The sequence below is a fragment of the Fistularia commersonii genome, chromosome 32 (assembly GCF_037954325.1).
Source record: "Fistularia commersonii isolate RoL2024-O1a breed Wild chromosome 32, RoL_Fcom_v1.0, whole genome shotgun sequence".
Lineage (NCBI taxonomy): Eukaryota > Metazoa > Chordata > Actinopteri > Syngnathiformes > Fistulariidae > Fistularia > Fistularia commersonii.
Window position 1 is genome coordinate 10,362,501 of NC_141315.1, and position 62,922 is coordinate 10,425,422.

The 62,922-nt window shown below is 44.1% G+C and overlaps 4 protein-coding genes across 8 annotated transcripts in view; 2 read left to right on the top strand and 2 right to left on the bottom strand.

The window, feature by feature from the left end:
- Nucleotides 1-10,415, bottom strand: part of LOC147215467 (PH and SEC7 domain-containing protein 1-like) — a 64,622-nt gene extending 54,207 nt beyond the window's left edge. For all 3 annotated transcript variants that reach the window (XM_086140045.1, XM_086140047.1, XM_086140046.1), the window contains exons 1-5: nucleotides 10,328-10,415; nucleotides 5,038-6,814; nucleotides 4,808-4,925; nucleotides 4,158-4,734; nucleotides 1,852-2,331 (exon numbers count right to left, since the gene is read on the bottom strand). In XM_086140045.1, the coding sequence (XP_085996171.1) occupies nucleotides 1,852-2,331; nucleotides 4,158-4,734; nucleotides 4,808-4,925; nucleotides 5,038-6,666 (2,804 nt within the window). In that variant the 5' untranslated portion in view covers nucleotides 6,667-6,814; nucleotides 10,328-10,415. The remainder of the gene's footprint in view (nucleotides 1-1,851; nucleotides 2,332-4,157; nucleotides 4,735-4,807; nucleotides 4,926-5,037; nucleotides 6,815-10,327) is intronic.
- A 13,951-nt stretch (nucleotides 10,416-24,366) lies between these two features.
- LOC147215468 (very long chain fatty acid elongase 6-like) lies at nucleotides 24,367-35,739 on the top strand. Its single transcript, XM_086139848.1, has 4 exons — nucleotides 24,367-24,617; nucleotides 30,041-30,172; nucleotides 32,353-32,504; nucleotides 34,054-35,739. The coding sequence occupies exons 1-4, from the start codon at nucleotides 24,520-24,522 to the stop codon at nucleotides 34,488-34,490; spliced, it is 819 nt and encodes a 272-aa protein (XP_085995974.1). The 5' UTR covers nucleotides 24,367-24,519; the 3' UTR covers nucleotides 34,491-35,739.
- A 3,488-nt stretch (nucleotides 35,740-39,227) lies between these two features.
- On the top strand, nucleotides 39,228-50,892 carry LOC147215469 (transmembrane protein 150A-like). 3 transcript variants are annotated; one of them, XM_086139972.1, is made up of 8 exons: nucleotides 39,228-39,363; nucleotides 39,456-39,541; nucleotides 41,705-41,752; nucleotides 43,418-43,504; nucleotides 45,979-46,046; nucleotides 47,781-47,908; nucleotides 49,464-49,641; nucleotides 50,205-50,892. In XM_086139972.1, exons 2-8 carry the CDS (start codon nucleotides 39,474-39,476, stop codon nucleotides 50,444-50,446), a joined length of 819 nt encoding a protein of 272 aa, XP_085996098.1. In that variant the 5' UTR covers nucleotides 39,228-39,363; nucleotides 39,456-39,473; the 3' UTR covers nucleotides 50,447-50,892. The 3 variants fall into 3 exon arrangements, 2 of the variants coding, with proteins under 2 accessions (XP_085996098.1, XP_085996099.1); XR_015104218.1 differs by lacking the exon at nucleotides 45,979-46,046 and having other exon boundaries at nucleotides 49,464-50,075; nucleotides 50,162-50,338; XM_086139973.1 differs by lacking the exon at nucleotides 45,979-46,046 and having other exon boundaries at nucleotides 49,464-50,338.
- Nucleotides 50,893-52,025: 1,133 nt separating this feature from the next.
- On the bottom strand, nucleotides 52,026-60,261 carry LOC147215470 (S-adenosylmethionine synthase-like). The gene is made up of 9 exons (XM_086139646.1): nucleotides 59,695-60,261; nucleotides 58,214-58,291; nucleotides 57,469-57,591; nucleotides 57,279-57,391; nucleotides 56,799-56,942; nucleotides 55,283-55,501; nucleotides 55,024-55,206; nucleotides 53,887-54,020; nucleotides 52,026-53,816 (listed from the first exon to the last, which is right to left on the bottom strand). The coding sequence occupies exons 1-9, from the start codon at nucleotides 59,783-59,785 to the stop codon at nucleotides 53,714-53,716; spliced, it is 1,188 nt and encodes a 395-aa protein (XP_085995772.1). The 5' UTR covers nucleotides 59,786-60,261; the 3' UTR covers nucleotides 52,026-53,713.
- Nucleotides 60,262-62,922: the final 2,661 nt, after the last annotated feature.

Consider the following 62,922-nt stretch of genomic DNA (forward strand, 5'->3'; position numbering starts at 1 on the left):
AAGGAACAGTTGAATACATAGGAATATTTGTATCATTGACGTGTTCCCCTTTACACTAAAACAAAGGAAAAAATTGGACTCAGTGTTCCTTTGAGGTAAGTACGCTATGATTTTACTGCTCCGGCCCCCTTGACATCAAATTAACCGCCAAAAATGAGTTGCTTTAACCCTCTTTTAGACCTCGTCGGCCTGGATCTTGCAGACGGTTGCTGCTCAGAGCACTAGAGGGCGCCATCGCCATCCAGTCCGATGGAAGGGGAGCCTCCTCAGGTGGAGAACTGTTACTGTATTTCATTTATTTGAGTTGTTATGCTCCTCTTTGGTCAAACAAATTTATTTCTTGGCACATCCCTGTGTTATCGCAGGTGTTGTTTCACATCTTGGCCAGTTGATTTATGTTTCTACACGATCTCCTTATTAAATTTGATTTAAACCGAAGCCCGGCGGCGTTTCTTTTTGTGTTTTAATCATTTAAATACCGCCGGATTTCACGTTCCTGCTGCCTTTTCCAGATTTACGGCGCTTTCAGCTCCGCGCTTTGACTTTTTAAACGGAACCCGCTTTTCGGCCGCCAGGCAGCTGTTCTAAGAGAAGAAACCCTCTTTGTCCGGGTCGGAGCGACCCCCCTCCACACACACACACACACACACACACACACACACACACACACACACACACACACACACTGACCCACGCGGTGACCCCGTCAGAGAATTTATTCCCAAACAACATCAGTAGCGGCAGCTCGTACAACACAACGTCTGTTCCTGCCTTCGCTCGCTTTCCTTGTTCGCTTAACATTTACTGCAAGTCTGGGGGACAAACTTACAAACATGTTTGTAATTTTAATTATCTATAATTGAGGATTAACGCTCTGGAGCTCTGCCTTTCTCCCATTATTCATTATTATATATATTTTTAAAAATGTTTGCAAATTTTCACATTCGTTGTAATATATTATAATATTTTTTTAAATTATTTGATAAAGTAAAAACGACAAATAATCTTATTTTCATATTTTCACTTGTGGTTTATATGCAGTTATTTTGGTTTGAAGCAACAGCTCAAACTGGTGAATTTGTCCTGCGCTTTGCTGCCACCTAGTGGCCAAAAAGCAAACATACTCAGTGCAGCACTTGTTCCTCTGCAGTGTCATAATTGCTGGGGTGACATTGACACACACACACACACACACACACACACACACACACTGATACCTTAAAACATGTCAGCTACCGTGGTGTTTCAGAAACCAGGACACACAAAAGTTTTGAATTTAAGAGGAAAATTAGCTGGGCTGCAGGTGGGACTCAAGGTGAGTCCAACTGCTGCAGCAGGTTCACACACACACACACACACACACACACACACACACACACACACACACACACACACACACTTCACCTACACACAAACTTTAAAACACCCTGGGATAAAAATGCATATCAGCCAGATATGGAAATGTGCACAGATGGACACACACATACACACACACACACACACACCGCCAGGTGACCTTCACTCCAGAGCACAGCAGCACCGCAGCGCGACACACACTCACACACACCGCCTCCCAGACGGTCTGACTGATGAATGTAGGACCAGATGCTTTCGCCGACGATCTTTTATTCTGTTTGTTTTTTTTTCGTTGTTGTTAAGGGGGGGGGGGGGGGGGGTGTGACAGATGCGTCGTCACGGCGACGGCCCATCAAACACACATCTTGTGAACTTTTCCCCCCTGCGGTGAGATTTGCTGTGATTTTCCGATACGACACCGACGTCGTCGTCGTCAAATAACGTGAATTCGTTTTCTATTCGTCATTGAAACGACCCCATGAAGTTTCAGCCCACCTGGGTAAGGAGATGGAAAGGTTGCTGTACCAGCTGCTGCCCAGCTGGAGGAGCTCCACGCCGCCGCCTCCTCGCCGCGGCGGCGTGTCGTCCGAGCCGCTGCTCAGCCTCTCGCTGGACGGCGCCCGGGTGGCGTCCGAATCCCCGGTGACCGTCAGGGCGGAGTCGGACAGGCCGGGCCTCTCGTGGTGAGCCAACGGGGCGAAGCTGAGCTGGACGATCTGCCTGGCGGTCTGACAGGCCGGGGCGTGGATGGCCGGGGTGAAGGTGGGGAGGTCAAAGGTCAGGACGGTTTGGGTGTTGGACGTCAGGAGCTCCTCGCTGTCCAAGCTGTTGTAGGACGTCCCTTTGGCCCGGTGGGACTCCATGATGCTTTCAAAATGGCGGCTGAAGGTGTCCTCGGCCGCACAGCGGGGACCCGACACCAGCAGGGGAGACTTGAGGGCCGGGTGGTGGTTGTCGAAGAAGGTCTCCATTGGCCTGGACAGAAGCAGGGCTGGCCGTCAGGAGGTCGGGTCGCACCTTCTCTGCTTTCAGCTTATTTTATCCTCTCTTGTCTTAAACCAACGTCTCAGCTCTTCAAGTACTTCCTGTGGTTTCAACTCAATTCCCGAGTCTTCAACCAAACTATGCTCTGTGCAACTCCTTATCTGCCTCGTTGCGTCGCAAACTAAGGGTCTGTTTGGGATCCCAACATGACCCCTTACGTTGCATCTTATCTTGTAATATATTAAAGAAAAGTATGGTATTGGTGCTGTATGTTGTGGTATAGTATGACACGGTACAGTGAGGTATGGTATGGTAGGGGACAGTACGGTATGCTCTTGTACGGTGCAGTATGGTATAGTATGGCACAGTATGGTGTAGTACAATATGGCACGGCATTGTATGGTACAGTGCAGTACAGTGTGGTACAGTATGGTTTAGAGCAGTCCAGTAAGGTTTAGTATAGTAGAGTGTAGTACAGGATGGCACAGTACAGTATGATATGGTACCGTACAGTATGGTGTGGGACGCTATGGTACAGTGTGGTATGGTTTTGTAAGGTACATTATGGTATGATGGAGTATACCATGGTACAATACAGTATGGTATAGTATGGTACAGTACAGTATCGTATGGTGTTCTACTTTAAAGTATCGCAGGGTAGAGTATGGCATGGTACGCTACAGTTTTGTGTGGTATGTGACAGTATGGTAGGGTACAGTGTGGTATGCTCTGTTACAGTTCAGTATGGTATGGTACAGTATGTTATAGTATAGTACAGTATCACAGGGTAGAGTATGGTATGGTACGCCACAGTGTGGTGTGGTAGGGTACACTATGGTATGCTATTGTACAGGGGAGTATGGTATAGTATGGGTACAGTGCAGTATGGTGTGGTGCAGAAATGTGGTGCAGAAGTGTGGTACAGTAGTTTAGTGCCGCATGGTAAGGTTCAGTAAGGTGTAGCACAGTAGGGTGTAGTATATTATGGAACAGTACACTATGATGTAGTACTGTAGAGTATGGTACAGTATGGTATGGTGGTATGCTATGGTATAGTATAGCACAGTAAAGTACGGTATGGTGGTATTTTATGGTGTAGAATGGTACAGTACGGTATGGTGGTATGCTATGGTATAGTATGGTACAGTACGGTATGGTGGTATGCTATGGTATAGTATGGTACAGTACGGTATGGTGGTATGCTATGGTATAGTATGGTACGGTATGGTATGGTACGGTATAGTATGGTACAGTGGAGTATGATGTGGTGCAGAAGTGTGGCACAGTATGGCTTAGTGCAGTATGGTAAGGTTTAGTAAGGTGTAGTGTAGTAGGGTTTAGTATATTATGGAACAGTACACTATGATATAGTACTGTAGAGTATGGTACAGTATGGTATGGTGGTATGTTATGGTGTAGTATGGTACAGTATGGTATGATGGTATGTTATGGTGTAATATGGTACAGTACAGTATGGTATGGGGGTATGCTATGGTATAGTATGGTACAGTACAGTATGCTGCAGTATGGTATGGTGGTATGTTATGGTATAGTATGGTACAGTATGGTATGGTTGTATGCTATGGTATAGTATGATACAGAACAGTGCGTTATGGTGGTATGGTATGGTATAGTATAGTACAGTACGGTATGGTGCAGTATGGTATGGTGGTATGTTATGGTATAGTATAGCACAGTAAAGTACGGTATGGTGGTATTTTATGGTGTAGAATGGTACAGTATGGTATGGTGGTATGCTATGGTGTAGTATGGTACAGAACAGTATGGTGCAGTATGGTGTGTTTTCATTCTCCCACCTCTTCAGCAGGTGTCCAAACACCTCGGGCTCCTCCTGCGCTGCAAACTGCTGCTTCCTGGTGTCCCCTTGCATCCTCACACTGGCCCAGCTCACCATCTCCTCCTCTTCCTCCAAATCATCGTCGTCGTCTTCGTCCTCGTCCTCGTCCTCCTCACCTCTCCCCCTTCGCCTGTCCACTTCCTCCTCCTCCCCCTCCGTCCTCCCGTAGCCTGGCCCCCCGAGTGGACTACTTCCGGTCCCAGAGTTCCCCTGGACGCTGCGGTTGCTCCCGAACGCAGAGTCGTCGTCGTCCTGCTCGGCCAGCAGCACCTCGTCGATGTCGGTTTCCCGGTAGCAGCGCAGCGGCACGGCGTCCAGATCCGTCTCCGAATACTTGAGAGTGCGGCCGATGATGCCCGTCCTGGGCGACGTCCCGGCGGCGGCGGCGGCGGCGGCGGGTGACGGCGTCACCAGCTCCACCTCCACGTGCTGAACCTCGTGGTTAGCGGAGGGCAGGGGCAGCGAGGACGGAGGAGTCGGGGTGGGGGACTCGCTGGAGTTGCCGCTGGGGGGCGCCGTGGAGGCTTCCAGGGAATCTAATCAAAAATATCATCTAAATATCAAAAATATCATCGAGCGAATCGTTCAAAACGGACAAAAAAAACTCACTCCTTTCCCCGGTGGTGGCGCCCTCCCCGGCAGGGGTCCCGAACAGGAACTCCCACTTGGCGCGAGCAATGCGCTGACAGTGGAGAGACGGGACCGGGGCAGCACAGCCGCTGTCCGTCTGCAAGACACAGCAGGAGAAGGACCAATCAAATGTTTGGTTCAGAAGTCCTCAAGTTTTTCGTCTGGAGGTTCGAAGAGGAGCGGTGTCAAGCGACAGGTCCGGGCGGCACCTGTATCCCTGAGGTCGCCGCTCCGGTTTCGTTGCTCTGGCGACTGGACTGACTGGACTCCGGCGACACGCAGTCCCGCTCGCCCAGGCTGCCCGTCACGCCGCTGGAGCTGCGAGACGACGCCCCTCCCTGGACGCCGTCCGGCGGCGGAGGATCCCCCGCCCCTGGGTGCCGCTCCGCCCCCTGACCCCGCCCTTCCTCGTCACAACCCTCGTCTTCATCGGCGGAGTCCAGAACCACAGGTCCAAGCAGCAGGATCTCCCTCCTTCGCTGTTCGGCTCGTTTCTGTTGCGCGTCCGGGCTGAGAGCTGCGCGGCGGTTCGGCGGAGCACCGGCGCAGGACCCGAGGGCGAGGCTCCGCCCGGACGTTCGATCCGCCGTCGCCTCCTCCGCCCTCTGGCTGGGGAAGTGCCTCCGAGCGAGTTCCGCGCAGTCCGACTCAGGCGACCAGGCGTACTGCGGTGGCTGGCGGCGGTGAAGCGTCGGGGTGTGCGGCGCCCGGAGCTCCGCCTGTAGCACCCTGGGGTCCCTGACGGGGGAGCTCAGCTCGCCGGGAGGGGGAGCGGGGCGTTGGAGGCGCGACAGAAGGGCCGGGGAGCCCTGGAAGCTCTGCTGATGGGACGCCGGACGGGTTTCACGCTGGTGAGAATCTGTGCTGTCGGCTGCCGGTGTGTTCAACGGTATGTTCATCTTGATGTTGAACTGTTGTGCGTTCTCGCCGGGGGAGCCGGGCGGCGAGGACATCTTGGCGTCGGTGAAAACGGAGGAGGCTTTAACCGCCTCCTCCGCCAGCCGACGGGCCACCCGGGGGCTCCGGGCCGGCGAGGAGGGCCGACTGTCGCTGAGCTGGTTCAGGCCCTCGGTGAGGCGATTGCTGAGATGGAGGGCCGAAGCTCCGGCGGCGCCGCCGTCCCTGAAGTTGGGCCCAGAATGTGCGGATAGCTGGTCGGACGCGGGGCTCCGGGGCAGCGAGGACGGACCAGTCCTCTGCCGCTGCACCGGCGACCCGGCCCAGGACTGACATCGAAGGTTCCGGCCGCAACGCCACGACGAGGCGCTCTCCAGGGCGTGGGCCAGTTTGATCCGCAGCAGAGGAGAACCGAACTCCTCCACCGCCCGCCGGGTAGCCGCCCGCCCGATGGGGTCCAGAAGCGGCTGGCGAGGCCCGAGGGAGGGGGTCTGCTGGTGGTTCCCCGGAGAACCCGGGGCGGGATATGTATGCTTGGGGCTGGAGGCGCAAGAAGAGGCGGGGCTACCGAACCAAACCGGGTCACTGAATCTCTTGCGGGCGTGCGAGGGGTCGCGGCCGTCCAGCGTCTTCACGTTGGACTTCTCGATGTAGCTGAACGTCACCACCGATCTCCTTCCGTCGCCGCCCTCCTCCAGGAACCTCCTGCATCCCGTCGAGGAGGAGCACGAGGCGGATCCGCCGGGTGGCGACGAGCGCGCCGGGGAGCTCCAGCGCCGGGAGTCGCCGCTCTGCTGGACCTCCGGGACCTGACCCGCCAGCTGAGACAGGATCTCCTTAGGGTTCTCCCGCACCGAGATCCCCTCCTGGTTCCCTCCGCTCTGATCCGGGGCGGATCGCACCTCCACGTAAAGATGGAGGACTTTCCCAGCCTGGGCCATGACCTGTTCCGGGTAGCGAGGAGACGGGGAAGGTGGGAAGTCCTGGTTTACTTCCTGGATGTGCTTGGTTCTGATGGCGAGCGGAGACGCCGAGCCGGAGGAGCCACGTGCCCGCCGGACGCCGCCAACTCCCCCTGACTAGTCATACCTGCCAACGACAGAAAGGGGGCGCTGTCACAGAAGCTATCCTTAAAAACCCTTTACACTCTTAAAAACATTTTCAAATCATTGTTTTTCATTATCATTACTGTTTCGGATCAATAATCACACGGCTATTAGAAAAAAAAAAAAAAAAAAAAAAAAAACTAATTGTAAAAACTAACTGCGGCGATTAATCGCAACGATTAATTTCTTAATCGTGGGGATTAATTTCTTAATAGCAATGATTAATTTCTTAATAGCAAAGATTAATTTCTTAATAGCAAAGATTAATTTCTTAATAGCAAAGATTAATTTCTTGATCGCAATATTAATTTCTCCTTGTTCACAGGATTAATTATTCTACATTCCCGAACAGGAGCGATTCGCCCCCTGCAGTGAGCAGTTGCCCCCACTAGGGGGCGGTGAAGTCCTGTAAACTAACAATAATTAAAAAAATGACTCGATTGCGATAACAACAATGTTAGTTATCATAAAATAAAAACAAAAAAACAAATTAATCATCATAAATAATTATTCTTAAAAAAATTAAATAAGGCTACCATATTTTGTGGACCATACATAGCATGTAAAGCTAAACAAAACAGTTCAGTCCAACTTTATTCATCTCGCTTTGGAAACTTCACCTTCTTGCTTCCTCCACTTCCAGACCGTTGATGGTTTATGGTTGCCGGTGATAGCGGAAACCTGACAACTAGTTATCTAATGTTGCAACCCAGATTAAACCAAGATTGGAGGTCAGTAGGCGCAACGAGAATTCATACGTAAGACGCCGGATTTTAAGGCGCAGGGGTGATTTTTGATAAAATTCAAAGATTTTAAGTGTAACCTCCTGCTTCAGATTGATATTCTATAATTCTATATGAGTTAGCATTTACCTGACTGTTCCCTTCTTTACATTTATTGTTATTGTTTAAGTTTTCGCTTGTCTATTTTCACCCTTTTAGTGGATCATCTAAGTGTCTCTCTATTTATATTTATATTCATATTTATCGATACTATAACTGTTACGCTGCTGTGACAAAGGAATGTCCCTTCTGGGGATCAATAGTTTATTTTATCTTATTTAATTATGTTTAACCTCTCATTTCCTCCTTCTCATCCAAGCTGATACCAAAGTCAGTCAGTTTACAGCTGCAGTAAGACAATATTCAGCAAATCGGTATCTATTGATCCTTGTGGATGGATCAATAGAAAGCTCGATGGATACAGAAGAAATATCCTGCAAATCAGCAAGAAAAAAAATATCTGTGAAAGGCCATAACAGAAAATAAAATTAATATAAAGACTGACGACTATTGATGATAGATTGACGATTCACATTCAAATTTGTGTTTTTTGTAAGGAAATTTCTCTGCAAATGGTTTGAAATTTCTTCTTTTTTTGTCGATTTCTCCCCAAATTTTAATTTTTCAAAATCAATTTTCAATAAATTTCTGGATTTGTCTCCAAAGCAAAGTCACCAATGCACTTTCTCACGGTTTCATTGACTTACCAAAAAAAAAAAAGAAAAAAAAAAAAAGTGATGTTGCCATGCCAACACCAAATATCGATGAGTCATGGGACGCGGAGTCGGCACGTTTACCGGTCAAATCACACAGGTAATTAAACCCGGCAACTAATATTAGTTCCCTGGAAACGGTGGAGGCTCATTGGCCGTGTGTGTGTGTGTGTGTTGGGTGTTAGCGAGGGGGTTCATGCTAATATTAGCTCCTGGCTTCGTGTTGCTGGCAGCTGTGGATGCCTGGCAGGTTGTGCTGCGAGCAGAAGGGGGGGGAGGTCCAATCTCGGTGTAAAATGACCTTCCCGTCATCCTGCCCGCCCGATCGATCGGATTGATTGATCTCCCTGCACGGAATGTGAGGTTACATCCCGTTTACGGCCTGACAGCAAATTCCCGTGTTGAGCGTCACGCCCGGCTGAAATAGCTACCCTGGGAGAAATTAAATTTAAAATAAATAAGACTTCAAATCCTCCCGAGCTCCTTGTCTGAAGGTTCATCAGAGGTGAAAAGGAGATCTTCCATCGGCGGGCACAACTCCTGCATCCAAATTACCGATTCAACGCCAACGAAACCAAGCTAACTGTGGATCTGGTGGCTTGTAGCATGGTAACAAGGTGGTAAAAGCTAATGCTAATGCTTTTTTGGCCTCAATTTCTTGGATATAAAGAACTGCACTTCTTCCTGCTCAAGGAAAAGGAGCAGAAAAGTCTCCGAAAAGTCACATCAACCAGCTAACAGCTAATTCATAAACCAGCTAGTAGAACGTTTGTTAACTTTCCAGGTATTTCTGTGGGCTCATTTCAGTCATGAGGTGATCTTATTTAACATTAGGTTGCTCGATTTTTATTGGATAAGACAGCTAACCGTGGGATACACAACAGTAGCATTAGGGATACTAGCTAGTTGTATTTTCCATGATATCATGTTAGCCGTCGCAACCTAAAAGAAACAGCACATGAATCATATTTTGCTATTCACGCTTACACGAACGGCAGCACAGTGGACCAGGACATGTATGCTCGTATGCACAACCTACTAGGAGATCAGCTGCTTCTCTTCATGAACCAATAAGCCCAAGGAACGGAACAACATGCTCAATCAACCAATAGCACGCCAGGTACGGATCTACTCAGCCAATGATATTGCATATTAGATTTGGCGTGGGAACAATGCAAGGAGCTTAGCAAAGGAGATCTTGTATTTTATTTATTTTATAAAATGAATTTTAGTTTAATTTTACTATATTTTTTTACTTTTATTTCTCGTCTTTGGTTAGACTATAAGTTAAACTTTATTGAGCCCCATAGGGGAAATTCTTTTGTCACAGCAATGTTACACTTTTAAGTCTCAATAAATATGCATATAGATATTAATAGACGGCAATTAGAAAAAGCAAGAGACACCCACAAATAAAGAGACGGCAGAGAGAACGACAACAAGGATAAGAATGGACAGAATGAAAAAAAGACAGTAAGAGTGAAAATAGACAAAAATAAATTACAATATAGTTACAGCAGGACAATAGCATAGACAAGAAGAAAGTAAATAAACAAAAATAGGCAGGATGCGAGTGGAACAATAAATCCCGAGAACCAAATTACAAACAAAACTCTGTGAAGTAACCAGGGCGTGAAAGCCAAAACGTCAAATAGCGATTGTCCACTAATAATAATTTTGGTCGCAATCAAAATAAACCTGAGCAGGAAATCACCCGGGTAAATATAATATGTGTTTCTGGCGCCCCCTAGAGGCCAAGACAGGTAGTGCGCCTTCACCGTGCAGCTCGGCTTCAGATTAGAAATAGATTTATTCCCCCGGTGGGTCGTAAACGTGCAATAACATGCCCACGTAGCGACAGCACCAAAAAATATTAGCATTTCAACCAAGCTCTCACACACACACACACACACACACACACACACACACACACACACATCTGGATGGATCGGCCATCAGAGCCTCCAGAAACCCTGGATCTCCTCCTCGTGTCTCACTCACCTCCTCCTCCTCCCTCCATCCTCTCACACTTCCCACCTCGCCTTTCCTTCCCGCTCATCTCCCAGCCTTCTCCTCCTCGCCGCCAGCCTCTCACGCGGCCAATTAGCTCGCAGGCGGTGGAGACAAGCCCCGCCCCCTCCCCCCCCCCTTTCTCTGCATGCTGAGTCAGTGTGGAGCGCCGATGGGAGGCGCCGCTGGTTTTAAAGGTGCAGGTGGAGACCATTTCAAAATGAAAACGTGTGGATGCGAGCAAACGTACGGGCGGGTTAGCGGGATGGCGGCGATGTGCTAAGCCCCGCCCCCAAATTTAATCGATCACGTGATAAAAGCGTGTCAAAACGAACTCCGTTAGCATTTAGTGCCACGGAATTGGGAGTCACGCAACAGCAGAGCCCAGTGTTCGCCTGCTTAACTGATTACACCAATAATACTGCGATTATTTGTGCGCTGGTGTGTGTGTGTTTGTGTGTGTGTGTGTGTGTGTGTTCACAGTCAAAGTAAAAATCGACCTCAGACGCAAAACTGTCTGCAGGCAAACCAGGTTAGCGTCAGCCGGGGTTGAAAGGTTAAACACACGACATAAGCGGACTCACATGTTCGGTTTCACGCACACACACACACACACACACACACACACACACACACACGTTGATGATGATTCTGGAAAAAAAACAATTTCCAAGAAAAACAACTGAAAACAACAAGGAGCCCACAAGTTACATCGGCTCACATGTTCTTCTGTGTCAAAACACAAACACACACTGATCTATTTTAGGCACATCATGCACACACACACACACACACACACACACACACACAGGAACACACACTTTTCCACCGTGAACAATTCCCACGAGATTCTCAATTATTTATTTGCTGCAAACATTCAAACGCTGTTTCCTCCTGGATAGACTAACCTTAGTCGGTGCTGATGCTAAAGGCTATGCTAAATGCTAGCTCGCCGATTAGCTTCCGACTTCCGAGCGGGGAGTCACGATGCCGCGTGTTTTCTGCGTTTCTTACTCACAAAATAAAAGCATCCATCCGCCGCATCCCGAAGTTCACGCTTCTCCTTTCACCTTCCCGTCTTTCCTCCAGACGGACGGATTCGGGACGTTTGCTTTGAGTAGAAAATGCTGCTGATGTTTGTTTGTTTGTTTGTTTTGGACGCTGATGTTTTGCAGATGACGCCGTGGTCTGCGTTGGAGGAACAAATCCTGGAAAAGGATGGAGGTTAGCTGCAGCGAGGAGTTAAAGTATGGAGGGTCAACGGTCCATTGAGACTGTGGAGAAGAGGAACAAGAAGGTTGGAGAAAAGAGTATCGCCCTTCTCCGAGGTGGAGAAGATGGAGGTGAGAACTTCCATGTGGACACTGAGGAAAAGACAGGAGGCAGGGATGAAGATGTGGAGGTTCCTCTTTGGGAGGGAGAGGAGGTTTCCATAGAGGTTTCCATCAGAGGTGTCCTGCAGATGAAGTCACACTGAGATGGTTTGGACAGAGGACAGGAAGTTAGCAAGTGGGGGAGAGGATGGTTAGATGGAGGCAGATGATTGGCCATGGGTGAGATGGAAAAGTTTGGTTTCTAACCACTTCTAAAAAGAAATAAATAAAGTCTAAAAAGGCCCCAAATATTGATGTTACTCCAAAAAAATAAACCGGTTCATCAGAGGTGAAAAGAAGGAGGTCTTCCATCGGCAGGGACGACTCCTGCGTCCACTGCCGTCCCGCTAGCAGCAGCAAAAAACAAAACAAAAACATGAATTGTTGATTCAATGCCAACAAAACCAAGCTAACTGTGGATCTGATGGCTTGTAGCATGGTAACAAGGTGGTCAGAGCTAATGCTAATGCTTCTTTGAGCTCAGTTGTCTTGGATATAAAGAATTGCACATTGTCTCCGAAAAGTTACAGCAACCAGCTAACGGCTAATTCATAAACAAGCGAGTAGAACGTCTGTTTACTTTCCAGGTATTTCTGTGGCTCATTTCAATCTGGAAGCGATCTTATTTAACATTAGCTCGCTCAGTTTTTATTGGATAAGACAGCTAACCATGGGATACACAAGAGTAGCATTAAGATTGATGCTAGCTAATTGTATTTTCCATAATATCACGTTTGCCGTCGCAGCTAAAAAGCTAGGCCACATGAATCGTAGCATTAGCTACACAAGCTTGATAACAGTAGCTGTTTAATTCAATGCGCAACGTTAGCTGCTACAGTTAAGATTTTGGTTAGCTATGATAGCCGGCCAAAATCACAAAGCAAAGCTAAGCGCTAACCCCAGAGCTATAAACAGTCAAGTCACTCAAGAACTTGTGAATGAAGCAGTGAAGTTCTCCAAATACTCAAGATGGACCTGCTAGCGGACAAAGGTGGCAAAGTCCGTAAAGTCCCCCCCGTCCACACCGCCGCTCTATTTCTGACAAACTCGGTTAAGGACAATCGAGTTAACGTATTAAGGCTGTATTCCTGCGGGAGGCGTCCCGACACGCCGGGTCCGGAGGCGGATCTGGGGTTTGGAGGCCGTCCTCCGCTTCATTCTCGCCAACTTTAACATCCATTCAGGAAATAAATCCCAAACGGAACAAAAAAACGGCGGCGCTAATCGCCATGGAGATGATACGCGACACCCGTCACGTGACAGATTTGCGCCAGTTGCCATGGTAACAAGCCGTACGTAGAAAACAGAAGAAAAGCCTGTTGGACGGACTCCCGACTCTTCTGCGCATCGACACTAGACGCAGCATCGACGTCTCCATCACACACACACACACACACACACACACACTGCTGGGTTCACCGGGAGGGCAGCTCCCAGCGCCGATGGCGTACGGCGGACGTAAAAAGTAACAAACCCACAAGGAGGAAGAAATATAAAAGGAATTTTTCGGGGGGCCATTCGGGTGTCGTTGTCATGGAAACGGGATGACCGAACACCCAAAGACGCTTTGTGGACACGCACAAAAAAAAGAAAAAAATTATATATATTTGTATCAGAGCTCTGAAAACGACAGGGGTGAACTGTAAATATTATTATCTTTAACCCAATTAAAGACCCCACCAAGATGGCCGACTCGACAGGACATCCAACATACAGGACACACAGGAATTAAATAAAGCTGATTAAAACAAAAATGTAGAACTATTACTATTAATATGATGGAAGGAAACCTGCAAAGAAGAAAAAACGGGGTCAGAAATGAACCGAACCCCAGCAGGAGTTCGAGGACAGTCATGAAACGCTGCCATCTTTATTTTGGGAAACTTTTGGGCAAAGCGGCTTCACTTTGACGTCAAAAGCCCTGCAGGCGCTTCGCATTCGCTCTAAGAGGAGGCAACGGACCTGGCCTTCGTCAGAGCGGCGGGACCAGCACTTCCTGTCTGTCAAACACACACACACACACACACACACACACGCGCTGGCAAAACTCCCAACACACTAAAATTACCCCGAATTCTCGGTCAGATCTTTCAAATAGAAGCCGGCGGTGTTTTTTTTTCCAGGTCGTTTGTACAAAATGTGACTCGCTGGATGTTTGTTTACCCTCCGAGGCCCGGACACACTCCTCTCTTCTCCTCTATTCCTCCATCCTTTCCTTTTTTTCTTCTGCCTTTTCCTCATTTCCAGACCTTTTCTAATTTCATTTGCGAAATATTCTTTCACACCACTTGCAGTTCTTCTTATTTTTCTTCAATTGAGTTCTTGAAATTCTCTCAATTTCAGATAATTGTCAAATTTGAAGAAATTTCTGTTTGTTTGTTTTTTTCTTTGAGCGAAATAATACACTTTCAAAGAAAACGCAGAGAAGGAAGTGCGTCCATGAGTGTGTGTGTGTGTGTGTGTGTGTGTGTGTGTGTGTGTGTGTGTGTGCGACGTGGGAAGGAGGTGAAGCAGGAGCTCCTCACCAACACAGTTTCTCTGCACAAGAATAGAAGACGGAGGTTTCCAGAGAGAACTAGCGGCAGCTTGGCGTGCATGTGCATGTGTGTGTGTGTGTGTATAGCATGCACGTCTTGCTTTGCACAACACAAGCCTCCATTGTCTCACCGGGGAGTCAATATAATTCACATGAAAGGCCCCAAAACTAGCGGTGGGGGCTAATTGTGGACTCCAAGCTGTTGCAGGCAGAAACACACACACACCCACACACACACACACACACACACACACACACACTTGGTCACTCTGTCTAAATATCAAACATTTGGATCCGTTGTGATTGGACGGTTGCCTCGGTGTGTGTAACTTCCTGTCCTAGCTTTGTTGTTGTTGTCGTTATTGTTGTTGTTGTTATTGTGGCGGCCATGTTTTTTCCCTTCACCCTCTTCCAGGACTTTGAGATCAGCTAAGTCAGGTTTTGTTGGTGTGAGCCAGGGAGGAAGTGTGCAGGAGATGATCCTAAAACATCTCCCCGATGACTCAACGGGAGTTTCCCTGAAAGGGTGCGAAAAAGAGGTCGGGTCGAAAATATATTTATATTTTGCTGGCGTGCAAGCTAACACAAAGCTAGCGGCGCTAATGATCAGACATGGCTTTGCGTTCACTGGACGACGAGCGGGAAGCCGCTCGGGTGAACGGGAGAGAATTCAGCCCGGAAATCTTTTTTATTTTGAAAGGGCAAATTGATGGCGGGGAGGATCTCCGCTTCCTGCCGTCATTTGTGTCCCTGCTCCATTTCCAGCCCTCCGGGCGCAAAAGGTGAGGAGAAGAGTCGTCTTCTTCTCCCATCATCCCCTCAGCAGAAGGCTGGAGGGGGGGAGGGGAAGCAGGAAGGGGGGTGTTACTGCCAAAACTGCAGCAGATGAAGACAAGAACTCTCCTGGCTGCCCTTGACGCCTGATGATTCTGGATGTCGGGAGGGGAGGGGCTTCCCCTGCAATGTAATCCAGCGGCGGCGGCGGCTCAGATTAGCACCCGGCTAAATTTAATCCCGCTGCGTATTTAGCACGTACGGGGTAAACGGACACGAGTGCCGCAGAGGAGCTCGGTCACCCGCCGCTGAAGATCACCCCTCCTTAATTACGCCTCTGTAGCGACCCCGCTTACCGGTCGAAAAGATGGTAAAGATGCGAACTCAGAGGTGTCAAACATATGGGTCCGATTCAGCCTGCGGATTAAATCTCCAATTTGAAAAACTACATAAAAATCATGAACTGCTTTTTTAAAATTAAAAAAAAAAATCCTATATTGTCTGCTAGGGCTGCACTGTTTTAGTCAGTGTTAGCAACATCAGCAGATGCTAGCAATGCGGCTTCCGTAAATAGCATTTTTACTTCTTGTTCGAAATGACAGAAAGAAAGAAAGAAAATGCATGGAAACCTGAGAAGACAGAAGGGAAGCATAGTGTTGGTGAAATTTCACTTTTCTTCATGACTCTCAGGTTGTTTGTCATGTTTTTTTAAAGAAAGAGTTGATTACAAATGAAGATTTTTACGCTATGCTATGATTTAGCATCGCTTCTCAGTTCCGCTATGATTTTACTGGTCCAACCCCCTTTGACATGAAATTAGGTCCTAAAATCAGTTTGACACCTGCGCTAACTGATTAGCCACAATTTTGCTGGTGCAAGCATTCGCAGAACGAGGCTAATGCTAGAAGCTGGTGCTAGCACGGAGCGGGGGGGGGGTCATATTCAGTATTGGGGTCATTTGTGCGGTATCTGGGGGGGACATGTTAACGGATATCGCTAAGAATTAGCAAAAAGCTATTAGCAGCTAGGCCCGACATGCTAACCTTCACAGTAGAGGGATGCCCGCTAGCCATAGCGTCAGATCCAAAGCCGGATTTGATTCATTGATAACCCCGAATTGAACCCCAGGTTGGATGAGGGAGGATTTGCGCAACATCGCCCCCTGCTGGCCAGGAGGCCACTCTCCATAATAGCTGATATGTTGATTCTCAGAAAATTCACAAACGTGACGTGAAATTACCGGCATGAGGGATTATTTTTTTGTAGTTTTTAGCAGAAACGCTGTGACCGACGGTTTATTTGTCATCTTAAATGAAATAAAGTGAATGTAAAAAAAATAATAATAATAATTATTGCTGGGATGAGGAAGTGGGATGACTTCCGGCGTTCACGTGAGCCCTGGCACGCGCCCCTCCGCATTCACCTGAGTGTCTTTCAGCTCAGGTGCACGCGCTCATCTGCACGCGCCTCACGTCTGCGCTCCTCACTCAACTTTTTTTTTTTTTTTTTGTATTTTTTTTTTTCCCGCCGCTGGCTAAACTTATCCCCACTCGTCCGGATGACCTTTTTTTTTTAAAAAAAAAATTAAATTGATTCTATTTTTTTTTTAAATTCCCTTCCCTTTCTTCCGGTACCACGAGCTGCTGCGGATCCGTTTACCGCGCGTGGTGAACCGAGCCGCATCGCGTGCCCAGGTCATTCACACACACACACACACACACACACACACACACACGGACGCACACGAACGCGTGCACGACACACCGACACGGTAACTCACCCGGGAGTCCCGGTCGCTCCGCCGTCCGGTAACCGGATGCGGGATGCCGCGGCGCCGCGGCGGCTGCTGCAGGAAAGCACGCCGATCGAGCCACTGCGGTGCGCGTCCACCCGCCTCCGCCTCTACTTGCGATGTGTGCGTGCACGTGTGACGTCAGACGTGTGTGCGTGTGTGTGTGTGTGTGGAAGAAGACGTGGAAAAAGGACGACAGGTATCTGTCATCTCCCCATTTAAGGAATTATTGAGGTTATGCTTTAATATTGATAATAATATAAGATAATATTTGTGCATTTTGTGAAGAAAACATAGGAACTACAGATTATATATTTTTCTCATGTGAAAAAGTGCAGGGCTTTTGGGCTAAAACTCAAAAATGGGTTAAAAAGACAACCAGCTTCCTTCTTAAGAGATGATATAAACATTTTGTTTACTTTTAAGCAACAAAAGAGATGAACTATGTGTCCATGATATTTTAGGTTTGGCCTAAAGTTCTTCATTCACAAAAACAGAATGCAAAAATGTTCCCCTAATTTTACGTTCTTTATAAACGATTTTGAATTATATTTAAAAAAAATCCTTCAAACTTATGGAAAAATCCAAAATGTCCGAGATTCCTTGTAAACCACCGAGTTAAATACACATTATATTCCCCTTGCGATCTATTTATTTATCTATTTATTTATTAATTTATTTATTTTAATTTTACTTTATTTTATTTTATTTTATTTTATTTTATTTTATTTTATTTATTTATTTATTTATTTATTCGTTTATTTATTTATTTGCTTATTTATTTATTCATTTATTTATTGTCTTTTATTTTATTTTTCTTCTGGCATTAAACATTTCTCACAAACCTTTAATACTGTTAACCCGCACAGTGAAGTGATTACATACAGAACGAATGTCCTTTGCTTCCTCATCTCCGGTTGATTCATTGACATTCAATTCTACCTTGCCATGTTTATTTGCACTTATGGGTGTCTGTTTATATTAGTTATGTTCAATAAAAAAAATAAAAAGTAGAAAAAAGGACGACAGGTTGTGTTTCATACCACGCATGCGCACCAAGGGTTTCATCCAAAGCAAACTTTTTATTTTTGGATTTTTTTACTATTACTATTATTGCGGTTTTTTATTCCCTCACACACACACACTCTGGCCGGGATGGGTGAAAATAGGAATCCGTTGTTAATTTTAATCAAATCTGAGAAAAACCTCTACTTTCATTCATTCATTCATTCATTCCTTAGAGGGTTTTCCTCGGAGTTCATCTTGGTGAGGTCTTGCAGGGTTCTTGGAGATCCTCCACACATGCAGGACGTCCTGAACCGTCCAGAATGTCTAAATGAGAGATAACATAAGATAAACTTTATTGATCCCCAAAGGGGAAATTCCTTTGTCACCGTTGCGTAACAGTTATAATGTCAAAAATAAATAGGAATAGAAAAATAAATAGTGAGTCAGTTAGAAGATAGCAAGACATCTGCAACATCTCTGGTTTCACCCATCGAAGACGGTCCAGGTTCGGACCTTTCTTCTGGAAGTCCACCACCACCTCCTTGGTCTTGGAGATGTTGAGTAGGAGGTGGTTCCCGTCGCTCCGCTCCACAAAACTCGCCATCAGACCTCCGCGCTCCTCGTCGTCGTCGATGTATCCGCCACGGAAGAGTCCTCGGAATTTTACCGAAGATCGGAGATGCTCCAGTATGAAGGTGAACGTTCTCGTCTCCGTACGTCACACCGTGATTGGTCGCCCTCCGATGATCTCGCTGAGTCTTTGCTGCCATCTAGTGGTTGGAGGCGGCGCTGCAGAGCAGCAGAAGGCCTTTCGGTATCATCTCCTCCTCCTCCGGTGACCTTCTTCACCCCTGCTCCTCCTCCTCCTCCTCCTCCAGAGTCCATCTGAAGAGCTTCTTCTGCTGGTCTTCTCTCCTCCGTCCTGCCAGGTTCGGCCACCAGGGGGCGCCGTAACAACTTCCCTGCTCACACCCATTCAGCGCGAAGAAAACGTCGGTTAAAATGTCAAAATTGCGCTTCCTGTCGGGGAAACAGATGCGTTTGAAATTATTTTATCTGGGATAAAATCTACCGTCATGTATTTATTCAATAACAACCATTAATTGATACACTATGATGGTGTATTTCTCACTTTTGTATTTATTGCAGGCGCACTATCATTCAGAATGATGTCCCTGGTAGCATTGAAAGAGTAATATTCTATTAAAAAATAAAAAAATAAAAAAATTTAAATGACAGTTTTGTATTTCACCCTCGTTTCTCGGCAAATGGGCATTTCTTTGTAAGCTGCGATTTAATGCGTTTTGACAGCGGCAGGCTAACGGTTTGCTAAGCTAATGAGCACAAAGAGGGCAAAGGAAAAAAAAACAATTTTTATCTTAAAAAAAGTAGTTGATTTCTATGTATTTTTTCATATTGTGGATTTATTTCACGGGCCGGATTGGATCCACTGGCGGTCTAGTTCCGGCCAGATGTATGACACCTCTTGGGGTCAGCGGTCTAGAGCGTAGGAGAGTCTGGAAAAGAGGTGAAGAAACAAGTTCAGGCAGGTTGGAATGGATGGAGAAAAGTGTCAGGGATACAAAGAGATAGAAGAACATCATCCAGAATGAAAGGAAAGGTGTACAAGACAGTGGTGAGACCAGCGATGATGTTTGGACTAGAAACTGTTCCAATGACCAAAAGACAGCAGGCAGAACTAGAGGTCGCAGAGATGAAGATGTTGAGGTTCCCTTTGGGAGTGACCAGGATGGAGAGGATCAGGAATGAGTCTATTAGAGGAACAGCACATGTTAGATGTTTTGGAGAGAAGGTCAGAGAAGCCAGACTGAGATGGTTGAGTCATGTACAGAGAAGGGATAGAGAATATATTGGTAGACGGATGCTGGAATTGGAGGTCTAGAGTAGCGGTCGGGATCCTATGGCTCGCGAGCCATACATGGCTCTTCCAGTGACGGCGCATGGCTTTCAGAGAGCCAACTAGTTTTATCCGTGTCAACACTCATAACAGAAAATATGGCGAAAAGAAAAAAAAGACGATGATCACCATGCACTCCGGGCTGCATGGACAGGGAAATTTGGATTTGGATCCGCCCTGTGGCTTTTATGGCTCTCCCAGTCAAAAAGGAGGAAGACCAAAGAGAAGATTTATGGACATAGTGAGAGAGGATATGAAGGTAGTTGGTGTGAGAGAGGAGGATCCAGACACTATGGTTAGATGGAGAAGGTGGAGACCCCTGAGGGGAAAAGCCCAAGGGAAAAGAAGAATTTGTCACAGGGGTGCAGGACATGTATGCCTTAGACAAAGTGATGACTGAGATTTTTTGAACATGAACACTCCTCTGTTCATGTCCAAACCAAGGTGAAGATCTGGGTAGAAGGTCGCTGAAGGTGGAGCTGCCAGGCAGGAGGTCTAGAGGAGGACCAAAGAGAAGATATGTGGACGTCATGAGAGAGGATATGAAGGTAGTTGGTGTGAGAGACTATGGTTACATTCGCTGTGGAGACCCCTGAAGGGAAAAGCCCAAAGAAGAAGAAAAAGAAGAAGAAGTACAAAAAGCAATTTCATATTTCACCAAAAGTAGACTTGTCACAAGGGTCAAAGGGCATTGCGCGATCCTTTCCAGCCCATTTCCAAATCACCGCCTGTAACCAAAAAAAAAAAAAAAGGGAAAGTTGACAGCGAGGGCCGCGGCGGGAGACCAGGATACGAGTTGCAGTATCACGCTACAAACCCCGCTTCGAAAAGCCGTGCACTGCAAAACTTGCTCACTGTCGCCATCAATCCTGAAAAGAAAATAAACCAGAACAATTTGTTTAATTCATTTGGTTAAACTGCACAAAAAGCACAATGTAACTCCCACTGTGCTGCGGAGTTTATGTTGCAGATCGATTTGTTATTTTTTTTATTATTTATCGATTTTATTTACTTTTATTTTTCAGTATCAAATGATTCAGTCGCTCTAAAAAAACGTTGAAACTTTAAAGAAGGAATTCATTTTTTTCATATTTCAAGCAAATTGATGCCCTTTACATTTTTTCTGTTTCAAAAACAATGATAATAAAGCTATTTTTTTTTCTTTTCTTTAACAGCAATAAGGATACAACGTTTTGCAGACGTTGAACCATTTTATAGACAAATGTTTTTCTTCTTCCTACGGGGGCGTGACGGGAAAATAACATTTTCAAATATTATTATTTTGCAAATAATATTTGCAAAACGGCACCGGCCCGTGATGCAACTCGGCCGTAACACGTGGCGGTGAACATCAGACCTGACCTGCCAGAGAAACATGAAGACACCTTCCTGTGTGAAGATAAGGAGGCTTTACTGTCCCATAGGAGAGTCAGAGCTGCAGCAACAACTGATAGCAGCTTATCTGACGCCTTTAACTTTCTCCAGAAAGGATCGCTTTAAACCTATATCTGATTTACATGACAAAAAATACACGTATTATGTTGAAAAAAAAAAAATGTTTGCATTGAAAACTTATTCTGAGCTGCAATGTTGTTGTGGTTGTTGTGATGGAAGTTGTCGTAAACTTTTATTGTGATATAATTGTATGTATTTTATTGTTTTATTATGTGGTCCATTTTAAATGAGTTAATTTGGCTTGAACGTCGCCGCGGTTACCAGTTTCTGACGGTTTGTGAATAATGTTTACACAGAATTCACAGTGATAGGATATATATTGACAGGTGTGTGTGTGTGTGTGTGTGTGTGTGTGATGCCAGAGTCCAGTTTTATTTTCCACAAAAGTCCAAAATCCAACATTTGAAACACTGGGGCAAAGGGTTTTCTTATTATCTCACCATGAACGCATGAGGTGTGACGACGTTGCCACTCATGAATATCACATCTGTAAACGTCTGAAAAATAAAGTGACGATTAAATGACGACGGAGAAAAATGTGAGGAAAAATTTAATACAACATTATATTTATGGCGTTCATAATAAAGGAATTGACTGGATAACATTAGATATCAACAGAGTGTTTCATCTAACCGATTCGCATGATAATATATTTATAAATACTATATATACATCATATATTATTATACATATATTGTTTTGATACAATTTTATTTGGTCATTTTGCCTCAAATACTTAAAATAAAATGTATCAACTGCGACAATGACCTCAACAAGCCAACGCCAGGCCACGCCCACCTGCTAAGCCCCGCCCATTTGGTTAAGCCCCTCCCACCTGCCATGCCCCGCCCCTCTGCGTCGCTGCCCGCCGGGAGGAGCAGGTGCAGCGGCGAGAGGAAAACCGGAAACGCAATCGTGTGGCCTTCAAAATAAAAGCTCCTATTTAATAAAATCAAACACTAACTCTTTTGTTGTTGCATTTATTTGTGAATAAAATGCAACAATTTGCTGATTAATTTAAACACTTTATAGTTTTCACTTGTTACTTAAGACACTTCATAGTTTATTTGTACTACTTATTTTCCCCTCTTTTTTATTGTTTACACAATTTTATACTATTATTTATTATTGTTATATTTTTCTTGTGACTCTGGCAAAACAATTTCCTTCGGGATGAATAAAGAGTTCCTATTCTTATTCTTATTCTTATTCTTATTCTTATTCTTATTCTTATTCTTATTCTTATTCTTATTCTTATTCTTATTCTTAATGGTGGAATATAAATGTTTCTTTACATGTCTTGCATGTGCATGTAAATTCACAAGTGAATTTTTGAGATAATGATGGGACTTCTTAGATTTAAAAAGTGATTCGTAAACTGTAAAATTCAATCATGTAAATGTCAAAATGCTTCCTCTTCTTCTTCTCCTTTGGGTTTTCCCCTTCATGGGTCACCACAGCGAATCAACTTTCTCCATCTAACCCTATTCTCTGGATCCTCCTCTCTCACACCAACTACCTTCATATCCTCTCTCACTACGTCCATCAATCTTCTCTTTGGTCTTCCTCCTCTGTCCATGACCCAACCATCTCAGTCTGGCTTCTCTGATCTTCTCTTCAAAACATCTAACATGTGCCATTCCTATGAAAGACTCCTGATTTTCTCCATCCTGGTTACTCCCAAAGAGAACCTTAGCATCTCTCTAGATTTTCCTCTACCTGTTTTCTGCTCTCACTGCAGATCACAATGTCATTTGCAAACATCATGGTCCATGGGGATTCCTGTCTCACCTCATCTGTCAGCCTATCCATCACCATAGCGAACAAGAAGGGGCTCAGAGCTGATCCCTGATGGAGTCCCACCTCCACCTTGAACTTCTCGGTTACCCCTACAGCACACCGTACCAGTGTCTCACAGCGAGCATACATGTCCTGCACCAGTCTAACATACTTCTCTGCCACTCCAGACTTCCTCACACAATACCAGAGCTCCTCTCTTGGCACCCCGTCATATGCCTTTTCTAGGTCTACAAAAACACAAACCAGCTCCCCCTGGCCTTCTCTGTACTTTTCTATTAGCATTCTCAACGCAAATACTGCATCTGAAGTACTCTTTCTAGGCATGAAGCCATACTGCTGTTCACAAATGCTGACTTCTGCTCTCAGTCTAGTTTCCACTACTCTTTCCCATAACTTCATTGTATGGCTCATCAACTTTATCCCTCTGTAGTTGCCACAATTCTGCACATCCCCTTTATTCTTAAAAATAGGCACCATCACATTTTGTCTCCATTCTTCCGGCATCTTCTCACTCTCTAAGATCCTGTTGAATAATCTAGTCAGAAAATCTACCGCTGCCTCTCCTAGACACTTCCACACCTCCACAGGTATATCATCAGGACCAACTGCTTTTCCACTCTTCATCCTCTTCAATGCCTTCCTTACTTCACTTTTACTAATTTGTGCTACTTTGTGGTCTACAATAGTCCCCTCTTCTACCCTTGCCTCTCTTTCATTTTCCACATTCATCAGCTCTCCAAAGTACTCTTTCCATCTTCCCATCACTCTTCTAGCATCTGTCAATACATTTCCCTCTCTGTCCTTATCACCCGGACCTGTTGTACATCCTTTCCATCTTTCTCTCTCTGTTTCGCCAACCTGTATAGATCATTATCACCCTCCTTACTGTCCTACCGAGCATACAAGTCACTGTACCCCCTTTGTTTTGCCTTTGCTTCCTCTATCTTTACCTTACGTTGTATCTCCCTGTAAACCTGTCTGTTCTCTTCCGTCCTCTCAATATCCCACTTCTTCTTTGCTAACCGCTTTCTCTGTTTAAACTCCTGCACTTCCTCATTCCAACATGTAAATGTTAAATTACAATAACGATTAAAACACCACACAGGTACAGCCAACGCACTTCAATCGCTAAACTGTGGCTTTTGAGAATACAATTAAAGTCTGAGCTCTCGATTTTATCATGCCGTTTGTAAAATTAGTTTGCAAACGTTCAAACGTTGACGCAAACGTTCACACCTCCTCCGCGAACTCCTGCGTCATCCCTTTTATTGTGAAGGTCTCAACCGGAAGTCACGTAGTGACAAACGCTAGCTTTACAACGCTCGCCTCCCGCGGTTGATAACCGTATCCGGCACCGCATCCCAGACTCACACCGGAGAAAGTGGGGCGCCGTCACTTCCACCGCAGCAAGGCGGGCCGACCCTCCGACCCTCCATCCCTCCATCCCTCCACCCCTCCATCCATCTATCCATCCCTCCCTTTTACCTTCTCGGACCCTCCGCCCGCCGGAGGAGACGCAGGTCGAAGATGATGAACGGCAGCGAGCAGTGGTCGTCGCTGTCCGAGTACGACTTCGAGCGGCGTTTCGACGAGAGACGCGCCCTGGAATGGATGCAGGAACACTGGTGAGTCCACATTATTAATCTAAATTATAAAAACAAAAACGAAACGAACAGGGAATAAGGTTTTTTAAACGAGCGCCGCGGCTCTACCGGTTGCAGCTCCTCTTCCGGTGTCCGGCGGGCGAAGACGGGTGTGCTGTGGGGGAATCATCTTGCCGCACTTTGACTCTTTGTTTTTTCTTCCTTAATCCAATGTTTTAATGGAAGGAAACCCAGGGGGGGATTTTAAACACACACACACACACACACACACACACACACACACACACACACACACACACACACACACGCACACACACGCACACACACGCACACACACGCACACACGCTTCATGGAAAGAGCCAGAAGATCCAACTGATACATGCTTAGTTAATGCTAATCACTGAATAATACTAGTAACAATAACATGAAATAAGCTCAGATAATAATAAGAAGAAGAATATAATAATGATAATAATGATGTGTGTGTCTGCTTGTTTTAGCAGCTAATATAGAAAATACATTGATAACAAACACATGTGTGTGCTTGTGTGTGTGTTTGTGTGTGTTAACCCAGCAAAGCAGGGGAAAACATTTGAATGTCTTAAAAATCTGCACCAGCAAGTACACACACACACACACACACACACACACACACACACACACACACACTTGCACACTAACGCACTCTAGCACAAACAAACACGCTTCATGGAAAGAGCTAGAAGATCCAACTGATACGTGCTTAGATAATGCTAATCACAGAATAATAATAGTTATAAAGTAATGAAATAAGCTCAGATAATAATAATAAGAAGAATATAATTATGATATCGTAATAACCGAGGTCAGAATGAAAAGCGTGTGTGTGTCTGCGTGTTTCAGCCACTAATATGGATATATTTGTCAATCTTCTTCATATTGAATTATAGAAGATATATTAATAACTAACATGTGTGTGTGCGTGTGTGTGTGTGCGTGTGTGTGTGTGTGTGTTAACCCAGTAAAGCAGGGGAAAACATTTGAAGGTCTTAAAAATCTGCACCAGCAAGTACACACACACACACACACACACACACACACTGGGTTGCTGCAGGAGGTTCCACATAAAATTCCAAATAAACCATGTGGAAAAAGTATGAAAATAAATGTTTCAAACATGAGATTTGCTGATTTTTTTGCAAGTCATTTATTTTTAACTAGATTTAAAATGATAATAACATCCAGCATAGCCGCCCAAACCCCTGCCATCCGGCTCGTTCCTGCACGTCGGTGGATACGAACGACACCAGTGTGTCTCGTCTTGGCTCAGTGGCGCCCCCTGCTGGTCGCAGCGTTCCCCCCCCCGGCAGGCCGACCCTGCCTGTCCACAGGAAGATTTATCTCCCTGCCATCCTGCCAGATAAAGCTCTGCACGTGCAGCACAAATGTCACCTGCACACATAGGCGTGTGTGTGTGTGTGTGTGTGTGTGTGTGTGTACCGTTGGCCAGGTGACCGACAAAGCGAGCAGGGCTGCATTTTTCAGCACTCGCCTTCGATTGTGGTGACGCAAAACTCCCCGAGGGCGACAGGAGGAGGCGAGGAGTCAAACAATGTGAGAAAAACACCTTGGCAATGTGAAGACAACGCCATGCAACGGTAAAAACACGGACGGGCAGCGCCGAAAGATGACGCAATTCCAAGACAACAATGTTACAACCCCTTGGCAGCGTGAAAATGATGCAATCCAACGCTAAGACGACGTTTAAACAACGCAAGACAGTTTTTGGACGATGTTGCACAACGCTAAGATGACGCAAGGCAACACTGGGACGACAATGTTGGAGCAAGACAGTCAGAGAACGCCATGACAACGTGGAAACAATGACATGCAACGCTTGGACAACCTTAAAACAACCCCAGAAAATAGTAAGAGACACTGGGACAATGTTTAAAAAAGGCGATACGACGTTAAAACAACACTGAGACAACAACGTTACGGCGCCGTGACAACGTTTTAACAATGCGACACCAACACAATGGAAGGTGACGCAAAGACAACATTAAAAGAACGCAAGAGAACATTCAGAACATTCAATACAATAACGCTAAGACAACGTGTAAACAATGCAAGTCAATAAAAATAATATTGTTCAAAGAATACAACAATGGGGTAAGCTAACGCTACGACAATGCTAAAGCAAGGTACAAAGGTAGGCAGCGCTCAGACAACACAAGAGCACATTGAGACGTCAACGTTAAGACAAGACAGAGCAACAGTAGGACAACGTAGTAACGCAAGACAGCAGACGACACCTTGGCAACGAGGGAAAAAAGGTAAACAATGTTAAAAACAACACAAGTAATCAAAAAAAACAACACTAAGACAAAGCTGGAAAAGGCAATGGAACCTTAAAACAACACAAGACAGTACCTGGAAAGATTTTGGACAATGCTAAGACAATGCTAAGACAACGCTAAAACAAGGCAGGGCAACACTGAGACAACAATGTGAAGACAACAGTCAGAAAACACCTTGACAACGAGGAAACGATGTCATGACGCTCGCACAACCTTAAAACAACGCTAGAAAACAGTACAAGAACACTAGGACAACGTTTAAAACAGGCAATACAATGTTAAAACAACACAAGGTAACACTGAGACATCGTCGTTATGGCAACGGGACAACGTTAAAGCATTGCGACACCAAAACAAGACGACGAAAAGACAACAAGACAGTCAGATAACAACGACACCATGTTGGAGCAACACGACACAACGATAACAACACAACGCTAAAACAATAGACAACGCAAATACACTGTTTAAGCGACGCAAGCTAACAGTAACACACCCGAAATAATCTGTGCTTTTATTTTGAAAGGACGCAGCAGGAAGTGTGATTCTGCCGCTGGATTTTCACAATAAATTCAATTAAAGTTACTTTAAAAAAATAAGAAAGTACCCATAATTTTGATTTTTTTTTTTTTTTTTTTTTAAATTGATGGTGAATTTAATCTGAGATTATTTGATTTTATTTGTCACACACACTTTCTTGAGGCAGGATATTAGCAAGAAAGAAAGAAAAAATAAACAAAATCCAACACAAAGGAAGGAAACGAGTTTTTTGATTGACGTTCTTCATTCCTCTGTGTCACACACACACACACACACACACACACACACACACACACACACACACACACACAGATACACAGGTTGTAAAAATATGTGTGGTTTACGTTGGCAGGCGTCCATGTTGGATCAGCTGCAGCCCTTATTCTGCAATCACACACACACACACACACACACACACACACACACTAACACACACACGCACACATTTATACTTTGCTTATTTAATTTATGTCTCTTTAAATGTCTATTTCCTGCAGTTTATCATCACCTTAATTTCTCACATATTAACATAATCTCTCTCAGATTATTAGAAGCCATAATCTGGATTATTTATGCGGTGCTGCTCTGACACACACACGCACCCACGAACACACACACACACACACACCATTTAATCCTAATTTGTCGCATTCACGTTAAAATGAGCAGGTCGCCTCAATCTGAGCGTCCAGACGTAATCTGTGCTAATCTGGCGGTAATCTGGCTTCCCTTTCCACGCTGGCGGACGCTGACCGGGAAAATCCCCCCTCTCACCTGTGTGTCTTCTTAATCCCTAATCCTAATCCCGGATGCGGGCGGAAGGTGGCGAAGAGAACCTGCTGCTGAACTGCTGTCATTCATAATTCTCCCAGCTGTGAAAGTGAAAGGTGAACATGACGGCGACGCTAATCTGAGATTAGGAGGGAGAAGGGGGAACGTGTCCTCCCGTGGATGGAGGAGATGGAGATGTTCTGGTGGTCTGTGACGTAATTTGGGGAAATTGTTGTTATTTTTAGGGAATTTGCTGCTGATTTTAAAGGAATTTGTTACAAATTTTTCAGGGACTATTTTGCTGATTTTAAGGGCATTTTTGACCAATTTAATGGAATTCATAAAAAATTTGATGGGAATATGTTGTCAATTTTGGGGGAAATGTGTTGCTGACTAGAAAGGAATTTCTCACTGATATTTTGGGGACTTTTTGCTGATTTTAAGGGAGTTTTTTTAACCGATTTGAAGTCAATTTGTCAAAAATTTGAAGTGAATTTGTTGTCATTTTGGGAAATTATTGTTATTTGTAAGGAATTTGCTGCTGATTTTCTCGGGGGGGGGGGATTCGTTAGTGATTTTAAAGGATATTGTCGCTGATATTTTAGGACCTTTTTGCTGATTGTAATGGCATTTTTTTGACCAGTTCCAAGGGAATTTATAAAAAATTTGAAGGGAATGAGTTGCCAATTCTTTAGGGAAATTTGTCGCTGATTTTAAAGGAATTTGACGCTAATATTTTGGAGAGTTTTTACTGATTTTTTCGATTGATTTCAAAAATGTTTATCAACATTTTTCAAGGGATTCGTGGCAGATTTTTGGTAGGAAATTTGTTGCTGATTTTGTTGCTGAAGGGAATTTATAAAAAAAAATTTGAAGGTAATTTTTTGCAATGTAGGGCGATTATTGTTTCTTCGGGAAATTTGCTTCTGATTTTGAGTGTATTAGTTGCTAGTTTTTTCAGGGTATTTGTTGCAGATTTTTCGGCGGTTATTTGTGATTTTAAAGAAATTTGTCTCTAATTTTAGGAGGACTTTTTGCTGATTTTTCAGGGAATTTTTTGACAAATTTCAAGGGACTTTATCAACATTTTCAAAGGTATTCGTTGCTGATATTTTGAGAATTTGCTGCTGATATTTCAGGGAATTCGTTGCAGATTTTTTGGGGAACTTTTTGCTGATCTTAAGGGTAAAATTTTGACAGATTCCAAGGGGATTTGGGGAAATTAATTGTTTTTTTTAAGTGAATTTCTTTCTGGTGAAATTTGTGGCTGATTTTAATGGAATTTAGACATTTTTGCTGATTTTAAGATCATTTTTTGACCATTTTCATTGGACTGTATCAAAACTTTTAGCGAATTTGTCGCAGATTTGAAGGGAATTAGTTTTCTGTTGATCTCCAAAGCTGGTCAGGGGTGCTCATTCATTTTAGCCGCTACCTCTGCAGAACCCCTGATCTTCTTCTTCTTCTTCTTCTTCTTCTTCTTCTTCTTCTTCTTCTTCTTCTTCTTCTTCATCTTCTTGCTGGATGAAGATCATTCGGTGCAAACGAGCCTCAGAGAAATGCAGGTTTTCTGGTTTGCTGCACCAAACCGTGGCAGATCTTCACGGCAGATCCTCCACTCTTCTTCTTCTTCCTCTTCCTCCTGCAGATCAGTATCGATCGGTTTCCGATAACCGGTCGATCGGCACGTCCCGCTCACTTCGGGGTCCTCGCGTTCCTCGTCGTGGGTCTTTTTTCCTTCTTCTTCTGGGTTCTTCTCACGTTCTCGTCCCTCCGACGTGGTTCTTCTGCAGGAGCAAGGCCTTCATGTTCTGCGCCGTCTACGCCGCCCTGGTGTTCGGAGGGCAGCACTTCATGCGCGAGCGTCGGCGGCTGGACCTGCGGCGCCCGCTGGTGCTCTGGTCCCTCAGCCTGGCCGTCTTCAGGTGAGCTTCGCCGCCCGACATCCACTGTTTCCGTCGAAATCGGGTGAATAAATCTCCTGATCCGCTCGATTAAACCGGTGATCCGACTAGTCGGAACGCTTGAGGTGATAACTTGAAAATTTAATCCGACCGATCGGACGCTTCATCGGATTAATTTAATTCAAAATGTAATTGATGAAACTCTTAATCTTATCAATTAAACTGGTGATCTGACTAATCAAACAGTTAATCTGACCAAAAAGACACTTCTTTTGACTAATCAGATGGTCAATCTGGCCAATTTCATTCTTAATCTGATCAATTAAACTGGTGATCTGACTAATCAAACAGTTAATCCGACCAAAAAGACGCTTCATTTGACTAATCAGACAGTTAATCTGGCCAATTTAATTCTTAATCTGATCAATTAGATTGGATGATCTGACTAATCAGACAGTTAATCTCACTAATCAGACACTTAATCTCATTAATCTAATTCTAAATTGCATAGATCCGGATAGATAATCTGATCAATTAAATTGAATGATATGACTAATCAGACAGTTAATCTGACCAAAAAGACGCTTCATTTGACTAATCAAAAAGTTAATCTGGCCAATTTAATTCTTAATCTGCTCAATTAAATTGGATGATCTGACTAATCAAACAGTTAATCCGACCAATAAAACGCTTAATTTGACGAATCAGAAGGTTATTCTGGCCAATTTAATTCTTAATCTGATCAATTAAACTGCTGATCTGACTAATCAAACACTTAATCTCACTAATCAGACACTTAATCTTACTAATTTAATTCTAAATCCGGATAGATCCGGATAGATCCGGATAGATAATCTGCTCAATTTAATTGGATGATCTGACTAATCAGACGGTTAATCTGGCCAATTTAATTCTTAATCTGATCACTTAAACTGGTGATCTGACTAATCAATAATCAAACACTTAATCTCACTAATCAGACACTTAATCTTACTAATTTAATTCTAAATCTGGATAGATCCGGTTAGATAATCTGCTCAATTAAATTGGATGATCTGACTAATCAGACGGTTAATCTGACCAATAAGACGCTTCATTTGACTAATCAGACGGTTAATCTGGCCAATTTAATTCTTAATGTGCTCAATCAAATTGGATGATCTGACTAATTAGACAGTTAATTTGATTAATCAGACACTTAACAGTAATCCGATCCATCACAATCATAATTTGACTCATTTCAGTTTGAATCTGATTAATGAAACTTTTAAGATCTTAAAATCTTAAACATTAAAAAAAAATAATAATAATCTCACCCGCTTACTGTAAATTGTAATAATATATTTGTATATATATTCATAACTGTGCAATATTTCATAACAGCTACATGTACAATATTCATTCTCCCCCTTTTTTTAAAATGTTTTTTTAATGTTTATACAATTTTCTACTATTATTTATTATTGTTATATTTTTCTTGTAACTCTGGCACAACAATTTCCCTTCGGGATAAATAAAGTTGTTCTTATTCTTATCCTTGTTCTTAATCAGACTATTTTAATCTGAATAATCAGGCACTTAATCTGACTAATTTCATTTTTCCAATCTAATTGATCAAACTGAATCTGACATGAAACTTCTTATCGGATTCATCGGACCGATTAATAATACGTTCCGTTTTTAATCTAATTGACTTCATTTTTAATCTCATTAATTAAACTTTTAATCAGATTAATCAGGCTCTCAATCTTGCTACTTAAATCTTAAATTAATATAATAGTAGTAACTCGATATTAACAATAGGCGTACGGAAAATAGTAGCAATAACACGCTAATAACAAAAAGAGAAGTTAAATATAGTTTGAAAATGTGTGTGTCGGTTGTTAGCGGATTAATCGGGATTATTTATACGATTAACAGTTAAATCGACTCACCGAGATCCCGGATCTCTTCGGGATGTCAAGGATGGACGACCTCGTTTCGTATTTTTTTGGCAAAAAAAAAAACCAAAAACATATAAACTGGATTTCCTTTTGGTCCCGGCGGATCAGGTGGAAGCTCCGCCCCCTTCCTGCTAAAAGCCTGGCGGCCTGGTGCTGAAATTAAAGGCATATCATCGATAAAACAACATGGATTAAGGCAGGAATAAAGCGGAAATTTCTTTTTATTCACGCGTTTATGCGTTGTTCCCGCTTCCGCAGCATCATCGGCGCCTTCCGGACGGGACTCTACATGTTCCACGTTCTCGCCACCAGCGGCTTCAGGCAGTCCGTCTGTGACTCCAGCTTCTACAGCGCCCCCGTCACCAAGTTCTGGGCTTACGCCTTCGTCCTCAGCAAGGCCCCCGAGCTGGGTAAGACCTGCTGCTCGTGAGAAAAAACAAAGAAATTGGTTTAGAAATGTAAAATAATCACACCCTGAATGGGGTCACAGTGGCGCCTCGCTGCCTAGCGGTTGGGCTTTTGCGCCCTCGCTACTTTGCAGTTTTTTTTTGTGATTCGGTTCTCGCGATTTAGCGTTCCTTTATTTTTTTTTCGTGATGAAATAGCCATATTGTAGCCTAAGAAGAGAAAAACTATAAAAAAATATAGTGAAATCAAACTAAAATTCAAAACAAAGATACCAAACAAAGATACCCGGCATCGCAAACTCTGGCTCCTAGCATTGTACCCACTCCACATCTCATACAGAATATCATTGGCTGAGTAGATCCGTTCTTGGCATGCTAACGGCTGATTAAGCATGTTGTTCCGTTCCTAATGTTGATTGGTTCATAGAGAGAAGCAGCTGATCTCCTTGTAGATTGTGCATATGAGCATACATGTCCTGGTCCACTGTGCTGCCATTTGCGTAAGCGTGAATAGCGAAAAATAGCGAAAAAGTGAGGGTCCACTGTATATTGTTATCATTAATTCATGATTTCTGTTTAACCTCTTGGTTGGTTGTTCTTCCCAGGTTGGAGATCAATGCCTATCAATATTGATATTGATTTCCTTGATATTGGGTCCGTTCCTGCTATTTTTAGCATATTTGTAAGACTAGCTAGTGTGGTGTTGAAGCTCCATCTATCAATCCGGAGTTTATAAACCTGCGTGACCTGATTCCTTCTGTGGATTTGTTGACCGTTTACAGCTCTTGGGTTAGTGCTTAGCTTCGCCTTGTGATTTTGGCTGGCTATCGTAGCTAGCAAAATCTTAACTGTAGCAGCTAACTTTGCGCATTGCATGAAACAGCTATAGTTATCAAGTTTGTGTAGCTGATCCACTGCGCTGCTGTTCGCGTAAGCGTGAATAGCGAAATATGAATCATGAGCCGTTGCTTTTAAGTTGCGACGGCTAACATTATATCATGGGAAATACAATTAGCTAGTAACTATCTTAATGCTACTGTTGTGTATCCCACGGTTAGCTGTCTTATCTGATAAAAATCATGCAAGCTAATGTCAAATAAGATCGCTTCCAGATGGAAATGAGCCCACAGAAATGCATGGAAAGTAAACAAACGTTCTACTAGCTGGTTTATGAATTAGCCGTTAGCTGGTTTCTGTAACTTTTCTGAGACTTTTCTGCTCCTTCCCCTGAGCAGGGAGAAGTGCAAGAAAATTGAGCTCAAAGAAGCATTAGCATTAGCTCATACCATGTTACCATGCTGCAAGCCATCAGATCCACAGTTAGCTTGGTTTCGTTGGCGTTGAATCTGCAATTCATGTTTTTCGTTTGCCTACTTGGAACGTAACTCCCGTGAAAAGTGAGGGTCCACTGTACCTGGAAGGGGCGGAGCTTATTGATTTTGAGCTTTGCTTTTGCACGAGGAATCTCACGCCCCCATTGGACGCCGGAAGAACTAGGTCCAGGTTAAACCCCGCCCCTCGCCACAGCCTAACGTGGACTTCCCGTCCGCAGGCGACACGCTCTTCATCATCCTGCGGAAGCAGCGGCTCATCTTCCTCCACTGGTACCACCACATCACTGTCCTGCTGTACTCCTGGTACTCCTACAAGGACCAGGTGGCGGGCGGCGGCTGGTTCATGACCATGAACTACGTGGTGCACTCGCTCATGTACACCTACTACGCCGCCAGGGCGGCGGGGCTACGGGTGCCGCGGGCCTGCGCCATGGTGATCACCGCTACCCAGATCGCGCAGATGGCCATGGGGCTAGCGGTGCTGGGGTTGGTGTACCGCTGGCTGCACCAGGTCCGCTGCCCCTCCCACGTGGACAACATCGCATGGGGGTCGCTGATGTACCTCAGCTACCTGATCCTCTTCGCCGTCTTCTTCTACAACTCCTACCTCCGAGGCTCGCCCTCGCCCGCGCACAAGGCCTCCAAGGCCGAGTAGCGACGCTGGCGCGTTTCCGCTTAGCGTTAGCAAAGCGAGCGCGTCTTGCTCGCCTCCACGTCAACAAGTGCGTCACCACCATGGGGGCGGCCATGGAATTGACTCTCCGCTAATGTTTTGGGTAGCCATGGCAACAGCCAAAAAAAAAAAAAAAAACATAGGTAAAAAGGGAGGGGGTTGGATTATAAACCAAGGGGAGCATTCAATATTGCTGTTTTTTTTTTAATCTTATTTCTCTTGCGAAGTTTATCGCTCACCGTTGCAGGCTGAGGTTTGTGAAAATTGAAAAAAAAGAAAAGTCCAGAAATTATTTAAAATAAAGAAAAAAAAAAACGAACCCTTTAAAATAAAACACCCGTCCCCTCTGAGCCGGGACCAGAGCCAGAACCGTCCAATCAGCCTCCGTTATGTTTCCCATAATCTCGGGCCTCTTCCGCACACACACACACACACACACACACACACACACACACACACTCAAAAGTGACTTATTTTGCCCCTAAGTGCAGTTTTAAAAAAAAAAAAATTGTAAAACATATATTAATTTTTGATTAATCCCCAGCTTTGTAAATCAACTGACAGTAAGGTTTGCAGAATTTTATTTTCCTTTAATTTTTTTTAGGAAGTGCCTGAACTTTATTACCTTACACTCTACGTCACTCTTTCAAAATAAGTGCCCTATAATTTATTCACCATCGAGTTTGTAGTTTATCGATCCACTTTGGTCTTAAAAACACATAAACATGTAAATAAATAACTGCGATTTCATTTTACTCGGAATTCAATTTGAATAGTGCTATTCTGTGATTTGGCGCCACCTAGTGGCCGATCAGCATACTTGTCCGCTCAGTTTCGGAACAAAAACAGGAAGTTGTTCACAAATTAATATAGTTGCTTTACAAAGTAAAACAGCGGCGAGGTCCCTGACGGCCCGGAGACAGGAAACCGAAATATATTTTTGGTGACAAATCCTCAAATGTATGTTTTTATAAAACGCCTAAAAATCCACGTTTAAACGCCGAACTTCCCGTTCGTCCGATCACCCCGGTTGCCGAAACTTTGTTTGTGAAGTCCGGTTTGTGCTTTTATCGTCTTAAAAATAGCCTCCTCACCCCCCCGCCTCGCTTTCCTTCGCCAAACGCCGCCCTGGCCTCGCGTCTCTGCCGTTTTTTTTTCACGTCGCCATGGAAACTCGACCAAGGGCTGCCTCGCGGAACGACCTGACAATAAAACCTCTGGTTTGAAAAGACCCCTGTTTGAGTGTTTGTTTGTTTGAGCCTGAATTTTTTTCTTTTTTTTTTTTTTAATTTGACTGAATTTCAGGAGAGTCTTCTTTTTTTTTTTTTCCAGATTATTGTGGTTATTATGGGCTGTCTTCATTTCACATTGGACTCACTTTTATTCCATTTGCAAGCAAATACCCCTTTAAAAAATTGATACACAAGGATGGGAGTTGTGCAACATCCAGCTGTGTGTGTGTGTGTGTGTGTGTGTGTGTGTTGAGGACAAGGGTCTGGGGAAGATGACCAGTGCGATGGATGAAAGCATTTCAGCTCTCCTGTGGTGTAAAATGTGCAGCGAGACGAGGAGAAGGAGGAGGACGGAGTGAAGATCCGTGACCTATGGACTACGGTCCTGCAGCTGTGTGTGTGTGTGTGAGTGTTCATGTGTGTGTGTGTGTGTGCTTTATTTAAGGCAGGGGTGTCAAACTCATTCTGGTACTAATTTGATGCCAAATTACCTAGAAGTAGTCCAGATTTTCCCTTTGTTTTCGTGTAAAAAACAGGTACCATTCCTCTAAAACAGTGATTCTTAACCAAAGGGCCCAAACTCGGGCCCCGAGCGCCACCTAGTGGGCCGCAAAAAAAAATCAGTTTTGTCCGTGTGGGCCGCGAGGCTGCGGGACGCAATAACAACTCCCGACTAGTAGTGGCGCTAACGCATCAGTCAGTTGTTACTTTAACCAGCTCCATAAATAAGGAGAAGACACTCAGCTAGCTGTAAACAAACAAGATGGAGAAATATTTAAAATGAAAAAATGAAGACGACCCCCCGCCGAAAGGTAAATTTTTGCGCGAGTACAATCCCGACTTCATTAAGTACGGCTTCGTAAACGGAGGTAGCGCCCAGTGTGTGGAGTGTGTGTTAACGCTGTCTGACGAAGCACTTGAGCCGTCAAAACCACAGCGGCGCCTGGAGACCGAGCATCCGACGCTCGTGGGAAAGCCGGTGGAATTTTTCAAGAGAAAAGAAGACGGGCTGCAGATGCACAAAAGATGGATCGTGTCACTGACTGGCAACTTTAAAAGTGCACTGAAAGCTAGCTAGCTCGTAGCCAGACGTGTGGCACAAAGTAAGAAACCATTTTATTTAATTTTGTTTGACAAGGTTTTTGCTTGGTAAACTGTAAGCGGATTCGGTTTATTGCACTGAATTGAATACAAATCAAACCAAGAGTGAGATAATTATAAACCTATACAGTGTATATATATATTAGATAATACATATTAAATAATATATAATATAATTAATAATATATATTAAAATTATATTTAATGGGCCCTGGGCCACTCTGTACCGAAAAAAATGGGCCTCAGGGTCAGAAGGTTAAGAACCCCTGATCTAAAAGATACATGAAAACAGCCTTGGATTCATCTAGATTGGTTGATTTCACCAACATCGTCTTCTCCTCTTGGAAAACCCTCCACTCCACGGTCACTTTTTTCTCTTTTTTTACCCATATCTTGCCGATGAGTGTCGTGTCAGACAGAAAAGAAGGTACTTTTTTTACTTAAATAAAAAATTGTTCATGATTTTTATGTATTTTTTCCAAGTGTACCTCCTGGGCGGTCCATTATCGGCCCGCGGGCCGTACGTTTAACACCCCGGATTTAAAAAGTTTGCATAGAAAGTCTTAGATCTCCTTTTGAGGTTTATTTGGAGTCTTTTGAAATGTCCTTTTAGGAGATGCTTCCATTCCTACGTTGAGGGTAAATTCTAAACATCTACATTATATCTATCATTTTTCCTGTGAAATTGACGGGCAGGTTGGGGAAGGTGGTGTTTGGTGCCCCCCTGTGGTGGCGGGGCGTAACTGACCCTCAGGGTTGAAGCAGCAGATGAACATCTGGGAGGGCGGGTGGAAGTTTTGCAACTCTAACACACACACACACACACACACACACACACACACACACTCCATTGGAAACAGCTGTGTTTCCAGTGGAGTGGATCCGTCCTGATCCCTCCTCTTTGCATGACTCAACCATCTCAGTCTCCGAAACATCTACCATGAGCCGTCCCTCTGATGGACTCGTTCCTGATCCTCTCGTCACTCCCAAAGTGGAAACTCCACATGTTCGTGTCTGCGACCTCCAGATCTGCTTCCTGTCTTCTCCTCAGTGCCACTGTTTCCAAACCATACAACATCACTGGTGTCACCACTGTCTTCTCCACCTTGCCTTTCCTTCTGGCTGATGTTCTTCTATCTCTTCGTACCCCTGACACTTTTCTCCACCTGTTCCAACCTGCTTGAACCAGTTCTTCACCTCTTCTCAACGCTCTCCGTTGCTCTGGACTGTTGACCCTTAGTACTTGAAATCGTCCACCTTCTTCTCCTGTCCCGTTCCACCTGGGTTCCTCTAATTTACACACATATTCTGTCTTGGTGTGACTAACCTTCATTCCTCTCCTTTCCAGAGCATACCTCCACCTCTCTAGATGTTCCTCCACCTGTTCCCTGCTCTTACTACAGATCACCATGTCATCTGCAAAAATCATGGTTCATGGAGATTCCTGTCTAACTTCATCTGTCAGCCTGTCCATCACCATTGCAAACAAGAAGGGGCTCAGAGCTGATCCCTGATGGAGTCCCACCTCCACCTTGAACTTCTGTGTTACCCCAGCAGCACACTGCACCACTGTCTCACAGTGAGCATACATGTCCTGCACCAGTCTAACATACTTCCCTCCCACTCCCGACTTCCTCATAGAATACCAGAGTATACCAGAGTCCTTCCATTTGCTTTTTCTAGGTCTACAAAAGCCCTACTAATTTATGCTTTCTAGGTCTACAAGGACACAATGAAGCTCCTTCTGACCTTCTCAGTGCTTCTCTACCAGCATCCCGAAAGCAAATACGGCATCTGTAGGTCTCTTTCTAGGCATGAACCCACTCTGATGCTCACAAACATCCAACAAAGCTCCAACAAAACCCGAAGGACGTCCAGAAGGAGGAGCTGATGATGGAGATAGATAGATAGATAGATAGATAGATAGATAGATAGATAGATAGATAGATAGATAGATAGATAGATAGATAGATAGATAGATAGATAGATAGATAGATAGATAGATAGATAGATAGATAGATAGATAGATAGATAGATAGATAGATAGATGGATAGATAGAACTTCCTCTTCGCTCGCTCGCTTCCTTTATTTCGAAGAAATGAATGTAAACATCGTAAAGCGTTGGATTGCAATTCACCCGCGGTGACGGTTGTGCATCTGCTTTCCAGGAAGTTCTGACGGCGGCCAGAAGCATCTGAGTTGGCAAAGAATAAGAATTGAATGGAAAAAATAAATACACACACACACACACACACACACATGTGCATGCCGGTGTGTGTTATTGTGCAGCGGGAGAAGCCACGTGACCGGTGTGTGGGCGGGGCTTAAGCTGCACACACTTTACCGGAGGAGGAGCACACACACTCTCACTCGCACACACACTCAGACACACACACACACACACACTCGTCCACGGAGCTCCACTGAGGATGACACGGCCGGATGAGGAGGACTTCGCCGCGGTTCTTCTTAGGGTTTGCCGAGAAGAAGAGGAGGAGGAGGAGGAAAACCCCAACTGAAGGTGAGCTTCGCTTCTTCTCCAACTCCAGAGAACTTTTTGAAAGCTTCTCCAGAGATTGATAACCGTCTCCTCCACGGTCATGTGCGGGTCAGGTGGTCCCGAAGATCTCCATGATGTCCATGTGGACCATCCTGCCCGTCAGCTTGCCCGTCTTCACCATCACCGGCATCTGGGTCGTGTAAGAAACATCTCCGTCTCCTCTTTCGTTTTTCCTTCTCCCTCGTCGGTCGAGGAGCCGGCTTGGTCGAACCCCCGACCCGATCGGCTGATCGGTTAATCAATAGGTCAGGGTTCGTGAGTCTCCGTTGAACTCGGGAGGTCCAAAGTCAAGCGTTGATAAGACAAGTTCAAACATCTCAACATCTTACGATTTCCTCGATTCTTTCACCGGCGTCCCTGCAGTTCCACCCCCGGCCACTAGGTGGCGATATAACGCACCGGCAACATCTGTTTTCCAAATCCACATCGCGGGCGACGCTGCGCTACGTGTTCTACGTTCCACCTCGGGTTCCTGGTTACGTCGCCGTCTTGCAGGAACATCTCGAGAAGGCCTTATTCCTTTTTTTGGAAAACTTTCGAGCTGCACAAAGAACCGCGAGAAGAATGGCCTTGGTCAGAACTTCCACGCCACGTTCACGTTCTCCTCCGAAAACCGGCTTCTCACTCGTCCGCGAAGCAGAAGTTCTCGCACAAAGCTTCCCCCTGTCGCCACCTCCCCCCGACACACACACACACACACACACACCTTTCCGTTGTTCCCGCGACGTGTTCACACCCGCCCGCCGCTGCCCTTTGAACGCCTCAAACCCCAACACTTAATTTTAGTGGATTTCCCAGAAGGACGTTGGAGGCTTTCTTTGTTCGGGGTGGAAGAACCTCACCTTCCCCCCGTTATTGACGAATACTGATTGATTGGCGGCAGCGGCGCTGTTGACCGTCTCCTTCCCCCTCCTCCGGCGTCACTGATTGATCACTTTATTCTCATTTCATAAAGTAGAGCTTTCAATGTTTATTTTTGCTCTGTTTTGTTGAATTAAATGTATTTTAAGATCAAAATTCCCCAAAATAAAAAATTAAAGCCCTCATTATCATTTATTAAATAAAAAAAAAAGATAAGATGTTTTTATGGGGGATCAATAAAATTTATCTTTCCTCAATTCATTTTTGGTAGATTATAAATGAGGATTCAGGGGAATTATATTTATAATATTAAAAATTTACATCTATAAGCAACTTTTTATTGCTGTTAAAGTTCCCTCCTCTTTTCTTTTTTTTCTAAATTTTAGTTCCTTTCTCTCTGATCTGTTATTTTTATCATTTATTCAAAGTTTAAAAAAAAAGTTTATTAAAATTATATGTATTTTTTAAAATTGCCTTCCTGCAAAGTCGATGCTAACACCGGAAGCCAGCTCTATTGGGTTACTGGTAGCATGTTGCTCACATGGCAGATAGCCCTCTTTAGCTACTCCTAGCATTTGGCTAACATACCACAATGTTGATGCTAACACCAGCAGCCGGCCCTGCTCAGCTACTGTTAGCATGCAGCTAACAAGCCACATATTAACATATTAACATCTATTCCCAAGCCTTTTGGGGGAATGTTAACCGCTGTTAGCAGTTAGTGGCTAGCAGCTGTGATACCATGTGGCTAGCGGCTGTGATAGCATGTAGCTAACGGATGTGATACCATGTGGCTAGCAACTGTGATAGCATGCTGCTAGTACCCAAACAAGTGCATGTTGCGTATAATGTTTTTCAAATCTCTTTTTCTTATTTTTTGTGTTTTATCATCACTTCATGACACATCTTTAAAATAAATAAACCCCTTTAAGATAAAATTATTTAATTTACTGCTTATATGATACAGTAATTTTATTTGAATTTTCAAGTTAATCAACCGCAAATGCACCTATTTATTATTAGCCTTATAATTTGGCTCATTTTAAAGTCATTACATGGCATTTGATGGTAAATTCCTGCAGATTTTTAACATTTTGGTGTCGGTCGGTGTGTCGCAGCGGTGTGTGTGTGTGTGTATTCGGATTGAAAACAAACCCGTCGTCCAGCCGCCGAGGGAACGGACAACGACCTGCGGGGAAATCGAGCGTGAAATGAATGATTTAAAGTGTGCGAAGGTTCGACGAGGGTCAGTTGACAGATTAAAAGACCAGGGGAGCAGCTTCTGCTCTCAATCTGACCGGGTTAAAGACCAACTCTGTGTGTGTGTGTGTGTGTGTGTGTGTGTGTGTGACGGAGACAAAGTGCGTCAGTGTGTGTGACGGAGGAGAAAATAATGTGTTTTTGCTCTTTAACCGAGTCTTTGTGTCATTTCCACCTGCAGGTACGCCATGGCCGTCTACAACCAGCACGTCTGCCCCATGCACAACTGGTACACACACACACACACACACACACACACACACACACACACACACACACACACACCGTATGCTTATAAACACAAGCACACACACAAGTAACATACACACATATGCGCTTACATGCTTGCATATTCAAACTGTATGCACATTCATACTTTAAAGTCACACAATCACACACACACACACACACACACACACACACACACACACACACACACACACACACACACACACACACAAACTAACTCACACACACAAACTAACACACACACACGCACAAACACACGCACATACACACACACATACACACACATACACACACACACACATGTGCATTCAACCCCCCGAACAGCCACACACAATCAGTTACACACAAGCAACACATGCTTGTACACACACACACACAAACACACACATACACTCAATACGCTTATACACTCAAGCACACACGTAAGTAAGACACACACACATACGTGTGCTTACATGCTTGCACATTCAAACACCTCACAACACCGCCACCCCCAAATAGTGAAACACACAGTTACACACACACACACACACACACACACACACACACACACACACACACACACATACACACATCTCATGCTTATACAGACAAGCAAACACACAAGTAACATACAAAACACACACACACACACATTGCCTCATACTTACATGCACATTCAACCCCCCAAACAGTCATACACACAATCAGTTACACACACACACACACACACACACACACATACACACACACAAGAAGCACACACAGTCATACACAAAGCCTTGCTCACTCATGCACTCAAGCTTACATGTACAAGCACAGCACACGCCGCGCACACACACACACACACGCACACACACACACACACACACACTAACAATGGTGCGTTTGAAGTCGGGGGTGTTTGTTCTGGAAGGATCCGTCGGAGGCCGTTGGGGTTTTGGGGGTTAATTTTCCACAATGTGGTCGCCGCTTTCAGCCATTAACAGAGGCGGCAGGGGCAGAGTTTAAGGACATTCAAAGTCAGGGTTAGTTTAGTAAAGTCAGGTTTAGTTTAATAAAGTCAGGTTTAGTTGAGTAAAGTCAGGTTTAGTTTAATAAAGTCAGGTTTAGTTGAGTAAAGTCAGGTTGAGTTTAATAAAGTCAGGTTTAGTTTAGTAAAGTCAGGTTTAGTTTAGTAAAGTCAGGTTTAGTTTAATGAAGTCGGGTTTAGTTTTGTAAGGTCAGGTTCAGTTTAATAAAGTCGGGTTTAGTTTAGCAAAGTCAGGTTTACTTTAATAAAGTCAGGTTTCGTTTTGTTAAGTCAGGTTTAAGGCTCCGCAACCAAGCACTTATTATACAGCTAATATTCAGTTTGATTGCTGATATAATGTGATTTCTTATTGATGATTAACTCAAATTAACTTAAATTTTTTCAATATTCAGGTAATTTCTTTCCATATTTAAATTTTCATATCATTGAATTTTTGTTTTTTGTTTTTTTCCTGAAGCGTCTCCCCTTCATCTTTTTCTTGTTTCTTAAAAAGAAGCGGCGTTTCATCCAAAATAAAAGCAACTCTGTTCACTTTGAAAACAAAGCAAAACTAAGAAAAAACAGACATGAACCGAAGGAACCCGGCCTAATAAACAGTGTGTGTGTGTGTGTGTGTGTGTGTGTGTGTCGCAGGCTCTACAATGAGACCTGCGAGGAGCTGCTCCCCCTCCAGAGAGGTCCAGATCTGTGCTGCACGCTGGATAACGTCCCCCTCATCAGGTCGGTCCGCCCCGCCGACCCCCCCGACCCCCCCGACCGCCGTCTGTCAGGTGGACGTCACCGTCCGAGACGCCCGTTGCCATGGCGACCAGTCAAAGAAAAGGAAACGCTTGAAGGGATGAGACAAGAAAAAAAAGAGCAAACATCCAAAGGGAAAAACAAATGGAAAGTTTGCGGTCACCGAACGAGCGGAGTACAAGTACTCGGAGTACAAGTACTCATACAGGTGTCCCCATACAGGTAACCGCAGAGTAGTCAAAGTACAGGTATGTGCAGTTGTTGAAGTGCAAGTACGTGCAGAGCAGTTGGAGAACAAGTTTGTACAAAGTAACCTGGAGTACAAGTACTCGTAGAGTACTGGGAGTAAAAGTACACGTGGAGCAGTTGGAGTGTAAGTATGTACAGAGTGATCCGAGTCTAAGTACTGGCAGAGTAGTCCTAGTACAGGTATGTGCAGAGAAATTGGAGTTCAAATACTTGCAGAGTAGTCAGAGTAAAAGTACTTTCGGAGTAGCTGGAGTGCAAGTATGTGCAGAGCCTTTGGAGAACATGTATGTGCAGAGTAATCGGAGTACAAGTACTCGCAGAGTAGTTGGAGTACAGGTTTGTGTGGAATAGAGTGCAATTACTTGCAGAGTAGTCAGAGAACAAGTATGATTAAAAGTACTAACAGAGTACCCAAAGAGTACAAGAACTCACGGTGTTGACATGCAGAGTACATGCAGAGTAATTGGGGTTACAAGTACTCGCAGAGTAGTTGGAGCGCAACTACGTGCAGAGTAGTCGGAGTACAGGTATGTGCAGGGTAGTGAGAGTAGAAGTACTCACAGAGTTGTCAGAGTGCAAATATGTGCTGAGCAATCAGAATAAAAGTATATGCAATGTAAGCGCAGAGTTCAGGGAAGAACATACGCCTGCGAGAACATCATATTTGCAGACGACACTGTGATGTGTAATGAGGGCAGGGAGCTCTTGGAGAAACATCTAGAGAGTTGGAGGTAGCACCTGGAGAGGAGAGGAATGTAGGTCAGCAACAAGACCGAATACATGTGTGGGAACGAGAGGGATGCGAGGGGAATGATGAGGCTACAGGGAGTGGAGATCAAGAAGGTGGAGGATTTTGGGTACTTCGGGTCAACAGTCCAGAGCAACAGAGAGTGTGGAAGAGAGGTGAAGAACTGGTTCGAGCAGGTTGAAACTGGTGGAGAAAAGTGTCAGGGGTGCTGAAAGAGTATCACCCAGAAGGAACGGAAAGGTGTACAAGTCAGTGGTGACACCAGTGATGTTGTATGGTTTGAAGACCAGGAAGAGCAGCTGGAGGCAGCAGAGATGAAGATGTGGAGGTTCCTCTTTTGGAGCGATGAGGATGGAGAGGATCAGGATTGAGTCCATCAGAGGGACAGCACATGGTAGATGTTGAAGGAGTGATGGTGGGTATGCTGGTAGAAGGATGCTGGAGTTGGAACTGCAAGGAAGGAGGTCTAGAGAAGGACCAAATGTATGAATGCAATGGAAGAGGACATGAAGTAAAGAGAGTTTTGAGAGAGGAGAATCCAGAGAATAGGAGTAGAAGGTTGATTGGCCATGGTGACTCCTAAAGGGAGCGACCCAAAGGAGAAGAAGTACACCAAACTACCCTGTAGAGTACACAAAGAGCACGACATATGTGCCTGCAAAGTATGCAGACGAAAACGAGTACAGGCAGATTACAAGTATGCAGAGCTACGAGTACTCCCGGGGGGCTCAGACACAAAGTACACTAAGTGCAGAGTACAGTTTGTACAAATACACACAGAGTACCGCGGAAACTACAACCAGATGACAAGAAGTAAATTAAAACTTAAAGTGTGTGTGTGTGTGTGTGTGTGTGTGTGGGTGTGTGTGTGGGTGTGTGTGGGTGTGTGTGTGGGTGTGTGTGTGTGTGTGTGTGTATCAGAGGGGGGGGTGTCGACCTCCTCACCTCGACAGGAAGGAAGAACCTTTGTTGTCTTCTGGAGATCTTTGAAGTGTGTTTGGGTGAAAACAGTGTGAGGAAGAGGAGGGAGGGGGGATCTTACAGATCGGCTGAAACCCAGAAAGGAATTCTGAATTCCTGAAATCTACATTCTGATAAACCGTCAAAATAAGCTTTAATTGGTGAATTGTTTCCAAAGTGGGCGGAGCCTATTCACCGCCACAGGAAGTAGCTGCGAGTGTCGAAACCACACCAAAAAAAACAACAAAATCCAACAGCAGAGAAACACATACTCACACACACACACACACACACACACACACACACATACAGAATGCCTGCAGCCTAGCATCCAAGCTAACGCTAGCAGCTAGTCCCAACCTGGGAGCGTTACAAGATTTGGTTCTTGGACATTTCAAAAAGACAGTAAGCGGTTCTGACACACACACACACACACACACACACACACACACACACACACACACACACGGTCTGACCTCCTCTTCCTCCCCCCTGGCAGCAAGTGTGGAGCGTTTCCTCCGGAGAGCTGCTTCTTCAGCCTCATCTGCAGCACCGGCTCCTTCATGGGTGAGTGGGATTTCAAACTACAAGTCTGGAAGAAATTGGAAAGGGAATTTTATTTAGATTTATTTTCAGTTTTTTTGACCTTCACCCACCAAACCCTGTGAGTGGAGTCTCAACAGCAAAAAGTCCTCTCTGTGCAACAGAGGCGCTGTAATGCACACACTGGCCACTAGGTGGCGCTGTTGTTCGTTCTTAACAAAAACACATGTAGAGACACTTCCTGCTGTCCCACGAGTTGAGGATTTGAACCTGAACTACAAGGAGGGTCAATTCCAGGAGGATGTAGACCGGGAGTTGTGGTAGTCCAAGTACTTCAGAGTACTCAAGAGTACTCTAAAAAACTGCACAGTACTCTGGAGTCCGCTATTGTTGTTGAGAAACAAGCTAACAGCTAACGTTTCCCCGAGATCTGCAGGAAGGGGCCTTTAGCTAAATGGTGTGGAAGGGTTAAAAATATGACATGGGGTTGTCCTCAGGCTGTGTGTGCACGTGTGTGTGTGTGTGTGTGTGTGTGTGTGTGTGTGTGTGTGTGTGTGTCTCAGAACCACTTCCTGTTTAAGAACCTTTGATGAAATCTTTTAACACTCCCAGGTTGGGACTAGCGACTAGCATTAGCCTGGATGCTAGGCTGCAGGCAATCCATGTGTGTGTGTGTGTGCGTGTGTGTGTGTGTGTGTGTGTCAGGACTATTTCCTGTCTTTTTGTAATGTTTCAGAACTGCTGATGAAATCTTTTAACACTCTCAGGTTGGGACTAGCAACTAGCGTTAGCCTGGATGCTGGGCTGCAGGCATTCCATGTGTGTATATATATGTGTGTGTGTGTGTGAGCATGTTAACACACCTGGTTCTGGTTGCGTGAAGCTGCTGGAATGCCTCTCTGCCCGCCAGCTGCCAGCGGCCTCCTCGCTGCGCTGATCCCTTCAGAATAAAAGCAGGAAAAGCAGGTCTTATTTTGATAGAAAAATAGACGTTCTGTTTGTTTGGCCCTGAAATTGCGGGCCAATCAGCACAGGGGTCAAAGGTGACATGCAAGGTGTGGTTTGGCGCCACCTAGTGGATATTTCCTGAACGACATCCATTGATTCTTTTTTTTTTTATTTCTGCTCTTTTCGTGAAATGTATGTGAAAAAAATTGACTGAACCATTGAAAATATTTTAGAGCAGCAAATAAATTCAAAACACATTAAGATCCTCAATATATTTAGATCACATTTAAATATTTCACAATATATTCAAGTGTTTCAAACAATTGAATATATTCAAGTACAACAAAAGAAGGAAATTTCTAGGGTCAACCCGGTATATGTGTGTGTGTGTGTGGGGGGGGTAAAATCAAAATTCACTATGATGTGAATGTGTGTGTGTGTGTGTGTGTGTGTGCATGTGTGTGAGTGAAGGTTGTCAGTCAACCAAGTCATGATAAATCGCTGTCAAATCTTTTCATCACTTTTCATCAATCTTTTCATCGAATGCGCTTTCTCTTATTTCTTGATGACGTGTGTTTGCATGTGTGTGTGTGTGTGTGTGTGTGTGTGTGTGTGTTTGGGGTCACCAGTATTCTCCAGAACCAACCGGTTCCTCCTGCTCCCAATGTGGAGCAGCGCTAGCCAAACAGAGCAACTCTGTGACAACGCTGTATAGGAAGTCCCCGCCGCCGTCGCCGCGGTAACCAGGTTTCCACAGCGCCGCCTTGCGTTTGCGTCTGACTGACTTCCTGTCGCCCGCTGTCGTTCCAGTGATGCTGATCGGCCTGCTGCGGTACGCCCACGTCATCGAGAAGCACCACAACTGCGTCCTGAACACGGCGGGCCTCTCCACCGGCTGGATCTGCGCCGCCGGCCTCATCATGGCGGGGAACTTCCAGGTAACAGGGAGGGGGTGTCGACCTTTTGGGGGTCCAAGCGCTCGACGCGCCATTTTCACGAACATGGCGCCGACTCCAATGAGCAGGATTGTTTTTTCATTGCATGCAGTTCTACTCCGGGCCACAAGGGGGCAGCACTTTTCCTCAAATAATAATAATTACATTACATTACATTGCATTTGGCAGACGCTTTTATCCAAAGCGACTTACAATAGAGGACATAGGGACTGCAAATACACTTGCAAATACAATAATTATTATTATTTGTTAGTTATATTCAGAAACTTTCTCATTGGAGCTGAAGATGCCTCTCGAATGAAGGCTGAAATATTTTCAAGTGAAAAAATTCAAGTCCAGTTGCCACGACGAGACGATTTTGACAAGAATTCACATGGATGACTGAGAACCTCCACGGACTAATTATAATAACAATAACAAAAATAATAATAATAAAATTCTTGTTGAAATCTTCTTCTCTTGGTAATTGGACATGAATTGTATTAATGATAATGATAATAATAAGAAGAATTTTTTAAGAAGCCTTACTCGGCAATCAAGGAGACCATTCAGACATGAATAAAAACACCAAATTTAAAAAGAAAACAAAAAACATAAACAAACAAACAAACATAAATAAATTATTAAAAGTCACAAATTGGAAAATAATTATGAAAATTAGGGTTTTTTTTCCTTGTCCACTCCTGCTTCACAAGAAAAGAGAAGAAACCAATTGTGAGACTCAATTTTCCAGAAACTTACAGTTACATAACACGTGTGATGGCGGCGGTGGGTCCACGCCAGGACGCCGTTGTTGTTGTGACTCTTAGCGTCCGGCTTTTGTCAGCCGTGGATCAGACCCCCTTTGTGGTCGCCGTGGCGACTAGAAGTTTGGGGTGCGGGGCGCCTTGTCGACGTGAACAAATACACTGTCACGTAGTTTTTCCCTGTGACTGAAATACAGCAGGTACTGTAAAGGCCACGATCACTTGAGTTTATTTTGATTGATTTACACCCAAACACACACCCAAACACACACACACACACACCTGGCGGCCTCCATTGTTCTTGCCGTCACGTAGCCACGCCGTCCGACTTCCTGCAGCTTTGAGGACTTTCTCCTGTCATGCTTTCTTGGGGAAACCTTCTCTGCTGGATGGAGGGTGGAGGTCCTCCTTTGTGTGTGTGTGTGTGTGTGTGTGTGTGTGTGTGTGTATGTGTCGCGTTTTCCCATCCCAGTGTTGTGCGCCCTCCGCCGATTGGCCGAGAGGCGTCTTACATAACGAGCGTCTCACCGGGTAAACATCAACCCTCACGCGACAGGAAGTTGTTCGATGACATCATTCTTCATCTCGGCCAATCAGCGAACGGTTGACCCTCTCTCCCAGGTCAAAGGTCAAAGGTCACACCAAATGACTGTTGTGCTATCACTGGAGGAACTCGCCGTTGATGCCCGACGGACGATAATGATAACAATAATTTTTCCGTTCGCCACCCACTTCCTGTCCGCCCACTTCCTGTCCACCCACTTCCTGTCCACCCACTTCCTGTCCCGCAGGTGGACTTCGCCAAAGTGCTGCACTACGTGGGTGCAGGGGTGGCCTTCCCCTCCGGCATGCTCTTCGTCTGCCTGCAGGCGGCGCTCACCTACCGGCTGGCCCGGACCCGGGCCGAGTACCTGGTGGGCCACCTGAGGGTCGCCATGGCGCTGCTGGCCCTTGTGGCCCTGGTGCTCAGTATCCTTCTTGTTTCTGGCGCCCCCTAGTGGCCACCGCTGGTATTACAAGCAGATTCTTAACACGAAACTTCACTTCTTTTTCTGTCGCACAGTTTGAAAAATCATCTTTGAAATCCATTTCCTGTCTGCAGATGTTCAAAAGAATCCTGGTTTAAGTACTTATTTTTAATTTTGTTTTTTTAAATAAAGCTCTCTGGCGCCCCCTGCTGGTGAGTGACCAGTTCTGCACCAAGGAGGTCAATACAGATCGATAACATCAGATTATTGGATGTTAATTTAAAAAAAAAAAAAAAAAAAGAGCATAATCTGAATCACCTTTTAATTGGAGGAGAACATCTCTTTCAGGATTTAGCATAAAAGTAGAAGGAGATATTTGGAAAGTAGTTCCTTAAAGCACCAGGATCTCGTCTAGTCTGCAGTTCGTCCTTTCAGGTCCGGGTTCTGCTTTGTTGTGGTTCCTTTCAGAACCAGGTTCTTGTTTATGATTGTTCCATTGAGGACCAGGTTCTCGTCTGCAGGTCCTGCTGTGGTCCGTGGTGGCCCTTGACCTCCATCCTCCAGGTGGCGTGTTCTTCTGCCAGCAGAGCTCGGTGCTGCAGCACAGCTCCGCCATCTTTGAGTGGGTGTACTGCTCCGTCATCATGCTCTTCTACGGGACCTTCGCCTTCGAGTTTGGCGGGATGTCGGGGGACACGCTGACGGTTCTGTCCAGAGGGGGCGCCGCCGTGCACGCCTTCCCCAACGACCTCAAGGCCGACGCCGTGGGCTCCGGGCGCCGCCCTGAAGGTTTGTCCATGATTTAGACCGCCGTGGACGGGAGGACTCGAGGAGACCCTGGAAACGACGATTCGCCGGCGGCAACCAAAGAAGAAGACGTTCGTCCTGGAACGCAGGACAACTGCGCCTTTTCCATCACCAGCGAAGCCTCATTACACTGTTATTATACCGGCAGGTCCTGTAATAACCTGGAAAAGTGACTTCAATGCTTGACAAAACCTGCTTTTAGTGACGGACGGCCCTGAACGCAGCCTGTGACCTACACTTTTTCCTTTTTTTAAAATTCCTTTTTTTATTTTTAAAATAACATCCAACGGTAAACTATTTATGTGAGATCTTTTCCTTCAGTCATTGAGAATTATTATTATTATCATTATTGTATTATTATTGTTGTTGTTGTTTGTATTAGGATTCTTGTTATTATTATTGTTATTATTATTATTATTGTTGTTGTTATTATTATTATTATTATTGTTGTTGTTTGTATTAGAATTCTTCTTCTTCTTCTTCTTCTTCTTCTTATTATTATTATTATTGTTGTTGTTGTTGTTATGATTAGGATTCTTGTTATAATAATAATAATAGTTATTATTATTATTATTATTATTATTATTATTATTCTATCATTATTATTATTATTATAACAATAATAATAATAATAATAGTGGCCCTGGTGCTCAGTATCCTTCTTGTTTCTGTATAATAATAATAATAATAACAATGATAATAATAATATTAATAATAATGATTATAATTATTATTATTATCACCATTATTATTAATAATATTATTAATACTATTAATATTATTATTAATATAAAGTATCAATACTGGTGGTGATATAAAGAGCAACAACAATAATAACCAATATTATTACTACTATTATCAATATTATTATAGCGCTAAGAACATCAGTCCATATTGATTCGGTTTAATTCATAAATATTTTTATCATGATTTTATGTATTTGGATGCAGACATTCATTCAGGTTTCAAAGTGCCTTAGATTTAAAAGTTAATTAATGATAAACTTTGTTCATGTTAAGGTTTGTCTGACATTTGAATGTAGGTGATGGGTGTGTGTGTGTGTGTGTGTGTGTGTGTGTGTGTGTGTGTGTGTGTGTGTGGGACTTTTATGACGTCCCTAAAAAGCACTAAATTCAACAGGAAGGTGTCTTTTTTATGACTGCAGATCACAAAACAGCTAAATTTGACGACTAAAAGGTGTATTTATATTTAGAATTTAAGGGTCTGAACGTGTCAAACAGATTTTAGGTTTAGTTTATTTCAAAAAGCTTCCTGTATTCCGCCATTTTTACACGTGCGTCCCGAAGCCGCTCGCGAACGGAGCGACCCGAGGCCGTCTCACATGGACATCCGTGGACGTCCAGGACCTTCTCTCCTCTGGAAATGAGATTTAAGAAGGCCGACCTCCCAAAGACTGTCTTCCTTCTGTATCTCGTCTTCTTGACCAGAATTGTTGCCAAAAACAAATAAAATGTAAACCCTTTATGGAACCACATAGAACTGATGGCAATATTTATTACTTATTTGTTATTTGTATTTTTATCATTATTATTATTAGTAGTAGTAGTCGTCGTATTTATTTATTATTTTCATTATTAACATTATTATTATTTTAGTTCAGAAGCAGCAGTCTTGAAGAATAAAACAAAATAAAAAATAAAAATGAATAACGTTTTTTTTTTCAATTTTAATTCGCTTAAAAGAGGTAAATTTGTAAAAACACAAAGAAAGAATGATAAAAAGAGAAAGTCCCAGTGGTGAAACTATATCCCAGTTTTAATGAAATTATTTTGATGAGTGTTCTGTATTCTGACAGAATTTGTCTTTTATTTATTTTATTAAACAAAAGGACTCAAAAATGTGAACAATTACTCGTGTATAATTACCTTGTCGTAACAATCACCACGTGGTCAAAAAGTCCATTTGCATATTTTAAAATATTACTAGATTTAAAAAAAGGAAAACGTTGAAATCCTATCATACCACATTAAGGCTCAAAGGTTCAGCACCTTTAGAATGAGACTAAAACCCATATATTTCTTGAAATAATCAATAATCCATCGTCAATAATAATCGTCAATTGAAAAAAAACAGTGTACTTCCTGTCAGGCACCGCCAAAATAAAAGCACCAGTCAGTCTCATCAACTATCTTCGAAAATGTTTCAAATCATATTTTTAAATCAGAAATTAAGACATTAAAGTAGATTTTAAAGTAATTCAATTAGAGTAATGTAATATAATTATATTTTTATCGACTTTGGCACCTAGATGGAGCCTCGGAAGATGTGAGAATATAATCTGAAACTTGACGCTTGAACTTTAATCCCTGATCTTCTTTGAAAACACAATATTTAAAAAGAAATATGATTTTAAGACTTTGAGGCGCACCCATTAGCAGCCGCCGCTAACACCCGCGGCTAACATCCCCTGCTAACAACCACCGCTTACATCCGTCGCTAGCACTCACTGCTAACACCCGCCGCTAACATCCGTCGCTAACAACCGCCAACCCGGTTAAGACCTTTAATAAATATGTAAAGCAATATTCTTAAACTGGCCTTAATAGCACCGTCATCATCAAAATTAACGATCAAGGAGGCTTAGAGTATATTATTAATCTATATATTTATGAATAATTTTCTACAAACAAAATGTCATCACCCAAGTTTTTTTTTTTTCAAGTATCGCTAATCTAGGGGCTAATATAAAGATATTTTACATGTATACATGTTGTTATTGATTAAAAAAATACACATATATACAGAATGTATATGTATGTTTATATATATATATGATATATTATTTACAAAATAAATCATAATGACAATGATGTCATCAGAGTAGTGATATTATTATTATTGTTATATTATTATTATCATAAAACTATATATACTTCAGAATAATCATTAATTATCGCTTAATCAGACGGTCTTTTAATGCGATCTAAAGCCGTCTAAGTGACGGAGGGTCGGCTCACAAGAAGAAAAAGAAGACGAAGAGGGTGAAAACCTCCGAATGGAAGCCGCGTGACTGAAACGCCCGACGTTTCAGGTTCCCGCCGAGGAGCCGCGACGACGTAAATTACAGACGGACGTTGTCGTCCTCCCGTCCAATCAGCAGGCTGGATTTGCGTCCCGCCCCCCATCCTGCAGCTGCCTTCCTCTTACTGGGTTACAAGATGCATTAGGAGAGCTATCTATATATCCCCCCCCATACACACACACACACAAATTCAGACACACACACACACTTGCGCTGGGAGCTTCTAGTAGTTGAGGCTCTTTGGTATCTCCCACGGGAACTCCTTCCTGCCAAAATGGCCGTAGCAGGCGGTCTTCTCGTAGATGGGTCTCTTCAGGTGCAGGTCTCTGAAAACAAACGCGAGCGTTAGCGATCTGGCGCGTTCGCCACGGACGTTCTTCGCGGCGGCGTGCCGACCTGACGATGACGCCGGGCCTCAGGTCGAAGTTCTTGTTGACGATGTGGAGCAGCTCCTGCTCGGTCTTGCCGGAGGAGCCGTAGGTGAAGAGCGAGATGGAGAGCGGGTGGGCCACCCCGATGGCGTACGCCACCTGCAGGGAGAGCGGGAAAACGGAGGGCTAACGGCGACGCAATGTGGGCGGGTGTTAGCGTGTTAGCATAGCCGCTCGAAGTGTGTGGGACTGGCCCTCGGACGGGTCAGGAAACGATCGGTGTTGTTTTGAACAGATTTGAAAACTCCAGAGAGGAGTTAGCTTGCATGTTAAAGGTTGCTAGCTGCCAACAGACATGTTTATATCAATATATATAGATTTGGTTTAGTCAAAAATAAATAAAAATTATATATGTATGTAAATATGTATTGGGATGTTTGCTTATCTCTGATGAATGCTAGCAGCTAATCTCTGATGAAAGCTAGCAGCTAATTTCTGATGAATGCTCGCAGCTAATCTCTGATAAGCGCTAGCAGCTAGTCTATGATGTACGCTAGCAGTTAATCTATGATGAACGATCGCAGCTAATCTCTGATGAATGCTAGCAGTGAATCTTTTATGAACGCTAGCAGCTGGGTCTATGATGAATGCTAGCCTAATCTCTAATGAAAGATAGCAGCTAATTTCTGATGAATGCTGGCAGCTAATCTCTGATGAGTGCTAGCAGCTAGTCTATGATGTACGCTAGCAGCTAATCTATGATGAACGTTAGCAGCTAATCTCCAATGAACGCTAGCAGTGAATCTTTTATGAACGCTAGCAGCTAGTCTATGATGAACACTAGCAGCTAATCTCTGATGAACGCTAATAATGATGACATTTTAGCTAACATGTGAACCAGCTAGCTGTAGCAGGAGCCCACAAGAGGGGCCTACATGAAATGTTGAATAGTTGTAGGACATGTGACCAAAAACCCAGTTAGCATAATTAGCTAAACAGGCTTCTGAAGGTTCAACACCAAACCAGAAGGTGTGGAAAAAAAAAAAGATAATCTCAAATCTTCTCGCTCTTCTCGCCATCTGGTCACACGACCCCGAGTCCCGACTTCCGACCTCCTGTTCCTGGAAGTGTGGTAGATGTCGGACGCTTGAGGAGCTCTGACCTGCACCAGCACCCGCCTGCACAGCTTGGCCTTCACCAGCGACTTGGCCACCCAGCGGGCGGCGTAGGCGGCCGAGCGGTCCACCTTGGTGTAGTCCTTCCCGGAGAAGGCCCCGCCCCCGTGGGCCCCCCACCCGCCGTAGGTATCCACGATGATCTTCCTTCCCGTCACGCCGGCGTCACCCTGAAGGACACGTCCAGGAAATCATCTCCACCGGCTCCGGCCGGCTCCGCCCCGGATCCCCCGCCGGCGGTCGTACCTGCGGCCCGCCGATGACGAAGCGCCCGCTGGGCTGCAGGTGGTAGATGGTGTCCTCGTCCAGGTACCTGGAGGGAACCACCGCCTGGATGACCTTCTCCTTCAGGACCTCCTTCTGCTCCTCCAGGCTCACGTAGTCGTCGTGCTGCACGGAGATGACCACGGTGTGGACCCGCTTGGGAATCACGGCGCCGCCCTCCTGGGCGTAGTGGACCGTCACCTAGGAGACGCCTCGAGTCAGTGCGATGTGACGCCATTCATCGTTTTCATTATCATCAATATTATCGTTATGAATGGTAATAATAATCAATTACAATGATAAAATGTATGGGATATGCTTAGCTTAATAACAACAATAATGCTTTTTATTTTTAACGCATTTCAAAATTTGACTGTATAAAACAGTCCTTAGCAAAATAAGTATTTTAATTTCCTCTATTCTACAAATATTACTAGAACTACCACTATCATACAACTTCTACTACCACAGTTACCACTATGCTACTACCAATACCATAATACTACTACTACTTCTACAACCACGATAACACTACTATTATTGTTATAGTGTAGTGTTATACCACTGCTATTATAATACTCAGGAACGATAATAAAGATGCCCATAATAGCTTATTATTGTCATTATTATTATTTCTATTGTCGTTGTTGTTGTTGTTGTTGTTGTTGTATTATGATAATAACAATAGTAATAAGAATAATCGTGCTCGCTATTATTGTTATTACACTCATTATTATTATTATTATTATTAATAATAATAATACAATAATATTTTGAATTATAATAAGTGTTATTATTATTATTATTATTATAAGTATTATTTTATTACTATTATTATTGTTGTTGTTTTTTTGTTGTGTTATTATTTATAATGATAATATTATTGCTGTTTTTGTTGCTGCCTCATAATTATTATTATTATTGTTGTATCATTATTATTATTATTATTCATAATATTGTTGTAGTTGTTGTATATCACCTTTAAAAAATTGCCTGAATCCCTCCATATCCCAAATAGGTATTTTGATATCATACTACATCTACAGGATTGCTACTAGGACTGCAACTATCAAGGTTCTCAAAATGTTTTATTGTCATAATAACAATAATAATCGCAGTATTCTTAGTAGCAATAAAACTATCAGTAGATAACACAACGGGCACTATACGGTATCAACACAAGTCTTTTTTTTTTTGTTGTTTTCCGCCCGAATTTGTGTTCCGACCAGCTCCGGCGTCAAACACACCCGTCCCGTTTCCACCTCGTGGCGTGAGCAGGTGTCATGTGACCGGCGCCGGGGCCCCGGCGAGCTCGGGTGTTACGAACCGGCCGGCTCCGGCCGCAGCCTGCTGGCCGCTAAGCACATTTCCAGAGCCGCTATCGCTTTCCACGAACAACCTTACGGTTCACAACAAACATGGCGGCTCCTGGATGGACTCCGGTTTCACACACACACACACACACACCGAGCTAAACGTAGCCTTCTACGAGTCCCACCTGGGTCTTGGAGTCCGGGCGGAGCCAAGGGACGGTACCGTTGCGTCTGAGCTCCGCCATTTTGGCGTTGAGCTTGTGCGCGAGGACGATGGTGAGGGGCATGCTCTCCTCCGTCTCGTCGGTGGCGTAGCCGAACATCAGGCCCTGTTCGGGCAGAACCGGTGGCGTAAGAGTCGCACCAAACACACCGACCATTGGACAACCCCGCTGGGATCCGCGCACGAGGGTCGGGTCGTCCAAAGAGGACGCCATAATTGGACTGAAAACCAATACAATCTAAAAATATTCAACCAGGAAGTTGATGTCTTGCAGTGTCGGATCCTCAAATGAGGACAACGGTCGTGTTTTACCATCGAAGTCCCGATGTCTTCGTATACTAGCTTCCCTGTATCCCTTTTAAAAACTCATATCCAATAATAAATGGAAAAATTGGTCTTTTAAAGTTTCGATCGCTTCCCACTACGAGAACGTGGATTCGACCTGGTCTCCGGCGCCGATGTCGGTTTCCTTGCGGTCAACGTGAACCCCCTGGGCGATGTCCGGCGACTGCTGCTCCAGCGCCACCAGCACGTTGCACGTCTTGTAGTCGAACCCTAGGGGGCGGGGCTTATTAATCGACGACTCGTTTCAAATATATATTTTATAATCCCGGCAGGTTCCCGACTCCCACCTTTGTCGGAGTTGTCGTATCCGATGTGTCGGATGGTTTCCCTGACGACCCTCTGGTAGTCCACGTTGGCCCGGGATGTGATTTCACCGCAGAGCAGCACCATGCCGGTTTTACACACCGTCTCTACATGCAAACACACACACTCAGGACCGGAAAGCATTCGAAGTGGACCTGCGAGAGCTGTCTATCTCGCCGACTTGAATCTAAAGACTCGGGGCAAAGACCTGGAACTGGTGCCGGACCTGCAGAACAACAACTCCACTCCAGCATACTGTATGTTTCCATGGTATTACATGTTCTGATACAGGACTCAAATCAAGTATTGGATTTGTAACTCGTCTGAGACTTGTCTGTCGTCTCTCCCGACATGGATGTTGCGACTTGAGGGCAAAGACTCGGAACAACAACTCGTCTGCACCAGATGTTTCCATGGGACTACGAGTTCCCATTCAGGACTTGAAAACCCAACAAATCGGACATGGCTGGTCTGCGTTGACTCTGAGCTTGAACGTAAAGACTCGAGGGCAAAGGTGAAGACCTTTCTTCGGACCATGGCACTACATGTACCCATTGAGGACTTCAAAACCAACCTAATCGGACTTGTGTCTTGGTTGAAACCTGACCGGACCCAACTCGGGACTTGCGTGCGGACGACTCCGGTCACGGTTCGAGACGCAAGCGATTTTCCCCTTCACAGATGTTCAGACCTGATAGTGTACAGGACTCGTGGGGTCCAGTCACTCACCGCAAGCCACCTTGGCGTCCGGGTCCTGCGCCAGGTGGGCGTCCAGCACCGCGTCGCTGATCTGGTCGCAGATCTTATCTACGGAAGAAGGAACCTGTCAATATGAGCCGGCGAGAGTTGGATTCCCGACATGGGTGGAGCAAAAAGGCGACCCTCGTGCCCCCCCTCCCAGCTCTCTATGAATAACCCGGACTCGGCGGACATGTGCCCTGGGTATTCCTGCGCCGCGGCCCCAGCGCACACACACACACTCCCGTTTCACTTCGCTCAAGTCGCCACCTCAGAGTTTAATCACTTTGAAGAGACTGCAAGTATCTGGATACACACTCGTACCTGTGCAGTGGATCCAGATACACAGTGGTGTGCAAACGCACAGTGTATCTGGGTATGCTTCGGTATGCTTATGCACAGTGTATCAGAATACACAACGGCATATGAAGTGCACTCGAACACACACTCATATGTGGACAGTGTATCCGGATACACACTGGTATGTGTCCAAAGTATTCGGATACACACCCATATGTGAACAGTGTATCCGGATACACACTGGTATGTGTCCAAAGTATTCGGATACACACTCATAAGTGAACAGTGTATCTGGATACACACTGGCATGTGCACTGTATCCGGATACTATTGTTAAATGCACGGTGTATCCGAATACTATCGGTACATACACAGTGTATCCGGATACACACAGATATATGCATGGTGTATCCGGATACATACTGGTATGTGTCCTGAGTAATCGGATACACACTCATGTATGAACAGTGTATCTGGACACACACTTGTATGTGCTGGGTATCCGGATACTGCTGTTATACGTACGGTGTATCCGGATACATACTGGCAGGTGCACAGTGTATCCGGATACACGTCCGGGATACAGGTGTGTATAGCGCGGATACTGGAGTGTATCCGGATACCGGGGCATATTCGGATACATTGTGTATTCTGCTGTGTATCCGGATACACAGTGAGAATACAGGTGTGTATCCGGATACACTCTGCACCCGCCAGTATGTATCCGGATACACTTAAGATGACATCACACGTTGGATCAATCAATCATTCAAAAAGTCGGTGAAAGATCGTGAAAATGACGGGAATCGCGAAAAAAAACGCAAAACCGTGGCCCGGAAAGGACGTCCTCGTACGGGGACGGTCCGTTTCAGGTATCTTCTCCGAACTCCTGCACCTCCTGCCTCCTTCTGGAGGACCTGCAAACATCACGTCTTCCTTCTGAGCCACCGTTCGCCTGTTACTCCGAAGATCTCGAAGCTCTCCGGACGTCACCGGGAGAAGATCCGGCTCGGTGCTTTCTTCTCACGGTCCGTCCACGTCCAGGTTTTGGGGACGCAGAAGGGTTTTTGCATGCAGAACGTGGACAAAGCAAACACCTGCCGCATTCCACGGAGTCACCGATGAGCGCTGGAACGTGAAGAAGCGGCGGCGGCGGCGGCGGCTGGACTCACCAGGATGACCCTCTCCCACGGACTCGGAGGTGAACATGAAGGAGCCGTCGTGGAGCGCCTGGTCCAGGTTCCCGTCCATGGTGCCGTTCATTTGGAGACCCGAGGAGACGAGAAGATCAGGACCAAGAAGAAGAAGATGAAGAAGAAGAAGATGAGTGTGTTTTTTATCAGACCATCAAGGGGCCGTGGTGACTGAAGTCTGATCTCACTCACTCTGCACTATTTAAGGCAAAGATAACACACACACACACACACACACACACACACACACACACACACACACACATGCATGCACGCATGCTCGGGTCGGACCATTCAGAGCCGAGGCGGGGGGAGGGTCCGCTTTAAGTGTGGTTTTAACCCCTCGGGCGCTGAAACGTCCTGGAGTTCCCTCACGCCGCTCTCTGATTGGCTGGATTTATGAGTCTGTACCGGGCGGGGGAGTATTTGTAAAAATCAATAACTGATCAGGTAAAATAATAATTATTGGAATGAATGAAGAGAGCGGGGAATAAATTGTTGGTTCTAAAGTTCTCGCTCTTTTTTTTTTTCCCCGCTGTGCTTTTATTTTGAAGTCTAACTTTTCAAAATTTCAAATTCACCTGCAGCTTCAATCTGTGTGTGTGTGTGTGTGTGTGTGTGTGTGTGTGTGTGTGAGTGTGTGCGAGCATGTATGAGAGCGTGTGTGAGGTCTTCATAGGTGTCTGTGTTGCCATGGAAACCACTGATCTGGTTTGAAAACAGGTTACATGACAGGTTGAATGACTAAAAACTATGCTATGCTATACTCTGATGCTATGCTAAACAGGCTAAACTGTCATTTACCTAGCTATGTCAAACTATGCATTTGCATGCTATGCTATGCTGCGCTACACTAATGTTAAGCTAGGTTATGGTATGTCATACCATACCGTGCTTCCTATGCTAAACATTGCTGTGCTATGCTATGTGCTGTCAAGGCGCACAATGTTGCGCCGTGCGATGCTATGCTAGGCCACGACAGTGTGATACGCCGTCAATGGGACTTTTATTTCGTAATAGTTCCACTCAAGATCTTCCACAAGGAGTGGGAGAAGCTAAAAAGACCCACTTCCAGAATTTTATTTTTATTTCAATACATTTTTCACCCGCCCCCTTTTTTTCACGAACGATATTTCTGTTATGACATGATCTTGTCATCTCATTATATACCTGTAGAAAAAAATAAAATAAAATTTGAGTAAATAAAAAAAAAAAATCATAATAGCAGAACTTTTCAGGGACTTTTTTTTATATATATTGTATATATTCATTCATATTCATATTCAAATTCAAAGAAAGTCATTTTCCCTGCCGAAGAATAAAAGAGGGCGGGGCCTCTGGATGAGAGAAAACCTTTTATATGAATATTATATTTACACATAATAATTGGGTATAAACGTTCAAATATGTATTTATTTATTGCAGTTTCTCAGTACTTCCCTTACATTCGCCTTGCTAATCTTCCTATTTTCGGATTTACTTTGTTCTACAATTATGTTACAACACATTTTTCATAGAGTGAATTAAAGCTATAATTATTTTCTGAAAATTTAATAAGAAAAATATTGGAGATGTGATCAATTAATTTTAAATTTGCCCCATCGGAGTCGAAATAAAGTGTGTGTGTGTGTGTGGGGGGGGGGTTCTCCTGGAGTTTTCAATTCATTTAATATGTATTTTCTTATTCAAATAAATCAAATTAGATTTAAAAACGATCATAACAATGGGGACATTTGGAAATGAGAATTAGAACATGTGGGATTTCACTCTTTTCTGCTTCTTTTATTATTATGAAAATGATAATCATTATTATTTTTAACATTTATTATTAACTTCATATGATTTATCAATAATATTATAATATAAATATATAATTTAAATATATTACAATATTTTAACCTGTTCTATCTGCCTGTTTCCATGGAAACCAGCCGCAGGGCCGGTGATGCAGCGACGTCGCCTCCTAGTGGTCACATCCATGTCAGCGTTGTATTTTATTTAATTATTGTCGACAATACATGATTTTGTTTTTGTTTTTTTGTTTTTTTTTTGGAGGGGGTGAAATAACATTAAATTTTCTGATAATTTAAAATTTCAATATTTTCTCTTTTATTTATATTTTTGGAATATAATGTTTTTTTTTATTGTATAATTATGCTTCTGTGCCATTTTGTCGTGGATTTTTAGTTTTAATGGAGCGAAGTTGTTACAATTTCTACTATAATTGTAATTCTTGGAAGTATTGGTGTTAGTAGCAGTACTAGAAGAAATGTTGTTGTTGTTGTCGTGTCCTACCTGCTCCAGAATAAGAGGATTAAACTTCCTGATCCACCTGATGCACCCCCGCCTCCTCCTTCTTGGTACGACCCAGACTGAACCATTTTGAGCTTCCTGTCATCCATTCATTTCTTTTTTCATTTTTAATTACAATTTAATCATTTGTTTGTTTGCTTACTTTTGTATATATGTATGTATGTGAGTGTATGTATGTGAGTATTTATGTGTATGTATGCACATGTATGTATATGTGTATGTGTTTGTGTGTATCTATGTGTTTTTAATGTTTCAATATATGTATGTACATGTGAATGAATGTATGTGTGTGTATGTACATGTGTATGTATTACAAGTATATACATGTGTGTGTATGTGCCTGTGTGAGTATGTATGTGATTATTTGTGTGTATGTATGTACATGTATACATATATGTGTGTGTATACGTTTTTAATCTTTATATGTATGTATGTGCATGTAAATGAATGTATGTGTATGTATGTGTGTATGTGCATGTATGTGTGATTTTAATGTTCGTACGTATCTATGTGTGTGTGTATACATGCATGTGAGTGTTTATGTGTATGAATGTGTATAATGTGTTTTTAGTGTTTGTATGTATGTGTGTGTGTGTGTATGTTCATGTATGCATGTGTATGGATGTATTTGTGTGTGTGTGTGCATCTTTTTAATGTTTATATGTATGTGTGTGTATGTATGTACATGTGAATGTGTGTGTGTGTGTGTGTTTGTACATGTGTATGTACATGTAGATGTGTTTTTTTTGTTTTTGTGTGTGTGTACACTAGTCATTGTATTTTTAAAGCACCTATTTATGTATGTAATTGTTTTCAAATGTATGTGTTTATTCACTTTACATAATTTTTGTCAAATTGTTTATTATTTTATTGATTATTCGTTCAGTCATTTGT

Bases quoted from the DNA above. Each gene is read 5' to 3' on its own strand.
- LOC147215468 (XM_086139848.1), top strand. From the start codon at position 24,520: ATGATGAACGGCAGCGAGCAGTGGTCGTCGCTGTCCGAGTACGACTTC. The intron at 24,618-30,040 runs GTGAGTCCACAT...GTTCTTCTGCAG, and splicing joins GAATGGATGCAGGAACACTG to GAGCAAGGCCTTCATGTTCT. The intron at 32,505-34,053 runs GTAAGACCTGCT...TCCCGTCCGCAG, and splicing joins CAGCAAGGCCCCCGAGCTGG to GCGACACGCTCTTCATCATC.
- LOC147215469 (XM_086139972.1), top strand. From the start codon at position 39,474: ATGATGTCCATGTGGACCATCCTGCCCGTCAGCTTGCCCGTCTTCACC. The intron at 41,753-43,417 runs GTACACACACAC...TGTGTGTCGCAG, and splicing joins GTCTGCCCCATGCACAACTG to GCTCTACAATGAGACCTGCG. The intron at 49,642-50,204 runs GTATCCTTCTTG...TCCATCCTCCAG, and splicing joins CCTTGTGGCCCTGGTGCTCA to GTGGCGTGTTCTTCTGCCAG.
- LOC147215470 (XM_086139646.1), bottom strand. From the start codon at position 59,785: ATGAACGGCACCATGGACGGGAACCTGGACCAGGCGCTCCACGACGGC. The intron at 57,592-58,213 runs GTGAGTGACTGG...GTTTGCATGTAG, and splicing joins GGACGCCAAGGTGGCTTGCG to AGACGGTGTGTAAAACCGGC. The intron at 55,207-55,282 runs GTACGACCGCCG...CGTGTCCTTCAG, and splicing joins TCGTCATCGGCGGGCCGCAG to GGTGACGCCGGCGTGACGGG.